Raw genomic sequence first — 71,590 nt, 5'->3', positions numbered from 1 at the left:
ACGAGTGGTGCATGTGCGTCGACTACACAGATCTCAATAAACACTGCCTGAAAGATCCATTTGGCCTACCACGCATTGATCAAATAGTTGACTCAACGGTAGGATCCACCCTATTATCCTTTCTTGATTGCTATTCAGGATATCACCAGATTGCATTAAAAGAACAAGACCAGAACAAGACATCTTTCATCACTCCGTTCAGTGCCTATTGCTACAAAACCATGTTGTTTGGACTCAAGAATGCTGGAGCCACCTATCAAAGAGCTATTCAAACATGCCTTGGTGATCAGATCGGCGAAAATGTAGAAGCATACGTGGATGACGTAGTGGTAAAGACAAAGAACCCGGATGCACTAATTGAAGACCTAAAGCAAACCTTCAAAAACCTAAAAAGATGGAGGTGGAAATTGAATCCAAACAAATGTGTATTCGGAGTTCCTTCGGGACAACTACTCGAATTCCTGGTCAGTCATCGCGGAATCAAAGCAAGCGCCAAGCAAATTCGAGCCATAACAGAGATGGGCCCTCCTCAAAGTGTCAAAGATGTGTAGAAGCTAACAGGCTGCATGGTGGCACTAAATTGTTTCATATAAGACTGGGTGAAAAGGGTTACCTTTCTTTAAATTGCTAAAGAAGACAAACAAGTTCGAATGGATAGAAGAAGCCAATGAAGCTTTCAAGAAACTTAAGGCATACCTCACCTCCTCACCAGTTCTCATACCTCCAAAGAAAGACGAAGACATGATGCTATACATTGCGGCAACTTCTACTATGGTCAGCACGGCGATAGTAGTAGAAAGAAAAGAAGAAGGGCGTGTATATAAAGTACAACGCCCAGTATACTACATCAGCGAAGTACTGTCATAATCAAAAATCCGGTACTCGCATGTGTAAAAACTACTCTACGCCCTACTGATCACTTCACGCAAGCTTCGCCACTATTTTGAAAGCCACAAAATTACCGTGGTGACAGATTTCCCACTTGAAGACATCTTACACAATAGAGATGCAACAGGGCGCATATCTAAGTGGACAGTTGAACCCGGTGCTCTCAACATTGATTTTACCCCACGAAAAGCAATTAAATCTCAAGCCCTTGCTGATTTTGTTGCCGAGTGGACAGAGATTCAACAGCCTATGTCAAATACAATCCTTGACCACTAGAAGATGTACTTTGATGGATCACTCAAGCTAGGCGGAGCTGGTGTGGGCGTTCTCCTAATTTCTCTAGACGAAAAACAACTCAAGTATGTCCTTCAGATATTATGGCAAGCTACCAACAATGAAGCAGAGTACAAAGCTCTCATCCACGGGCTACGAGTGGCAATTACCCTTGGAATCAAGCGATTACTCGTATACGGCGATTCGGCAGTAGTCATCAACCAAGTCAACAAAGATTAGAATTGCACCAAAAAAAACATGGGTGCTTACTGCGCTGAAATCCGAAAACTCAAAAAACATTTCCAAGGATTAGAAATTCTACACATCCTGTGCGATTCTAATATTGCGGCAGACATCCTCGCCAAGCTTGGATCAGACAGGGTGAAGGTCCCACCTGGTGTATTCATAGAGGAGCTATCAGCTCCCTCTATCAAATAACCCAGTGGGATAACCCCTGAAATCTCAGCCAAAGACAACCAGATCTTGGTAATCACCACTTCATAGACCCAGGTTTTTATTGATTACATCAAAGAGAATAAGTTGCCAGTGGAAAAACAGGAAGCTACATGAGTTGTTCGTATAAGCAAGAATTACGTCCTAGTAGGAGACAAGCTCTATAGAAGAGCCGCATCATCAGGAGTACTCTTAAAATGCATCTCATTTGAAGAAGGCAAACAAATCCTAGATGAAATACACTCAGGTTACTGTGGAAATCACGCCGCTTCAAGAACACTAGTCGGCAAAGCATTCCGCACCGGTTTCTACTGGCCAACCACTTTGAAAGACACAGAAGAACTCGTCAGAAAATGCAAAAGTTGTCAGATGTTCGCAAGATAGGCTCATGTGCTAGCCCACAACCTCATCTACATACCACTTGCTTGGCCCTTCTCCTGCTTGGGGCTAGATCAAGTAGGACCTCTCAAGAAAGCAAAAGGCGGCTTTGAATACATCTTCCTAGCAATTGACAAGTTCACCAAGTGGATCGAATACAAACCACTCACAAAATACAGCGCAGCTAAAGCAGTCGAGTTCATCCAAGACATTATGTACCGCTTCGACATGCCCAATCGAATCATCACAGATTTGGGTCCTCCCTTCACAGCTATAGAATTCAAAAGTTGGGCACAGGATTGTGGCTTCAACATAGATTACGCATCAATCACACATCCAGAAGCCAACGGACAGGTAGAAAGGGCTAATAGACTCATACTAGCTAGATTGAAACCAAGACTGTATGAAGAGCTAGCAGACTATGGATCAAAATGGATTGAAGAATTACCCAAAGTAGTATGGGGGCTACGAACTCAAATAAGCAGAGCCATCAGATACTCGCCTTTCTTCCTAGTTTACGGATCAAAAGCCGTACTACCTACCGACTTGATTTGGACGTCACCAAGGATAGAACAGTATGACGAAGGAGAAGCAGAACACACCAGAAGATTAGAACTTGACAGTACAGAAGAAGTCAGAATAAATGCTACCCTTCAATTAGTAAAATACCTCTAAGGATTAAGACGCCACTACAACAAGAATACCCAGCCTCGATCACTACAAGTCGAAGACCTAGTGCTAAGAATACAAAAAACTAACGAACGCCATAAATTACTTAGTCCATGGGAAGGTTCTTTTATTGTCTCAAAAGTCACTGGACCAGGCATGTACAAGTTAATAACTGAAGATGGGAAAGAAGTCAGCAAAACATGGCACATCAGTCAACTAAGAAGATTCTATGCATGAAAACAACTTAAGGAAGAATACATGTATAAACCATAAGAGATCAACGTTCACAGCCAATAAAGATAGTGTTCCTCGACAACATATGTATTATGGCTTGTTAAACGATCATGATCAATAAAGATGGTTTTCTGGCAACATATGTCTTATGATAGCTATCCCCGAGTTGTTTACAAAAAGCAAAATAGCTAAAAATACGCCTGAGCATCCCGGCCGAGAGCAAAATAGCTGAAAAGATGCTTGAGCCCGCCGATGAGGGTAGCTAAAAAGCTAACACCTGAAATAAAAAAGCAAAATGGCTGAAAATACGCCTGAGCATCCCGACAGAGAGCAAAATAGCTAAAAAGACGCTTTAGCCCGCCGATGAGGATAGCTAACAAGCTAACACCCGAAATAAAAAGTAAAATGGCTAAAAATACGCCTGAGCATCCTGACCGAGAGCAAAATAGCTGAAAAGATGCTTGAGCCCGCCAATGAGGGTAGCTAATAAGCTAACACTCAAAATAAAAAGCAAAATGGCTGAAAATGCGCCTAAACATCCCGGCTGAGAGCAAAATAGCTGAAAAGACGCTTGAGCCCGCCGATGAGGGTAGCTAACAAGCTAACACCCGAAATAAAAAGCAAAATGGCTGAAAATACGCCTGAGCATCCCGGCCGAGGGCAAAATAGCTGAAAAGACGTTTGAGCCCGTCGATGAGGGTAGCTAACGAGCTAACACCCGAAACAAAAAACAAAATGACTAAAACTAAGCCTGAGCATAGACCAGAGCAATTTCAAGACAAGACCCTCCAGCTACTTATTCCAAATAGCAAGAGGCTCGGGGGCTACACTGGAGATACCCAAGAACACAAAGATCTACATATAACGAGTTGTTTACATGGCACAGAAGAAGGCCAAACAAGCACTCGACAGATCAAGAAAGGTTGTCAACACAAAGATCTACATATAACGAGTTGTTTACATGGGACAAAAAAGTACTCAACAAATCAAGAAAGTTTGATAACACACAGAATTGTTTACATGGCAAAGACGAAAGCAAGACAAAGTACTCGGCAAGACAAGTAACTCGGATCACTTGGGCAACTCAAGAAGGCATCCAGGCAAAGAAGACATCAACAAAAAATCTTCATTCAAAAAGAAGTATAATGTCATATTACAAGATGCGAGCATAAAGGTCAATTACATCAAGCGTCATCATCAGGAGAAGAGATAACAATATTAAGATTATCTACAATTCTACTGGCTAAGTCTTCAACCTCAGGCTCCATCCTTTCAATGGCATCAATATATTCTTGACTATCGGCTTCCTCTGCTATCTTGGATAAAGGTGCCTCTGGAGCAAGAACCCGGACCTAGGCCAGGATATTCTTGGTACACAGTTGGGCGCACCTCTTCACGAACTCTTGTAAATGAGTTGGAATTCGAGGAATTAACTGAGCCCAAGATTGCCCATCATCCGCTGGACTTCAGAGAACATCGGCTACTGAATGAAAGGACTTCCATAAAGCATTCCAGTTATCAGTAGCCGTTGCCAACCTACCGGTCAAGTCTTGAATAGTCTTTTGGGCCTGCATAAGATCCCTGTTAGCTCCACGCCTAATCAACTTAGCAAGCGCAAGTTCTTCTTTAGCTCGAGTAATTACCTCCTCAGCTTTGTTGTGGTTAGTGCGGACAAGTGTCTTCATCTCTTCGATACCCTCCGAGAGTTTCTGCTTTTCAACTCGAAGAGCTAGGTGAAGCAACAAAAACAAGTCAGAAAAGGAAGTCAAAATGCAAAAGGAAACAAGCAGAACCCGCAATACCTTTGCACTTGTTCTTCATGGACTCCACCGCAGCATCCTTCTGCTTCTCTGCCTCTACCACCCGGGCACGAAGAGCCTTCTCCTCCTTTTGGTGCGTTTGGCGCTCAGTCTCCAACTCGGCCTGGAGGAGGTCAAGATCGGCTTTCAGGGCGCTCACCTCAGAAGACAACTTTTTCTCGTTTTTAGACAAGAAAAAGAAGCCAGTATGATCATGAGAGAAGGACTGAGCAAAAAGAGATAAAGAAAAACAAGACATAAGGACAGAAGAAAAACAAGCATCCAAAGAAGGAACGATAGAAAAATTTACCTAGAGCTTTTCTCCAAAAGAAGTCGCAAGGGTCAATAAGCTTCCCCAGGCAGTAGTTAACTCTAATAGTCGATGAGTGGCATCAAACTATTGCACCACGTCATCAGCAAAACGCGGACCACTGGAGGCAAGAGAAGGAGAAGGAGAAGTCGGCCGAGGCGAAGAAGGCACGACCAGAGCAATCTCCCAGGAAGCAAAGCCCAATCCCTCAGATGAACCCGCCGCCATGGCCACGGTCACTTCGGGAGCTAGCAAATTAGCAGCTGCGGACTCCATCCCCCTCATAGCCACCTCGGTGCCTGTGCGTTCCGAGCCCTGAGACTCAGCATGCAAAGGCACACTAGAGGTTTGACAAGAAGTCGACTGGAGGGCCGGGGAAGATGAAGGCCTAAAAGATGACAAGAGAACCCATAAAAAAGAATAAGAAAAAAGAAGAACAAAAGCAAAGAGACAAAACCAGAATCCACTCACCCAGCTATCTTCTTCTTCGTAAAACAAAAAGAAGACCTCGCAGGGAGAACCACGGCAGCAAAAACGTCCCCGCCACTTGGCGGTGGGAGCGGCGTAGACGGTACCGGAGCCCCGAAAGAACTTGGTACCAGAACTATGGAAGAACTCGGCACCGGAGGTATAGAAGAACCCGGTGTAGGAGCCTCAGAAGAACTCATACCCGACGACCACTTACTACAAAAAGATCAAGACCAAAGTCAAAACAAAGAGGAGGGATTCAACAGCAGGAAAATAAGAAAACAACTCACCGCCGCATGATAAGGGGTACATCATCGTCCTCTTCTTCCTCAGTCTCAACCAAGGCCACCATAGCGCCAGCTGAAAAAAGAACAAAAGTACTCGGTTCAAGATAAAAACAAGAAGACAAAGGGACAGAGTGTATCAATATGCTCACCTAAGAGCATGCTAGCTACAACTAGAGTACCTGGATGAGTACTTAGCTGGTGAGACTTCTTGGAAGCAGGTAAACCAGATGAAGAACCATCCGCTCACCCCCTCTTTGAGACACTACGAGGACCTCGAGGGACTGGACAAGGAACATATTCTTCATATACATCAATAACTCCGAAAGAAACTCTAGGAAACACTATGGTGATTGGGAACCTACTGGTTACAGAAGCCCCAGCAAGGATCTCCCCAGTATTCACCATAGTAGGGAGGACATCAAGGGGAATAGGGTCAACAAAATTGTGCCCCAATTCCTATGAAAAGGATAAAACAACAAGACAAGGAAAATTAAGCAAAAATGGATATAGCAAAAGGAATACAGAAAGTACCCACATGAAGAGAAAACGACTTACAACTGGAGGCGGGTTGTTGGCAGAATACTCGGAGACAGTAAGTGGGACAACGCTTGCTCCCTTTAGCATCTTCTGAAGGCGCTCAAGTACCTCTTCATCGGTCAACTCAAGGACAGGGACCATGCATGAAGGATCCTCAGCCCTAGAGTACTCGAAGCCAAAGTTCTCTCGCTCCTTCAGAGGCTAAACACGATAGTGAAGAAAACTAGAGACGATTCTGAATCCGGTCAAGCCCTGCTGCTTTAGAGTGCTTATCCACTCAACGAACGGCTAGATCGCCTGGAGCTCGTTTGGTGTTAGGGAGTTCTTTTCCCACCGGTCATTAACCGAGGGACCAGATCCAGAATATATGGCAAGAGAAGGAATCAAATTGGCGGCATAGAACCAATCAGCACACCAATCCCTCACAGAATCAACCAGGTCATAGTCAAAGAACTTGCTTTTAAGACCCTGGTGAAACTGAATCCCACGGCCGCCAAGAACATTGGTGTCTTCATGGTGGGGTTGAGGCTTCAAACGAAAGAAGTGATGGAAAAGAGAAAGAGAAGGAGGAATTCCAAGGAAAGCTTCATAGAGATGTATGAAAACAGAAAGATGGAGGACGACATTGGGAGTTAGATGGTTCAAACTAACCCCAAAATAACCAAGATATTGATGAAGGAAGGCGGAAGCAGGAAGGCAAAGACCGACACAGATAAAGGAGACGAAAAGGATAATCTCACTAGGACCTAGAGCAGGGACCCGATGCTCGCTTGGAACTCTCCATTCAGCAATACCCTTGCTCTAGATCAAACCATCATCGGCAAGCTTGCGAAGCTGGTCTTTAGTTCTTGTCGGAGCCGGCCAAGCTTTCTGGGTAGCCCTCATGGCCATGAACTCCTGGTTCTTGATCACAGAAAGAGACGACTCCTCGTCCACGAAGGTTGCCTAGGACTTGCTCGTAGTTTTCTTCCTACCCATGTACTAACGGAGGCAAGAAGGAACTAGGGGAAGAGAAGGCTTGGACGGCGGCGCTAAGATGGCAGCGACAATGGTGATGGCGGATTTCTGAAAGCTAGGGTTCCAAGGCAAGAGAAGGGCAGTAAAGAAAAAGAAGATGAAAGGTCTTTAAATAGATTTTACAGCGATAAAAAATGGCCCACTAGGCTCATTAAAGCATGGTGTGAGAACGCAATGGTCCATTTACTGACACAGCTAAAAAGACGGAGGGCACAAATCCACACAACGGTACAATTCAACGGGTAGATTTTAGACTTATCCATCTAGCACCACGGCGGAGTTATCAGATTACTACAAAAACAACCCACCAACCATGAAGAAACGAAGGGCTACCTCACAAGGAACATAAGAACCCGGTTCTTATGGAAAGAACTCGGGAATCTCATGAACAACCAGGACTACAACAGAAAAATAAATGACAACTCAGAAGACAAGATTCTTTCCATTACAAGCAACTTCAAAAATAGAAGATTACAAATCTTACAAGACCCAATGAACTCGGTACTACAACAATCAAGGTAGCAAAGAGGAACTCGGACATAGCTAGGCTCTGGAATGACTACATGTCCTAAATTGCTACTTGGAAGGACAAACCACCCTAGGCTACACTATTTTCTTCAAAGGACGGACGCAGTGCATCCAAGGTGGAAATCAGCAGCACAGTGGGACAACATAGAGCAGAGAAGGCCGGTAGGCATCTATCTACCCAAAACCGATGTGATGCTAGATATGATGTTGATCTGTACCGGACAGTCTCAGGACAGGCGACGAGGATCAACCCAGAACTGTCGGATGAAGGAATGAAGCCCACATCACAAGACTTCCTCCAACTACTGCCACGTACATCCTAGTACATTGCTGCTGCAGGATTAGCCTACCTCTAATCCCTATCATAAGACTTCCTCCAGCTATGATAAGACACACAGGAACTACAAAACATGCCCGGGGGCTGCTCTACTTCACAAACTACCATATTCATGACTACGAAGGTTTCAACAAAATGTTCAATGGATGAAAATAAGCACTCCGAGAGGGTATTTATAGATCAAAGGAGCGACGCACATGGACTAGGAGTACCAACGAAACAAGCCTAACAAAGAATATAGTGAAAAGATAGGACTCAATAATGGAAGACTCAGGCAAGAGGAAATAGTACTCGAAGACGAGCATATTCGGAAGAATATTCCAACACTGTACAGCCTGTGAACAGGCAACATTAACACTCAACCACCACCATACGACTACATCTGACAACAGCAGACTACCAGAGAATATGCCAAGACCCTACATCCGAGTTCTTCCTGAACAAAACAACCTGAATAAATGCTCGAGGGCTGCAATAGGAGAAGTTCTCAAGTCTTTCCAAACAACATAAGATTCAAGACCCTCCAACTTTTTGTTGTAAATAGCAAGAGGCTCGGGGGCTACACTCAGTGAGTGCACTTTTTCCTTCAAAAAGCGCACGTCACCAAGACAACTACTTCAAGATAGACAACTTCAATACCACACGACAAAAAGAACCCGGATATAACTATATCCGAGCTCTTTTTGATAAAAAACCCGGGTATATGCTCGGGAGCCTTTCGACAAAGAACCCGAGTATATGCTCGGGAGCCTTTCGATGAAGAATTAGGACGATTTCAAGAAAAAACCCTCAAGCTCCTTGTGCCAAACAGCAAGAGGCTCGGGGGCTACATCTAAATAGGAGTACTTTTTTCTTCAAAAAGGTACACACCATGCAAAGATCTCATGAAGCGCTACACGGTTTCGCTTAGGAAAGCACTCGGACGACTTAAAGGAACAAGACGAGGCTTCCAGAACTCAACCATGAAGTGCTCGGGGGCTTGTCGATGCGGGACCTATGGGATACCCCGCAAGGGAGAAGACCTAGTCTAATTAGAATTCTTTCCCTATAATCTTAGTAGCGGTATTACTCTGTAATCCTATTAGGAACTCTCATTGTAAACCGACTAGGACTCTGGTCTCCTAACTATATAAAGGAGGGCAGGGCTCCTTGGATCGGGGGTTCAGAGAACAATTGTACACAACACTTTACGATCAATCCAACGCAAAGGCTAACGCTGACTAGACGTAGGACTATTACTCGATCAAAGATCGAGGGTCCGAACCAGGATAAATCGACTGTCTCTTACGTTCACTGTCGAGTTCCGCATACGTTGAAGCCCGAACATACTGCCTCGGGTACCCCTGTGGTAGGCTATCGGTGGTCAAACATCGACAATCGTCCTTCGACAGCCTCTCCGTCCTCTCCTGGGTGCCATCGGTGTCCCCCTTGAAGTCAAAGCCCGCGTGGGCCCTCTCCTTGTAGGGCTGGACGCAGCGCACTATGAAGCTCACCGCCACTAGTGCACCGTTCATCTTCATGCCCTTTATTAGGCCAAGGAGCTCCCTCACCTGCTCCATGTCAGCACTGTTCGGCTTCTCCGACCAGCTCCTCTGATTCTCCAGAACATGGTCGACGTCGCAGCGGATGGCGGGATGGTTCTGCTTCATGTAGAACCACCTGGTGTTCCACCCCTTCAACGAGGTGTTTAGTGGTACAGTGATGTATTCGCTCGCCATTCCATCGCGGAGTTGAAGATACACACCGCCGACCACTCTTGAACCACCACCGCCCTTCTTCTTCAACCAGAACAGGTGACAGAAAGAGGTTGAAGTAGGGAAGAACTCCGAGATACGCCGCATAGAAATGGATAAAGATAGAAATGTGCAAGATGGTGTTTGGGTGGAGGTTGCACAGACTAACTCTCCAGAACTCTAGCAGATTCCTCAAGAAAGGATGGATGGAAAATCCTAATCCACGCCAGAAGTAATCCTTAAAAACTACAGCTTCATCGGTATGAGGCATTGGGTAGGGCTCACCGCTGGTTGGCCTCCATCCGATGGTGACATGGTCCGAAAGAACGCCTGCCTCCACCATCCTGTTGATCTCTGCCTCCCCCATGAGCGACGACACCCACTCATTATCACGGCTGGCTCCAGCGACCGCCTTCTTCGGGTTTCCAACTCCCCTCTTCGACGCCATCTCTTAGATCTAGTTTGGGATTGGTGGCAGAAGCGCTTATGAATCTGGAAGTACGAGGGCAGAGGAGGAAGATGAAGTGGCAAAGTGGCAAAGGTGGGAGCACGGGGTGCGGCGGCGCAGTTATAAAGCACTCCCCCACCTTTCGCATTCGAGGGTTTTTGGGAAACTGCTCCACAATTTGCGCCTCCCCGAATTCTCTAAAACAACATGGTGGGCCGTTACCTGGGCTTTTGCGCAACTGCAGCCCATCACGCCCACTTTTTCGCCACAATTTGTTACTACTCACCGAATATTCGCCGACTTCTCTGCAATCCATTAAGGCTCAGTAACTCCTACTGTACAGCCGTTACTCCAGTTTTTTCTCCATGATTTGTTTTCTCTAAGATTTCCACTTATGGCTCGGGGACTGCGTCATCAATACGACTTGGTTTCTCACCGCACTGGGGACTTTCTTCCGTTGACTGTTGTTTCTGACCCTAGCACCACGTGACCGTGTCACCTACTGTCAGGCCCGGGGACTAAGTGGGCACACTTCACCTAGCGGTGAATGTGCTTTTCTTGTTTCGAGGCTACACCCGGGGACTGGTTGCTTGCTCGGCTAGTTTCTGCTTTTCTTCTACTTTAGACCCTGGCACCACGTGACTGCGTCACCTACTGTCAGGTTCAGGGACTAAGTGGGTACACTTCACCTCGCGGTGAGTGTGTTTGCTTTAATCTGGAAGACTCCGCGCCTCCTGAAGTTGAAGAAGACTATCTCCCTTTCTCATGGTCGGACTCTAAGTGGGCACACTTGGTCCACTGCAAGGAAATTTTCAATTTTGAACTTGAGCTCCTTACATCCTTATGGAAAGCCTTACTTGGAATACACTGCTCGACGATGGTTCACACTGCTCGGCGACGGTTCACACTGCTTGGCGAAAGTTCACAACTGCTCGGCGATGGTTCACGCTGCTCGGCAAAAGCTCATGCTGCTCAGCGACGGCTCACAACCGCTCGGCAACTCATCACGGTGGTCGGACCATGAGTTTGACTGCTCGGCTTTGTTCGCACCTGCTCGGACAAGCTCAAGACGGCGTTGCACGGATACAAGGCGCTTGGGGACTAGCTGTGGGAGTACGACCCCGGATACCCATGACAGACCACATTAGTTGCGCCCTTAGGGGCGGCCCAGCCCACAAGATGAAGCCTTGCGGGGCACGGCGCTGCTCGGCGCGTCCCGCAAGACACTGGGAAGATATCCTGAAGATACTACGAGATCTGTTAGGATACGTATGATCACATGATTCCTGTAATCTGCTATTACTTTTCGGTTATCTCCTAGATCTAACTGACTTATAACCCTGCCCCCGAACTATATAAGGCGGACAGGAACCCCCTCCAAACACACGCAATATCATACGATAGCCAATACAATCCAACAGACCACATGAGTAGGGTATTACGTCGCGCTGACGGCCCAAACCTGTCTAACTCACGTGTCTCTATTGCCTTCTTGTTCTCGATTACATGCATCTCTATCGATCAATTTACCTTCGTAGGATACCCTTTGAAGGACTGCCGATAATATTCTATCGACAACATGTTTGATTACAATATACCATAGAAGAATTAATACTATAGCTAGCTTATAAAACTGTGAAACAAAAACCCCGCGTTAACAAAAGCCATTCCATGTTTATATATAGCTTCAAGACATATACCAGAAATAGCGGGAAAAAAATTAAGTGAGAACAGTCTCTATGGAGCAATCATGTGCATCCATTGTGGATTGCGACACGTGTCAATACACATGCATCCAACGCATGTGAGATATAATTTTCCTTTCCAAATTTTCCTTCTAAATTTTAAGGAACAGTTTCATGGGTTGGATACATACGTAAGAGTAAGACACGTATCATGAATCTACAGTAAGCACCTATAGTTGCTCCATATAAATTATGTTCCCACCTAATATATTTCTAAAACAGTGACTACTGAGTGAGACTGCCCTCTTAGGCCTTTTCCAACGCAACAGCGTGGCAAACTGCTCCATGGTCTAGCTTGGCAATAATGCTCCATGTCACAAGCCCTACAAACCTGTAGAGGTGCTTGTAGAGGCGTCGACGACCTCGTCTGACAAAAGTTCAGAGCAGCACCGCAAGGATGCGTCGTGGGCACGGAGCAACAGAACTAGGCCTGGTTTAGATTATCTCCAAATTCTAAGTTTTTTTACTTTCTCTATCACATCAATTTTTAGATGCATATATGGAGTATTAAATGTAGATAAAAAAAATAACTAATTACACAGTTTGGTTATAAATCACGAGACGAATTTTTTGAGCCTAGTTAATCTATGATCGGACAAAGTTTGTCAAATACAAACGAAATATGCTACAGTATCCAGATTGCAAAAAAATTACAATCTAAATAAGGCCCTAGTTCGTGTTTTTCCAGAGGCTGAGAAGAGGAACGAAAAAGAACATCTGACAAAAAGCTGAACAATAAAGTGACTTTTACTGTAGCAATGTGTCCTGATGCCGAAGCATACACTACTAATCGCCTGCGTCGGGGCTGCCGACCGACTCCAACGGACTAGGCATAACATGACTCAAATGGGTTGTTTATGGTGTTTTATCCGCACAAATCGATCTCTAATGGACTATGCAAACGAGCGACGCATTTTAAGTGGGAGCCGACCCGAGACGCAAATAAGTGTCCTCCCTCCGTCCTTCTGAGTCTCCGCGCAGGCACCAGGCCCCTTGCGGCGACACTGGCGGCACGCAGCTCCGCCGCCGCGCCAGGGCCCTCCATTTCCCCTATCGCCTTGCCGCCGCCAGAGCTTGTGGCCGGCAGAGCTGCCTTGTCTCCGCGACTTTTCTTCTCGAGCCCGATGTTGTTTCAAGCGGCGGCGACGGTCCGACCGGCGGGCTCGGTTCCGGTGTGGCCGCGGCCAGATCCTTGGCCTTGGGGTCTGGATCCACCGCCCCTCTGGCCGGATCTGTGGTCTGCGCTCCCCGGCGTCCCCCCGGCGTCAGCGCTCGACTGCGGCTCCTTCCAGATCTTCGGCGGCCAATTTCGACCGAACCCGAGCTCCCCAGCGTCCGCGCCCAAACCTGAGGCCGAGCGTCCCAGGCGTCCGCGCTCAACCGCGCCCAAGCCTGAGGCAGCGCTGACCGGCTCTTGGTGGAGAGCGAGGTCCTCGGCAGAGAGATCAACGCGGCGCTGGCGCTGGCGCTGTCACCTCGGCCGCTCAGCGCATTCGCGGTGTCGCAGGTGCGGCTGCTGCTGCTGTTGCCGAGGAGGTCGTCGTCGTGGAGGTGCGCACCAGCACGGCGAGGCGGGTCCGCGGCGGCGTGCGGCCAGCACGGTGAGGCGGGTCCACGGCAACGCGCGGCCGGCGGGGAGCGGCCCGACTGCGGCCAGCACGGTGAGGCTTCTCGTTTGCGTCTGCTGTTGGAAGAAGAGAAGTTTGGGTTCCGTGACCCTTTCGCTATGCACTACCTATACGATCGAATGCCTCTCGTTTTTAGGTCCGGACCATTGGAGACAGTCTTATGCTGCTGACTGCACTCGAATTAGCTGAAACCAGGCATGCTTTGGTGTTTGGTCATCTGATGCCCGCGTGCATGAAGCAGCAGAGGCCGGCCAACTTTTATAATCTGTACTAGTAGATGCTTCAATCATCGGACGGAGCAAACGCATGAGAGTGATAGCTTGGCGCCTCCTTTTTCCTATGGACGACAGCCGGCTTTGCAGCAGCAGCTGGATCCCGGAGCTACAGCAACCTTGGATCGAGGGAGGAGAGGGCACGTGGGAGCAGCTCACGCGTCCAGCGCTGCACTCCACACTCGGATCGATATATCGATCCACTCATCGTACCCTACGAGTTTGGCGTACTCCGCGTGTCGGGGGGGGGGGGGGGGGGGGGGGGGGGGGGGGGGGGGTCGCGGTATCAGACATGAGAAAGGTGTGAAAAGGCGTTGCAGCAAAATAGAGCTTCAGCCGGCAGCATGCAATAAAGTGTAAAAAAAAAGTCCTATATTGTCGAACAGTTAAAGTTTATATATATAAAAGATCTAATATTTGTGGTGTGTAATAAGTATGAGTATATTGACCATGGAATATATTTTAATAGTAAATTTATTTGAGGATACAAATATTGATACGTTTTTCCAAAGCAATATATTCCTATATGTTTTATGTTCCAGTGTTTTTTTACATTCACAAGTTCCAAAGGGCCCATAACTGTAAATTCTTCCCACTTCATATAAAGTTCTTTCTATAACATCAAGCGCGGGGTATTCACCTAGTATAGCTGTGAGCATAAGCACATTTTCTCTTAGCTTGCGAGAGGTACGTGATCGTGATACCTCACACCTCCATATTTCCTACTTTATGATATTGTAAAATTTTTGTTAACTCAGTTCTTGACAAGCCCAATCCTTCTTATATTTGGGCTTCTAAAAAGTCCGTTCCGCCCTGGGCTGCTAGTCCCTTCATTTTTTTGAGAAACGCTAGTCCCTTTACATTTTTTTCCTTAGAAAAAGTCTATTTTGCCTCCCTCAACTATCGTTAAAGTCAGCTTTTCCTCCGTCAACTCTAAAATCAGACATAGCTCCTCCCTCATCCCTCATCTCTCAAAACCGGTCACTTTACCTCCATGTCTATTTTCATTGGTGGTTTTTCTTTTTTCTTTTTATGTGTATTTTGGCTAAATATTTAAAAAATCATAGTAAATCACAGAAAATCATAAAATGAAAAATTCAATTGCATTGGACTTCATATGAGTAGATCTACACAATGAACATGATATGATATGCTGTAATCTTAGATCTATATTTTTATATATTGAATTCATAGCTATAATTTCTCTTGTCCAATTATGGTGAAACTTTTTTGGTGGATTAGTCATTGCATTTTTGAGATGTAGAAAAAATTTCATGCTCATTGGATCATATATGACAGAATTATATATTTATCTATTAATTTATCTTGGTTTATATAGATAAAACTATAACTCAGCCATGCATGATCCAATGAGCATAAAAATTTTGCTACATCTCAAGAATTCAACGATTAGTCCACCATAAAAATTTCATCATAATTGGACCACAGAAACTGGAGTTATGAATTAATTATAGAAAAGCATAGATCTAAAGCTACAGCAAAAACTTTGTACTAAAACATACCATATAATATGTTTATTGTGCAGATCTACTCATGTGGAGTCTAACGAAAATTTCATGCTCATTAGATCATGTATGACTGAGTTATAGATTTAATTTCATTTAAAAACTATTTAACAAACATAAACATAGATAAATCTATCATTCAATCATGCATTATTCAATGAGCATGATTTTTTTGCTACAACTCAAGCATGCAACGATTAGGCCACCATAAAAATTTCACTACAATTGGATCAGAGAAACAACAACTATAAATTAATTACAGAAAAACATAAATATGAAGTTACAAAAAAAAACTTTGTATTAAAGCATACCATATCATATATTCACTGTGTAGATCTACTCATGTGGAGTCCAACACAATTGGATTTTTCATTTTACGATTTTCTATGATTTTCAAAGATTCAGCCGAAATAAACATAAATAAAAAAAAAGAAAAACCACCAATGGAAACAGTCATGGAGATCAAGTGACCGGTTTTAAGAGATGAGGGAGGAACTATGTTTGGTTTTAGAGTCGAGGGAGAAAAAACTAACTTTCGCGATAATTGAGGGAGACAAAATGGACCTTTTCCTTTTTCTTTGAGAGAAGCTAGTCCCTTTACATGACAGCCCAAGTCCTCTTACATTCGGCCTTCAAAATAGCGCGGTCCGGCCCGGCCCAGCCTTCTACTCGATGGGCCGCTGGCCCCCTCGTCAGCTATCGTCAAGCCCATCCAACCAAACGTGCACGTGCCGTTGCGCCGCTCTGCCCCGAGTCTCCCCCAATTCCTTTTTTATTTTTATTAGAGAAAACCAAGAACCTTTCGAATTTTCCAAAGCAAACATTATGGAATTATTAATAACTTTCCCAGGAATTCACTTCAACGGCTAATTCAGCCCCCTGTAATAACTTATTTCTCGCTTTCCCACGACGCTTCGACTGGGACGCTCCGCCCGCCCGTTCCGACGGCGTCCCCGTCCGTCCCACTCCTTCCAAAGCGAAGTCAAAACGGAACCAAATCACACAGCGCAAGGTGTCCTGGCCTGAAGAAAGGAACACCCCAGAACGGTCGCCCTCCTCGCCCCCTGCCCCGCCGAGATGGACACGGGCTGCCTCCACCCACCACCCGCCGACCCCTCCTCGTCGGAGGCGTCGGGAGACACCTCCTCGGCCTGCGGCTCCGCCTCCGCCTCCGCCTCCCAGTCCACCTCCGCCCGGCGCAGCAGGGGGGTGCGGCTCGGGCTCGGGCTCCGGCTGCGGCGAAGGCGGCAGGAGCTGGCCCCCGCCGCTACGCCCGGGGGCGAGGGCCAGGGTGGCGCCGGCGTGCAGGTGCAGGACGACCTCGCGCTGCCCCTCGGGATGTCGTTCGCGGCCGTCGTCGCGCAGGTGCGTCCGTGCGTGCTGCCATTCGCTCGGCCGCCCTCTCCGTAGCTTTCCCCATTTCTGGCGCTGGTGGCGAGGTGCCGACCTGTGTGTATGTCCGCATTTTGCCGTTTACCGTTTCTACCGAATTGTACGTAATTCTCTTAGCGACAATGCATAGGGTCGGTCCACACATAGGAGGCGGGCGCAATGCCAAATACCGCCGCCCTGGATCAATTTCGTTTCCTTTGTGGTTGCAAAATTGCAATTATTCCGAGCAATCGTGCATCAGATGTCAAATGTGGCAGCTTGGGTCAGAGAAGGGGTGATAGAGCCATACCAGTAAGTCGTACCCTTTGGGGCAGGGAAATTGTCACCTTTTTTTTCATTTCCGTGGGGGCCACGCGACTTTTGTTCATCTTGTATTGCAACATTTGCTATCCATTCCGAAATCAAGCATGAGATTACGTGTCATGTGTTCATCCACTCGACAATTTCACTTACATTTCTCCAGAGGCATCATCATTTCACATGAGCGCACCAGAGAAAATCCTATATTTCACCCACATGCAACTTCACCCTAGCATGATCACATGCCATGTTTTTGTACACCTAGGTTTCTGTTCAGGACAATGAGGAGATGCATTTGTTGATTGCAGGTTGTTAATACGAAGAATCCTTCAGGCGAAAGATTACAGCCTGCACTCCTTTCCAAGGTTATTGCACTAAAATTTAACTAATAAAATTTACAAAACCACGAAACCATTTGTAGTTTGAAACTGACTCTGTACTTTGGATGCAGATCTGTACATCGGCAGTGAAGGAATCATTGAGAAATGTAAGCTTAGTTCCCTTTATCACCGCACATCTCAGCTGTAAGGATTCCTAATATATCTTTCACTTACCATTTATATAGATATATGGTAACAAGTTAGACAGTTTTATGAGAAACTTCGAGAAATCGTTCAACAGCACATTGACAACGCTTCATCTTGTTAATGAGATGCTTGTCTATGGACAAGGTGCAGTTCCTCAATGTTCTTCTAAGCATGAAGACTCTGATGCTGCAAGCAAGTTGAGCACTAGTGGTCCACAAAACCCAACGCAGGAAATCAAGCAGGACCTTTCAAATTCAGTGGAAAGTCAGCTTGTTCTGTGTGCTGGTGGCAGTCAACAGCTGACTCGTCGTACTCATAGCATATCTTCTCCTGAAGCTGATCAGCGCATCCTTAATGCATTTGAGAGATCTTTGAAAGAACAAACTCGGTCAAATGAGCTCAAGGAATTTGAGATAAGTCTTAGCATGAGAAAGTTGCAACTTAAACAGTCTCAACTAGAACTTAACTCCTACTCGCACATGTTAGACAAGATTAAGTTATCCTTGGGATTTCAGAAAGCTTCCTTCCAAACGGAGAAATTCAAGACTCAGATGCAGGACACGAGGCATGCACAAATAATGAGGACGCTCATAGATTTCCTTGTTAGTGCAGTGATTATTATGTCAGTTTGCTTTGGCTACGGAACTTATACTTATTCGTACCAAAGGATAACTGATATTACAGCAGCATGTTCAGCCACTTCAAGGGTACGCTCATTATCTGTCTCTTCTTTTTCTATCAGTAATCAATGAAGAATACAATCTTAACAAACCTGTGTGGTAATCAGAAAGATTCTCTGATAGGGACCGAGGTTCCTCCTCTGACCGAGCGTAGGTTGTAGCGGTGGGTGATCGGGGGTCGAGGCTTAAACCGCGATGGACCACGGCGGGGCGCCGTGATCTCGCGGAGCGAGAGGGTGGCGGCGCTACAGTACCGGCGCTACAGTGCCGCGGTACTGTTCACGGGAGAGAGAAGGCGGCGGCTAGGGTTTCTCCCGGCTCCCTGAGGAAGCCGGAAACAATAATTGTTTCTGCTTAATTTTCTCAATAGAGTTTACAGGTATTTATATGTCTCTGAATAATAATAGAAAATAACTCTAATATTATGTAAAATATGATAAATATGGGCCTTAAGCCCCCTAACCCGCCGCATCCTCTAGCCACTGCTGGGCCTTCGCCTGGAGTACTGGATGCCGGTCATAACATCTCTCCCCGCCTTCTCAAACAGCTCGTCCTCGAGCTGGAAGTCGGGGTAGAAGGTGCGGAACTCGTCGACGGACTCCCATGTCGCATCCTCTTCTGGAAAACCATGCCACCGGATCAGCACCTGCCAGGTGTCACGGCGTCGCTGGACACGTAGCGCCTTGGCCGGGTTAGGAGTGTAACGGCCGTCAAAGGTTGGCGCCAGGCTGGCCGGCGTTGCTGGAGCGTCACCGCGGTGGCGCTTGAGCAATCCCACGTGGAAGACATCATGAAGACGGGCACCTTCGGGCAGCTGTAGACGATACGCCACCGCTCCAAGACGCTCCAAGACGCGGAACGGCCCGACATAGCGAGGACCGAGTTTGCCCTTGGCCCCTGGAGAGAGTGCATGGGCTGTGCGGTTGAGCAGCCGCAGCCACACCCAGTCGCCCACCTGGAACTCGACGTCGCGGTGGCCGGCATCATAATATTTTTTGGACAGCTGCTGAGCCTGCAAAAGACGTTGGCGCACCTCGGCGAGGATCTCATCACGGGACTGAAGAAGCGCATCTGCAGCCTCGGTCCGAGCTGTACCCGGCGAATAGGGCAGCAGCGGCGGAGGAGGGCGACCGTAGACGACCTCAAACGGTGTGGCGCGAAGAGCCGTGTGGAAGGAGGTGTTGTAGCAGTACTCCGCCCAGAACAGCCAATCCACCCACGCGCGGGGGCGATCCCCCGTCACACAACGGAGGTACATGGCGATGACCTTGTTCACCACTTCGGACTGGCCATCCGTTTGCGGATGGAAAGCTGTGCTCATGCGCAACTGGACGCCCGCCATCTTGAAGATGTCTCGCCAAACGTGCCCGGTGAACACGGGGTCCCGGTCGCTGACAATGGACAGCGGAAACCCGTGAAGGCGAACGATGCCGTCGAAGAAGGCACGAGCGACGGACGTAGCAGTGTAGGGGTGGCCGAGCGCGATGAAGTGGGCGTACTTGGAGAAGCGATCCACCACCGTGAGGATGACCGACTTGCCCGCAACCTTGGGCAAGCCCTCGATGAAGTCCAGCGAGATATCCGCCCACACTTGGGTGGGGACGTCTAGGGGCTGCAGCAAGCCCGCGGGCTGAACCGTCTCCGTCTTATTGCGCTGGCATGTGGTGCAAGAACGCACCAGGTCCTGCACCAACACACGATCACGAGGGATGTAGAAATCTGCACGGAGTCGATGTAGCGTCTTCTGGGTGCCCTCATGGCCAGCTGAGTGAGCCAAGAGGAGCACTTGCTGGCGCAAGTCCCCTTGGTCCGGCACGTAGACGCGGGAGCCATGGATCAGAAGGCCGTCAGCCAGGCGCCATGGGGCTGCCAGCTCCCCCGCCTGGAGCTGCGCCAGCAGTTGCTGGGCGTCAGGCGCGGCTGCTGTTGCCCGCCGGATGGCGTCCAGAAGCTCGAAGGATGGTCCCGACACAGGTAGGGCTGCTGCAGCCGCGGCCACCAGGACGGCTGCCCCCCCATCTGCCAAGTCCCGGCGAGAGAGAGCGTCTGCCACGATGTTCAAGCGGCCCGGCCGGTACTCGACCGAGAAGTCGAAACCAAATAGCTTGCTGATCCATTGATGCTGCGGAACTGTAGACAATCGTTGATCAAGCAAAAATTTCAAGCTGTAATGGTCAGTGCGAACCAAAAAGTGGCGCCCCCACAAATATGGGCGCCAATGACGAACGGCCTGAACCAAGCCGATCAACTCCCGCTCGTAGGCCGCCAGGTTGATGTGACGGGCCGCGAAGGGACGGCTGAAGTAGGCGAGGGGCCCGACGCCCTGGTGGAGGACGGCGCCGAACCCTACGCCCGACGCGTCGCAGTCGACCACGAAGGGCTTAGTAAAGTCCGGCATCTGAAGAACAGGTCCTGTGGTCAAAGCGCGCTTGAGCGCCTCGAATGCCCCCGAAGCATCGTCGTCCCACACAAACGCGTCTCGCCGCAAGAGGCGCGTGAGTGGGGCGGCGATGATGCCGAAGTCCTGAATGAATTTCCGGTAGTAGCCCGCGAGGCCGAGGAAACCACGCAGGCCACGGGCAGAGCGCGGCAGGGGCCACGCAGCCACGGCGGCGACCTTGTCAGCGTCCATGGCGACGCTGCCCTCGGAGATCACGTGGCCCAGGTAGGCCACCGACGATGCGCCAAACGAGCACTTGGATCGTTTCAAGTGAAGGTGGTGTACCCGAAGCGCGTGGAGGACGATGTTGACATGCTGCAAGTGCTCGGCCCATGATGGACTATAAATTAATATATCATCAAAAAATACCAGCACAAACCGCCGCAGGTAAGGCCGAAGGACGTCATTCATCAGCGCCTGGAAGGTTGCCGGGGCATTGGAGAGCCCAAATGGCATCACCAGAAACTCGAAGTGGCCCTGATGGGTGCGGAAAGCCGTCTTGTCGATGTCCTCCGGGTGCATGCGCACCTGATGATAGCCGGAACGAAGGTCAAGCTTGGTGAAGAAACGAGCCCCATGGAGCTCATCCAGCAACTCGTCAACCACCGGAATTGGGAATTTGTCCTTGGAGGTCTTGGCGTTGAGGGAGCGGTAGTCGATGCAGAAGCGCCATGACTTGTCCGCCTTGCGCACCAGCAGGACGGGCGCGGAGAACGGCGAAGTGCTCGGCCGAATGATCCCTTGGGCAAGCATCGCTGCACATTGGCGCTCGAGCTCGTCCTTCTGCAGCTGCGGGTATCGGTACGGCCGCACCGCCACTGGGGCCGTCCCGGGCAGCAGGTGGATGCGGTGGTCGTAGGAGCGCGCCGGAGGGAGCCCAGTAGGCTCGTCGAAGATGTCACCGTGCTGCGCCAACAGGCGATCCAGGAGAGGTAGCCGCGGGTCAGTCGTGACCGCGGTCACCGGCTGCTGTGGGGAGGGCGTCTGAGGGCCGGGCACGCCCTGCCAGGTGACGCGGCGGCCCTCCCTCCAGAACGCCATGGTAAGGGCGTCGCAGTCCCACAACACGGGGCCCAATGTGCGAATGAAGTCGAAGCCGATGATGAAGTCGAAGGCGCCCAGGTTGAGGCCAACACACGTGATGGTGAAGTCCTCGTCGCCGATGCGGACGGGCACGTTCCGAGCAATGCCCTCACACGCCACGTGCTCACCATTGGCGACCGTGACACGGAGGTGGTCACCCCCAGCTGGAGACAGGCCCAAACGGCGCAACACAGCCCCTTGGACAAAATTATGAGTGGAGCCGGTGTCGAGGAGGGCGAGGAAACTCTCGTCTTTGACGGTGACGGGGAGCAGCATGGCGTTGGGCGGCCGGATTCCTGCAACAGCATGGAGAGAAACGACAAGGGCGTTAGCAGCATCTGCTGCATCACCGGCCACACCTTGGCCGGCCGGCTCGTCTGGAAAAGCGGCTGCGTCGGCTTCTGCAGCAGGCACCTCCCCGGCTGCCTCGTCGACGAAGTCCGTAGACTCGAGGTAAAACAGCCGGGGGCACACATGGCCCCGGACATAGGGCTCGTTGCAGTTGAAGCACAACCCTTGACGGCGGCGCTCCAACTGTTCCGCCGGCGTGAGGCGACGGAACTGACGCACGGGAGGGGCGCCCTGCCCGCCCGCGGGGCCAGCGCCCGGCTGAGCTGGAGCCCCCGCTGCTGGTGGCGGGGCACGCGGGGGCAGGCCGGGACGAGGTGGAGGCCGGGCACCCCGCGGGGGTGGCGCCGTGGGCATGGCTGCCGCGCGACGCTCGAAAGCCCGTGCCAAGTACATGGCCGTCTGGATGTCCTGGGGATCGCGCATCTCCACATCCACCCGAATGTACTCGGGAAGGCCCCCGACGAAGAGATCGGCCTTCTGTTTGGCCGAGACGCCACGTGCATGGCAGGACACCGCCTGAAAGCGGTCGGCGAACTCCTGGACCGTAGATTGGAACGGCAAGCGCCCCAACTCCGCCAGCCGAGTACCGCGAACTGGCGGTCCGAAGCGTTGGCGGCACAGCTCGACGAAGCGCTCCCAAGAAGGCATGCCCTCATCCTGCTCGAGGGCGTAGTACCAGGTTTGCGCCAGGCCCCGGAGGTGGTACGACGCAATCCACGTTCTGTCGGAGGCCGGCCATCGTTGGCCCCGGAAGAATTGCTCGCAGTGGTTGAGCCAATTCAGGGGGTCTTCCGAGCCGTCGTACGTTGCGAACTCGAGGCGATGCGTCTTGGGCGGCAAGCGGTCGAGACCGCCCCCCATGGCCTGCTGAGGGCGCTCGTAGGGACCCTCCTGGTCGGCCCCAGGTGGCACGGCCGCGTAGGCCGCCACGGAGTCGCTGGTGTCGTGGAACAGTGGCCCGTCCACGCCGCCGTACAGGGTCCCTGCTGCATAGGGTCCCCCATGGGCGACCGTCGATGGAACCTGAGGGATGGTGGACCGAGGCGGCGCCGAGGAGTATAGCGGCGCGGTCATGGAGTGGTGCGCCGCCGAGGATCCAAGGGCCCAAGCCGGAATCGGCGACGGCGAGTGCGGAAATTGCAGCATATGGATCGGGACCTGGGACACCGACGGCTGAACGGAAGTCGACGGCGACGGCATGGAGTCCGTAGGCATCCCGTAGGGGTAAGTGATTTGCGGCACCGAGACGGATGAGGGCAACGGCAGCGGCGGATGAGGAGGATGTGACGGCTGCGGTGGTGGAACCACGTACTGGCCGCTCAGAAACGCCTTCATCATGTCCTGCAGTTCCTTCACGCCATGGCTGAGATTGACGATGGAGGTCGTCACCTCCTCGGGCGTTAACAGCCGCCGCGGCGCGACGGTGGTCGGCAAGGATTGGGAGGGCGGCACCACCAGAACGCCCGCCGTAGCAGGGGGCGCGGTGGAGGCGGTCGGCACCGGCGGGATCGCCGGCGATGGCGCGGCGGAGGAGACAGCGGGGGTGTCCATGATCGACAAGGTCTCTGGTAAAGCTGATAGGAACCGAGGTTCCTCCTCTGACTGAGCGTAGGTTGTAGCGGTCGGTGATCGGGGGTCGAGGCTTAAACCGCGATGGACCACGGCGGGGCGCCGTGATCTCGCGGAGGGAGAGGGTGGCGGCGCTACAGTACCGGCGCTACAGTGCCGCGGTACTGTTCACGGGAGAGAGAAGGCGGCGGCTAGGGTTTCTCCCGGCTCTCTGAGGAAGCCGGAAACAATAATTGTTTCTGCTTAATTTCCTCAATAGAGTTTACAGGTATTTATATGTCTCTGAATAATAATAGAAAATAACTCTAATATTATGTAAAATATGATAAATATGGGCCTTAAGCCCCCTAACCCGCCGCACCCTCTAGCCACTGCTGGGCCTTCGCCTGGAGTACTGGATGCCGGTCATAACATTCTCTCTTGTCTCTCATGCAGGGATCTAAATCATGGTGGGTGCCAAATTCAGTGTCAAACTTCAATTCCGGGTTGCTCTTCATAAGATGTCATGTAATAGCTGCAACACGGATGTTCTTTGGCATAGTAATGATTCTGGCAATTGTTTGGTTAGCATTCCAGCGTTCTGCAGTGTCTGGATCAAGTATGCCAGTAACTTTCAACATCATTCTGTTGGGAGTTATTTGTGGCTTCGCTGGAAGGTTCTGTACCAACACACTTGGTGGCGATGGGAACATGTGGCTTATATGCTGGGAGGTTCTTTGTTCCATCCATTTACTTGGAAATTGTTATCCATCGGTCTTGTACCGTGTTCTTCATGGTCCTATATCTGTATCTGATAGCAAGGAGTCTGTCTGGTTCCCGTATTGGATTCGCCGCTGGATGTTTTATGCTGTGCTGGGGTTTTTTATCCCAGCCTTGAATGGCTTACTGCCATTTGCTTCTCTTTCTGACTGGAATAACCATTTCACTAAGGAGCTAAAATCCATCTTTATTGGTGAGAAAATTGAAGCCTGAATGATCGTGGATGCAACAATTGGTGCAATGATGTCCTTTTTGAGTCAGCTGTGCAGAGAAAAAAATGGAAGCCTGAATGATCTTGGGTGCAATGAGTGCACAATGATGTCCTTTACGTGTCAGCTTTGCGGGCAAAGATTTTTGAGAAATGAAATAGTTGTGTTTGAGAAGCGATTCAGAAGTTCAGCTTGGCGTTTCCCAAGAGAATACATTGGATGGAAATTAAAGGCTCCGTTCAATAAACAAGTTGATTGTACTTCTGCAGCAGCCACTAGCATATTGATCCAACTCAATGTGCTTTCATCACTGCCTCGTACCATCCCACCACCAAAATCAAAGCTTCAGATGATCTAGGCTTTGACCTTTGTGATATTTGTGTCTATTCGACTTCAAATGGCTTTAAATGCCACGATTTGCCCCAGGCATTTTAATTTCATGATGCAAGTTCCCCAATACAGTTTAGCGCGTAGACAGGTTCACCACCAGTTGGGAACTCTGCTGCGTCTTTCGAATTCCTTTTTGTTGTCTTTGTTGTAGCTCTGATAATTTGTTTGTTCATTGTAAATATCAAGAGAGCGGTTTATCTGGTGGTGGCTGCTTACTCTATGTGGTGGTTGGTTTGTGTATGTTGTCTCCAGGCTTGAGAGAACACAGCCTGATGTTGTACTTGTTCAGTGTGTTCATGTATTGCTACTTACCAGTTTGTACATGCACTTGCATTTAAGCCCAAAAATTGTTAAGGTTTTGATGCATATATTTCATAGTACGGGATCATATACCCAGTCCTGTACTTCTCCAGGACTGCAGTGGTTGAGCGTAGAACGGTAGAGTTTCTGACGGCACGGTACAAACTGATATAGCCTTAAGCATGCCATTGCGTGGCTAGTTGACAATAAACAGGCTGTAGCTGCTGTCATGCAACAAATGCACAGATTACAGACTTGCACTTCTTGTCACTAGGATTCTCAAGGTAAAATGTCGTTTAATTACAATCGATGTGATATTCACAAGGCGCCTGGATGTACACGGGAACTACTTAAGCCTTGTTTGTATGTATGTGTATCCATTCAATCTATATGTGTTGGAGTGGATTGGAATATAATTTAGTTTAATTCTACTCCAATACATTTCAATACACGTGGATTGAGATAAATATATGCACATCCAAACAAGACCTTAAGTTACATGCGTGCGCTTACGATATTACCAATGCAGATGCTTATGTTGATTCATCATCACTAAAACTCATAAGTAGGGGTGAAGCTAGGTTATGTAGAGTGAGGGCACATGCCACTCAAAATTTACTAGTAGTGGTAGATGACAACTTTTTACCATGAGTGCCCACACAAATGAATCATAAGATCCTCACACACCTCCAAATATAAGACTGACTTGATAATCATATTAGTTATATTTTTTTTCTCTAGGTTGTCTTGCATATAAGGCGGTGGCTATGCCGCTTCTAGAATCCATGTATGAAACTGTAATACAAAGCAAAAGCCAAATGCTACAGGACTAGTACAGCCTTGCCAGTTCCTTGCTGCATCGATCGAATATCCGGAGCACTCCGCTTCAGCGTGTTCCTATGATGATTTCTAGACCCGGAGCGGGATTTCTCTAACTCATGCTTTTTGTTGCATCCTGTGGACATGAGACAAAATGCTACGACGATTACTTCTGATCACCATAACATGTCCCTACTGCGTGTCTTCGGCCATCTTTTTGTCTCCTTATTACTTCTGATCAACAGGAATATTTCCCAAAAACTTGTGTTGCTTGCAAAGTTGTGGTAAAATTCCTGTCCAAAAGATGTCAACCATGGGTTTATTCTTATGGAAAAATAAACATACAAAATTGTCACCTTTAAGCATTCAGCCTCTTCTTGCCTGATGTTCTACTAGTCCTAACAGGAGGTCTTAGAAACACATAAAATTTATTTTCCTTGCTCTTTAGATAGGTTAGCTACAGGAAAAAAATGAAAGGAGTGTTTTCCAGATGCACTGAAAAATAGTACATTTTCCGTTAATAAAACAACATGTGCACTAAACAACAGATTCTGTTTTCCAAATGCGGTAACGAACAAAAGTGAAAAGTGTACACCATGATACACTTAGTACTGGATGAGAAAGCACATGCCTAGAGTTTTTAGCAACTTACAGCCTGTTCGTTTCGTCGTAAACGATCGTGGATTATTTACTGCTGGCTGGTTTGGCGTGAGAGAAAAATACTGTTCCAACTTATAATCCACGATCGTATACGAGCAAGCGAACAGGCTGTTAATTAACACTAGTGCCATGACACACCATTAAGGTATTAACACTATCAAATCTCCTAATAAACTAGTATACTACTAACATAGAACTAATGAAATAAAATTAAAGATACTAGAATCATCCAGAGATGGAGGCCATGCACTCGGCGTTGTCCTCCGGCAGTCCGTCGACTAGGCCACGCAGGCCGGGCTTGAGCTCATTGTTGCAGAACTGCCGGTACTGAGTGGTGTCGCCAGCCTTCTTGCAAATCTTCACCATGACGAGCTCAGGCGTGAGTTCGAAGATCTTGGCCGAGATAAGGAGCACGCCCTGGTTCTCGTTCCTCGTCTCCTCGATGCTCACCTGGTATTCCTTGGTGCGCGCCGTGAAGCTGACGTGCCCAGCGATTTCCTCCAGCTTGGAGATGATTTTGGACACGGGCGCGGCAGACACGAACCGCATCTGCTCGCTCGGCTCCTGGAACAACCCAGACAGGTCGAGGCTCGGTGACGACGCGATGATGTCGAACGCGTTCAGACTCTTGGGGCGGCGCATGCGCGGCTGTGCTTGGACGGCGACGCTACCAGTACTCTCGAGTGTGGTCAGCGACGGCGCTGACACCGAGGTATGCATGGGGCACGCCATCAGGGAGGCCGGGTCCCCTGACGACGTAGATGACGCCATCGACTCGTCATCAGAATAAGAGTCAGAGTCGCGCAGCTCGGGCTCGCTGAGGCTCCGTGGGATCTCCTTGAAGCCCTTCTTGAACCAAAGATTTTCCTTCATCTGCGGTATGGCGATACGGCGCACCGGGTCGGGGCATAGGATGCGGCGGACCAGGCCGACGAGGCCGGTACTGAACCACGGCGGGCAGTGGTAGTCACAGCGGCGGATCATGTGGTACAAGCTGGTGTCCTTATGATTGAAGGGGTAGCGGCCTGCCACGAGCGCGAAGAGGACGACGCCGCAGGCCCAGACGTCGGCCTTGGCGCCATCGTAGCCGCAGCGCAGGAAAACCTCGGGCGCGATGAACATGGGCGTCCCACAGATGGTGTGGAGCAACGCCTCCCGCTGCGCCGTGCCGGCGAGGGCCGAGAGCCCGAAATCGGTGACCTTGATGTTGCCCGTGGCGTCGACGAGAATGTTGTCGGGCTTGATGTCGCGGTGGTACACGCCGAGCGAGTGGCAGTAGTCGAGCGCGGACACGAGCTGCTGGAAGACACGGCGGGCCGAGGCCTCGCTGATGCCGCGGCCAGCGCGGTGGACCAGGTGGGCGTTGAGGGTGCCGCCGCCGACGAACTCCATGACGACGAAGATGCTCTTCCTGGTGGCCATGACCTCGTGGATGCGCACGATGTGGGGGTGGCGTACCCGGCGCATGATCTCGATCTCGCGTATGATTTGCTGCTGCACGGCACCTAACTTGGACATGTGATCCTTGTCCATGATCTTGATGGCCACCTCCTCCCCGGTGCCTATGTTGCGCGCGTGGTACACCTTTGCAAAGCTGCCCTTGCCGAGCAGCCTGTCGAGCTCATACCGCCCCATTAGCAGGCGGGGGATTTTCCCCATGCCGCTAACGCCCGCCGGCGGCGGGAGAGAGAGCCTGTGTGTATCAAGATTCTTGTTCTATTAGGGCAGGCTAAGATGCATGAGGAAGGAAGGAGGTTAGATATGTGGGGTGGAGAGGGGACGGGAACGGGACTCGATCTCGTGTGACGTGTGACGGACTCGGACGAAGCTGGGAGTTTTGTCTTTCTAATCGCGTTTATTTAGTGTTTACACCGAAACGGAATCGTAAGCAATCGACGGCTGCCAGGCAGAAAGTCTGTGGACCATGGCCGAACGAGATCCACACCCGTCTGGCTCGCCGTCGGCCTGCGCTGCCGCGGCCGAGCTGCTACTCCGGCCAAATTTGACCCACCCGATCTCCACTGGCTTCCGTGACGAGCGCGACACCTTCGGTCCCAAGTCCCCAACGACAAGTACCCCTCGCCTCCATAGATAGCAGCTTTGTCCGCTCGATCTAATTTGTCGCGCGTTGCGCCTGCAGCCAAGATGATGTGGTTGAACCGATGGTTTTTTACTATTGTGTTCTGTTTCGAGCAGGCCGTGGGGCGCGTAGATGCAGGAGGTCGCTGCAGAACTTCGACATTGGTGGGGAGCGTGAGAGGAGCCCGTGCCCATCATGCGCGCCTTTGGCGCACAAAAAAAAGGTGCACAGGTACAAAGTGAAACGGTTTTTTTTTTCCTGCACGTTTTTCTTTCAGGCTTTCCAAGCCACCATTCAGATTTGATATTTGTCCCCAAGCGTAAATTTATGATTGCATAATATGCATATCTACGTTTCAAGTTTTCTTAAAGAGTAACTGCACGGTTGAACGTGATCCATATAGAATCCCTATTAGCTAGGTATAAATGTTTCGTATCTGTAGCACAAGTCCAAATGAATCAGTAATATTTATATGGGTTTTGGAGAGTAGAAGAGATTATATCCAAGCATGTTCACATGGACAGAAAAGCTGATAGAGTTTTTTTTTTCCCCAAAACTTTAAAATAGCAGGCTTGTTAGAATTGCTGATAGGTTTATATCCTCAAACCTGACAACTTTTATTAAAGGGAGGTTTATGTTAGAGTTAGAAATTGGCACGTTCCAGCCAATGCATGCATGTATCATGGTGCACTGGAGTTGCCTGAAGTACATTCTTCATTTGGGTATTCCCGTTTTGTTGAGTTTAGATATATTTGCTCCTTATAATGGTCCATTAAGGGTTTATATATGTGTCTGCCAACCAGCTTCCTTTTTTATATGCAAAATAATAAGTGGCAACAAGTGATGAACAATTGATAAGAAGCTTGATTTCTTATTCCTCTAATTTTTTTATCCCTCTCGGTGCCATGGTTGTGCCTATACTGACTGGGGCGTCATCCATCGGATTTTCCAGAACCCCTTCCCTCTGAATCCAAAGATTTAGGAAATTGTTGGCATGTGCTTTCTCCTTTTTAAATTGTGAGTGACCTTGTTGAATTCATGTTGATGCTGGTGGTTGTTCCTCAAGGTGTGTCAACTGCCTGAAAAGCACTTTGTTTTCAACTAAATTGTGTCTTGGAATGGTTTACGTAGCTGAAATCAGAAATGTATCTGTTTTGCTTTCCAACATGTTGCGGGTACATAAGGAGCAGATCGGTGATCTGTCCAACAATCTCAGTGTGGCCTGTAGGTATATTTTTCTACTAGGAAATTATTCTGAAACTATTTTGGGGGAAAAGCAAAATCTTCTTCCATATGGAAGTGCCAAACAAAATACATCAACAACCAATACTAAAACTGTTGTACATAATCTCAAACCTGGTCTTACCCATGCATCAGTGACTACCCATTTTTCTTTTGTTTTAATGCAAAATCCTGAAGTATGTTCAGGCTACTAATTAATGAATATAATTATGATATCTTTGCCATTTGCATTTTTTCCTGCTATTTTGCTATGATTGACAGTGTGCTTCATTATTTTATTAAGCCTTCATGACTTCACATTTTGCAGCCTGCTCGCTTGGTCGTAAACGATCGTAAATTTTCAGCCAGAACAGTATTTTTCTCTCACACCAAACCAGCCAGCGGTAATAATCCACGATCGTATCAGCACCAGCCGAACAGGCTGCTGGTAATAGTGACTATTATGCCTTTTAATTTAAATCTTGTCAATGCATTTTTTTACACCAGTGTGCTTCATTATTTTATTAAGCCTTCATGACTTCACATTCTGGTAATAGTGACTATTGTGGCTTTTAATTTAAATCTTGTCAATTCAATTTTTTTACAGCAGTTATTTGTATTGTCAAATGTATGCTGTTGCAGCCACTATTATTTGGCCGCCACTTCCAACTCCATGCTCCTCTCAGTATGTTTCTCTGTTATTTACCACTTTCAAATATGGGATTTTGATGTTAGTAGCAACACTTCTAAATATTTCTAATATCAAGATGCTGGCTTCCTTCGTATGATTCATCTTTGATTTCTAAAACTATAATGGAGCATAGAAAGATTTAAGAGGGAAAGCCGCTGCAAGGACCCGAGAGAGCACAATGTTCCCTTCCTCGAAGAAGCAGCCCAACACTGGTGCTGTGAGCTCAAATGATCAGCCTCTGTGTGGGCAAGGCAACCCGGGTGTGGCCCCGTCCTCACCAGCTGATGCTAAGCCGTGTCTGCTGGATCGCAGAGCTCCACGACCGCTTCATCAATGCCATTGCCCAGCTCAGAGGCCTGGATAATATGTAATATAGATGCTTCGTCAATTGCTTGGAATTTTAGTGGTTTAGTTTTCATTTGCTTTTATTCCTTTCTTTCGTATATAGGCAACTCCAAAGACTATCACGAGGGTTGCGGTAATCAAGGGCCTCACCTAATAGTTCTACCACCTCAAGAGTTACCTTCAGGTATGTACCTGCATGATCCAATATCCAAGGTTGAAACTAAGTTGGAATTATTCTTTCTTTAAATTGAGCAGTATCTCGCAATGCCAGAAATTTCGTCCAGGGAAGCAAAACAAGTAGTTCAGTGACCATACATGTTAGGATACAAACTATTGTGCAGCTTGTAAATGTAAGAAATTGTGTCTATTTATTGCTTGCGAGATATATTGTGTGTTCAATGCTTAGGAAGATGAAGGTGGCTGAGGCGATTTCCTTCTCGATATCAGCTTTGTTGCTCCTATCTGTTCTACACTGTCGAGAATTGTCTCCCTTCAGGGGATCATTGTGCTTAATGTATTTTCAAGAATTTTTTTGTGTTTTGTTATATATGGTGTCATGCTTTATTGTACTACTTTAGTTTAATGTTTTGCTCCTGTTGTAACCTATGGATATAAACCTTGGCAGATGAAAAAGAATGATATGTCTTGGTTCCAATTTGGTTTAGGTTTCGGGGATGACAAAATCATTTATCTTCATGAAAACTCGTAATATTGATGATTGACTAAACAAAATCTTGTGAGCTTCACGCTTAAAGTACCATTTTTGTTGGAATAGTCATACATTAGGATGACATTTTTTTGGAATAGTACAACACATGTTAAGACAACACGCGGTGATAAGAATTGTCCTGTTGCAGCGCACGGGCATGATCCTAATTAACCCATTAGATTTTGAGATGGAATCTTTATTGATATGCTATATATATTGCCGTTTGTGTTGAGTTAAATGTTGCACTTTTTTCCTGGCTGGGTTGAGAGGCACACATCCTTTGACATTCGAAACAAATACTAACGAGTAACCTATTCATATATTTCTCAATTGGACAAGGAAAGTTCCTGAAGAGGATCTACACCGGATATCACTATTATTCCAATCCAAAAGGTAATAATAATCACCCACAAAATTTACGGCCGGCTTATCAGCTAGAATCTACAGTATTTTCAGAGACCTATTCGCTTGAACTTATCAGCCAGCTCAGTATTTTTCTCTCACAAAAAATCAGCTTCAACCGGCTTATCAGCCGGCTTTAATACCAGCCGAACAAGACCTAATCCATATACAACTGTTAAAATTGTTTTTACCAGTTCTTTTTAGCTCTGTTTCAGTCTTCCCTTCTAGGCACCATCCTTCGCAACACCCGATTATCATCTCAAGCACAAATCTGTCAAATCTTGTTCTGTTTGAAGTCGAAAAAGCAAGAGTCACAGCACGAGATGGAAAAGTGCAGTGAACAAGAGCCTGAACGCTTCTGGCACACGACACTTTCGCTCTGAGTGCTCCAATTTGTTGAAGACAACTAACTCCAATTTGTAAAGCCCTGGAGGCAGTTCCACGGTATATTCAACCGCAAATTTTAAAGCACAGATGCAGTCCCATGATACAATCATACAACTGAAAGACAGTGAATACAACAGAAATAACTGAGAAAGCAAACTGGAAGAGAAAAACTTCACCTGCCACAGCATAACATGAGTTTGCGAAACCATCATAGACACATGGCTTTAAGAAAGTAAACTTGCCGGGCCATGATTCAAGGCAGTAGAACATAACTCAGCAAATTACAAGTTTTACATTCTCACACATGTCGCGTTAACATTGTGGAATGTTAATTTTATTGAAATAATGCTAACCAGACAAGTATTGCCAGTAAAATTTATCTCAAGCACACAAGGTAGGCATACTGAGCATTGACAAATCTAGAAATCCTTCATCTGCTGTCTTGAATCTCTATAACAGCCTGAGTGCTCTTAATCTTGTGACTTGTGAGCACTACTGCACTAGTACAGCCTTCAAAAGTCAAAACCAACTACAAAGAATCCCATCCTCGAGAAAAGCTATACCAGAGATGTAGCCAGTTCCATCCTACTATGAGGGTAAAAACTGCAAGCGAGCACCAGGTTATTTGAGGACTGCTAGTTACAAGCCTTATGAATATGGTGTCGAACCACACTAGCAATTTGATAAAATATTACTCTCCCTAAACTTGATCAGATAATAAGCAAACTGTACATTTCCAAGGGATGTAGCTCCGAGGACAGTTAATAGAGCTAAGTCCTAAGGAGTACCATCTCCTATTCGTATTCTAACGGGCAAGGGCCTCGCAATCAGACCATCCATAACCCAGCCACCATCAGAACCATCATGTTTGACATGGCTGAATTCCCTCTGAGCATAATCCAGGGATACTTGAAGCCTTCCACAAGGACTACACTCTGAGGCAACATTACTTGGTTTGAAACCCATATACCTTTCTAGCCAATACAAATAGCTAACATGGAACAAAGATTTGAGCATGTCTTCTGGAGAAGATCCCTCTTTAAGTACAATCTGTAAAAAGATAAAATGTTGTTAGCTTATTAGTGGTAACAACAAAACTGACAATTGGAACATACTTGCTTCAAGATGAACTTACACAAAATTTTCCCTTGTAATCCATAAGCAGATATTGCTCATTTTTGTAAAGATCAAACAATGCACAAGCATCTTCTTTACTCTCAATTATTTCACTAAGCTTAGAACCCATTTGTAACCGCCAGCATATTCTGTCTGCAGCATCTTTTGCTTCCGCTGACAAAATCTTGCTTTGCTGTTGCAAAAATTTAGAGGTGCACAAAATGAGAAATATAAAATAAATGAAAGGTTCTTGATTGAACATGTACCATTAAGTTACTCAAGGATTCATAATGAGAAGCTGGTTGTATCGGACACAAATGGCATAATTATAACTTGGACATTACCAAAGACATTAGCTGTGCACATGAGTATTAGAACAGGGGCCTCTAGAGGCTAAACACTGAGCAACATAAACAGTCGGAGAGAAGAGAAATGTGATCAGTGCAAGAATAAAAAGTAACCTTGACTTACTTGACGTGAAGCACCAAGTGACAGATTGAAGAAAAGAGGTTCCTCATCATTAACTTCTTTGACTGATGGAACTTGTCCACTTAACAGATATTCACTAAACACCAAGCCTACATAAAAAGGACAGGAACTAAAAATGTTCAATCACATCCCTGTAACATTATCACTCTAAAGAATAATTGGTTTCACATGAAAACATCTCTGCTTAAAACTCAATCAGAGCGCTTTTGTGAGAGGAAGGAAAATCCATGACAATTTCATGCTGGTCCAACAGATGGTTAAAACCCTGCATAAGAAGAAAGAGGCGCATATCCTCCTTAAACTGGACATCTCCAAGGCTTTTGATTCTGTGTCTTGGTCGTTTCTCTTGGAGGTCATGTGCAAGGTGGGGTTTTGGTCAGCGATGGCGGGACCTCATTTGTCTGATCCTGTCCACTTCTTCGACACATGTCTTGGTTAATGGACAGCCTGGGGACTCTATTTTCCATCACTGTGGGCTCAGACAGGGTGACCCGCTGTCACCAATGTTGTTTATCCTAGTTATGGATGTCCTAAATTCTTTGGTCAATCACGCTACTTCGATGGGTTTGTTGCAGCCTCTGGCCATTCAGCAAGCAAGGCATCGGGTCTCCTTTTATGCTGATGACGCGGTAATTTTCCTGAGACCATATATTTTGGATCTGATCACCATCAAGCACCTCCTAGATCTGTTTGGACATGCTTCTGGGCTTAGAACTAATCTAGCTAAGAGCTCAGTTTCCCCTATTCACTGTACTGATGAGGAATTGGCTCTCATGGCAGACATCCTCTCATGTTCTATAAAGTTTTTTCCCTGCATGTATCTTGGCCTCCCGCTCTCAATTGGAAAACCAACTAAAGAGGCGCTGTTACCTTTAGTGGATAAAGTGGCAGATTATCTCCCTGGATGGAAGGCTTCTCTTATGAACAGAGCTGGGCGGCTAGTCATGGTGAAGGTTGTGCTGACTGCTGTCCCAATATACCTTTTAACTGCCCTGGACCTTCCAAAATGTGTGATTAAGGCTATTGACAAAAAACGGCGAGCCTTCCTTTGGAAGGGTCACCAGCAGGCCAATGGTGGCAATTGCCTAGTAGCTTGGGAAAAGGTGCAAAGACCACTTGAGTATGGAGGTCTTGGGATTCATAATCTTGAACTTCTGGGATGTGCACTGAAGATTCGGTGGCTGTGGGCGCAAAAGACAGATGCTGAAAGGCCTTGGGCCGGCCTTCCTATCTCTGTTCCTCATAAAGCCGAGGCTCTCTTCAATGTTGCAGTCAATGCCATAGTAGGAAATGGAGAGGAGATATTGTTCTGGAAAGATAGATGGCTGGGGGGGCATACCATGGCTGAAATAGCTCCTAACCTGTTCAAGGCAGTCCCAAATCGAACAGCCAAGAGAAGGATGGTGACGCAAGCCTTGCATCATAATAGTTGGGTTCAGGATATTAAAGGAGCACGTACAGTTGTGGTCATGCTTGAGTACCTTCGTATTTGGGACATTGTGGATGGATTTATTTTGCATCCGGAGATTCCAGATCAATATAGATGGAAATTAACTCAGGATGGTTCCTACACAAGTAAATCAGCTTATGCAGCCTTCTTTGAGGGAACCATCAAGTTTGGGTCTTGGAGAAGGATCTGGAAAACTTGGGCTCCTCCGCGCTGCAAGTTCTTCATCTGGTTGGTATTTCACAACCGGGTCTGGACAGCCGATAGGCTTGCAAGGAGGAATCTGCCCCATCCTGAGGCTTGCCCATTATGTGATCAAGAGGATGAAACAATAAACCATTTGCTAGTGGGCTGTGTTTTTGCCCGGCAAATTTGGGCCCTGGTTTTGCATCAGTTGGGAATGCTACAGTTGGCACCACAGCCTACTGTGATTCGTTTCTCAGGGTGGTGGAAGAGAACAACTGCGGCTGTCCCTAAGGATTTGCGTAAAGGCCTCAACTCCTTGATAATTTTGGTGGCTTGGGAGATTTGGAAGCATCGCAATTCTTGTGTCTTTGATAAAAAGAGGCCAAGTGTTCAGGAAGTCCTTAGGGCTATTAGCTCGGAGGGTGGGCTCTGGTGCTCGGCCGGGGCCTCCAAACTCTAGGACAATGTTTTCAAGTCGTCCAGTCGAACCTAGTCGCCATGGGACCGACTAGGACGATTAATCATGATTAATCGCGATTAATCGGACGACTTGTACAAGTCGACGGTACCCCTAATCAGTCAGTAGGGACCGATTAGGACAATTAATCACGATTAATCGTGATTAATCGGACGACTTGAAAACATTGCTCTAGGAGCTAGTTTTCAGGTTGATGCCTTCTAGAGCTTAATGCTTGGAGAAGTTTGGTCGTCCTTTTTTCCTTTTTGTGTGGCGAGTCTGTAACCTAGTTCTGGGGAGTGGGGTGTGTGTGTTGGGTCACTTGGACCTTTGTAATTTTTTCTCTACCTTAATGAAATGACGCGCAGTTCTCCTGCGCTGTTCGAGAAAAAAAAAACATCTCTGCTTATATTGAAAGCAAATACGGGTTCACACACTCTAAAGAATAAATGCTACTCCCTCCGTTTCAAATTATAAGCCGTTTTGGCTTTTCTAGGTACGTAGATCTTGCTATGCACCTAGATATATATATTATGTCTAGATACATGGCAAAAACAATGTATCTAGAAAAGCCAAAATGACTTATAATTTCGAATGGAGGGAGTAGATGTCAAGGAATAGAGCATCGATACAAGGGATCAGGTACGTACAGTGCATGTTTCTACCCCATAAAATCCTATACAGCAAAATGTGAAATGTTGGAGTAAGAGAGTATTATCGAAGCAAAATATAACTAAAAAAAAAGGGCAGACCCAATGCCGGAGGCTCCCACATGAGTGGGATCTGGGGAAGGGATAAACCGAGACCAGCCTTTCCCCCGCAAAATCTGCGGAGAGGCTGCTTCGAACCCACGACCTGGTGACTCAGTGAGACAGCTCGCACCACTGCACCAGGCCTGCCCTTCTAAAGCAAAATATAACTAACAAACTAAATATATGGTTCCAGCTTTCATTCAACCATCTATCAGAAATGAACTACCAGTTTTTACTCTCTAAACAGTTTCTATTCCATGGCTAGTTTTGTTAAGGCAATAGAATGACAAAGTAGCCTCACTGATTAAAAATTTTCATTCATACGAAAGTTGTGGTGATATGATGAAAATCAGCACAGAATGGAGATAAACATCAGTGAAGAAATCAAATTACTTGCACGGTAAGGATTCAGTGTTCTGAGCTGGATTGATTGATACGACTTGAGGTTGCAATACATGTGAACTGCAGTAATTCCAGCAAACGAAATAAGAGCTAATGGTACAGATGAGCCAATGTGATTAGCCAATGCAATGCCAAGCCCTATGCCAACAAATTTGCTAACCATTCCTTGTGCTTCACCCTTTGCAATAACCTGAAATGCCATTTTCAATTCTTTTCCGTCACAGAGATGAAAATGCAATGAAAAGAGCAAAACAATGCATTTACTGAATTTTAAGATCTTAATTCTTAAGTGCTCATTTCATAATGTGATGCATGAGTTCCTTGTACAAATACAAATGGAAGTGGTGCGGCTAGTGGGTTGAGAGAAATGCTATGGCATCTCTATCAATGCACTGGGTGGTGCAGCTGTTCTGCACCACCACAAGGTAGTGTTGACAACTGACACTTCACAACTATATCAAATTCCAAAATACTTGTAGGAGACCACAAAATGTTTCCAGTTCCTAAACATCTAAGCTGGCAGGATATGAAATATGAGCAAGATCTATGGCAGATAACAAATTTTGAGATGGAAACAGTAAGTGTTTCCTCTGCTGTGTTATATAAAAAAAGGGCGTACCCAGTGCAGAGAGCTCCCGCTCTGTGCGGGGTCTGAGGATGGGGAAGGGTGTCAGTGGCAAGTCTTACCCTCGCCTGTGCAATGCGAGGAGACCGCGACTCGAACCCAGGACCTTCCGGTCACAAGCGGTAAGACTCTACCACTTGCACCAGGCCCGCCCTTCTACTGTGTTATATATTTATTATTTATATTAAAACAGTAAAGATCTATCAGAGATAAATTTCGCCTGTAAAAGGTGGATATATCATCTAGTTGTACAATTCCAGATGGATTAAGTAGATAACTGAAAACAGGAAAGTCTCAACCAGTAAGGCACATAAGCATACAACAATGATTTGATGGACTGATACACAGTAAAAGGAAAAAAAAAAACTATTAGCCCTAAAATGATAATAAGTGAAAATTCTTCAAATATGAGGATAAGCGCACCTCAGCAAAGTTTCTTTGTACTGCAAATCCAGCATAAAAGCAACTTCTGGTGGCAGCCTGCAGGCATGGAAACTTACAGTATTAAAGGTGTTGCATTATTGTACCAAAACGAAGCATGATAATCTGTCGAAGTTGTTGAAGGATGATAAACTAAAACAGTGGTTTACTCCAATAAGAAAGATAGATACATGATTAATGCATTTAACAAAATTGCAAATATGCTATTGCTGGAACATTAGTAAGAATAAATATAAGTGACAAAATAACCCTTTCATACCACACAGCATATAGAGGAAACAACATTGACATGCTGTATTATGCCATTTTCATTCATATATGAAAAAAAGCAGACAAAACTGGATTCTCATATTGTGCAGCATGGGCATTCTCACATTTGGTTGTTAATTGTTATTCTTCATTATGAGAAAGCTTCAGTATGGAAGTGAGCAACAAGGCATGAGTCAGAGAAATTACATGGTTAGAAACAAGACCCAGTCCAGTACAGTTCAAAACTCACTGAAATTAGCAGAAATAACACCAAAATGGGATCATATAGAAGTTCTGTGTTTATTGCTGTGATGAGTATAAACATGCTATGAAAATCTTCAAATATAGCCATACATCTTCTAATGACCATATTATAGGCTCAACTCTGTATGACTCATCTTCATATAGCTCCCAAGTGTGAGGATAACGAGATACACAAGGCAGAACACCTTCATTACGATATAATGAGCATACATTTCCATAAATGCAAACTATAGAATACTGATAATCAATACCAAAGTAAGTCTTAACCTGTATCAAAGAAGCTGCTGAGCGACCAGCACCAGCGGCCGCCCCAATTGGAACAAACAGGTGAGGGAACACTGGAGTCAGAATCTCCAGCCCATAAGCCATATTCTCCAGAAAATCAGCAAATAGCCGCCACCCTTTGGGGTTAACATCAAAATGGCGTCCGAATTTTGACAACATGATCTTGCTAAGGTACCCGAGCCCATCTTTCAGCACCCAATTCACCGCAGCAGCAGTGGGTATCGCTCCTTTCCCTAACCCAACCGCATAGAGCAGAGCCTGAAGAAAACGTTTCATCAGGGAATAAATATGCTACCCTTTACCTATCTGCTTGAAAGAATTGCGATAAACGCTCAGATGAGATGAGCTCCACTACCTGCGTGGAAAGTACCCCGCTGATCTGGCTCGCCACGCCCTGCACGCCGCGCCAGAGCGAGTAGTTCAGGTAGTCGCTGCTGACGCTATGAGGGTATCCGTCGGGGAGCAGCAGCTGGACAGCAACATCGGTGCACCGCCGCCACGACCGCCCCAGCTGCCTCCGCAGGGCGGCCAGGTTCTCAGGGCCGCCTCCCGCCTTTTCATCCTCGTCCTCCCGCTTCGATCCATCGTCCCCAGCGATGAGATAGGAGGTCCAGGCTGGGTCCGGCACGAGGCGAGTGCGCGTGCCGCCCCTCACCTCCCACACGCCCCCCGCGTCATCTCCGGAGTTGCCGAGGGCCTCAGCGAGTGCGGACGCGGCGCCGGACTGGAGGAGCAGGAACAGGAGGAGGAACTCCGGGTGGAGGGCCTGGAGCCACCGCCGCCGCCACCCGTCTCCGGGGTCAGGAGAATCCATTCCTCTCCCGCCATCACCTCCACTTCCTCCATCGCTGCCGCCGGAGTCACCATAACCGCAGAAGCCGCCGGGAGGACTGTGGGATGCCGCGAGGAGTGGCGGGGAAAGCTTGGCGTCGACGCGGTGGAATCTGAGGGCGGTGAAGGATGGTGACGACGGCGGCCGCGAGGCGACGCGAACGAGGGAAGCTGGGGGTAAAAAGGAGGGGAGGAGGAGGAAGGATTGCGGCATGGACATCTCCTCGGTGGAGGGAGGGGCGGCCGCCGTGCGACGGCGCCTTCGGAATTTTCAAGGTTGGAGGCGGAAGTGTCGGAGAGACGATTGGGCCAAAATGGGCCAGGTGTTGGCTTGTGACTGTATTATGGGCAAGGGTAGCATAAACGCAAAACGCTTTGTATGGGCCAAAAATTGCTGAACATTTCACGTGCGACACGCACGTGTTGCAATGAAAATATTAATTGAATTATCGATATACAATAAAGGTAGATGTTAATTGCTGGATCAATATGATCGGATCGTGTAGAATAAGGTTCAAATCGTTTGTTCGTTAGGATGCCTCAGCTATGTAAACATAGCTTTAGGTTTTTTTCTTTTTTTGGCCCCATAAACAACGTAACTTTATGTTTTTTTTCCTTTTTTGTCACATAAAGTAGAGGATGAAGCACATGTACATGATCTTTTTTCCCATCATTTCTTACAAACGTGTTTAGATTTTTGTTTTTCACCTTTTTTGTCATACATTATTTGAATTTAGGGGATTGTCTATCCCTCGCGTGTGCATTGTGTTGTTGTGCGTGTCTTGGTTTTATTTCGACCTCCACGTTGCAGCTGTTGTTTATTCACAATGTGATACCATAAGTAACGCAAAGCCTAGAAGATCCATTGCTCTATTAGGCTGCCTAATGTGACTGGCCCATTAACTAAGGAATTTAATTTGTAATTTCTAATTATTAAAAAAACGAATTCAGGAAGGTCAATCCGTTATTCTGGATCTGAAGCACCACTCCTATATTGCTTGTAGTTGATCTGACCTTTTTTATAGTCTTATGTATGTACTCTCTTTGTTCCTTTATTTGTTATGTTTTAGCTTTTTAGCAGTATAACAGAGATTTTGTGAACATGGAAAAAGGGTGGGGTGTCCAGATGCATGGCAGACGTCGTGAATGCAAACATTCAATTGCGATGCCAGAACAACAGTTAAAGTGGGACAGTGGGAGTATATGCGCGTTTAGATGCAAAAAATTTTAGGTTTTGGCTATTGTAGCACTTTCATTTGTATTTGATAATTAGTGTCTAATTATGGACTAATTAGGTTCGAAAGTTTCGTCTCGCGATTTCTCACCCAACTGTGCAATTAGTTTTTTTTTCGTCTACATTTAGTACTCCATGTATATGCCACAAGATTCGATGTGATGGGTACTGCCTAAAAAAATTTAGAAACTAAACAGGCCCTATGTGTGACTGTAATATAAAACGTGCTAGCTAGCTAGAGCGAATGTATCTAAAACCCACCAAGATAATGGTCGTCAGGTAATCATGGGAGTATGTAGTTTCCTCGTTCAATGCTTCTCTGTACAAAAAGTGGCTTCGGTCTCGCTCCATTGTTTCCATGTCCGGCGGCTTCTGCTGACGTGGAGACGTGCGTGGGCTGCTAGATGGAGATCGATCCGTAGCGATGCTGAAAGAACGGCGCAGCCCCGTCATGTTACCTAAAATTAAAGTGAAAAAGAGCAAGTCAAGGATAGAAGTCATACTTTATTTATGTACCTAAAATAAACATGACCCATGGCCTAAAATAAACGTGACTTATGGCATATGAGATTATAGACGTACCGTGAGACATATTTAAGATTGGTTAAGAGTTTTACATCTTACATTTAAGATCACAGATGACAGGGGGCTCATATAGCATGATGTGTAGATCGAACGGTTGTTATAGAGAAAGAGTAAGATCACGCATAACGAATGGCTTATGTAGCACGACGTATAAATCTAACGGTTATTACAGAGAGAGAGCCCCCTAAAAACTCACTCTTTTATAGTGTGACGATGAGATGAAATGAGATATATTTCTTGGGAGATGCTAGCGCCCCGACGCCTGGTCGGATGGCCGCGCCTACTTGCATCGCGTGCCTCTCTGTTTTTCTGTGCCTTTGTCATTGTTTTCGGACCACCGACGAGTAAATTTATATTTACGCGTCAGGCTTGGATGGTGTGCTTGGAGGACAAAAATGTTTATACTAGTTCGGACGGAACGTCCCTACGTCCACTTCGTTGTTGCTCGTGTTACCGGCACTAGGTTTTCAGTAGGGGTTACAAACAGTCGAGAGAGGGAAAGGATCCCAAGTCTCTGGGTGGAAGGAGTGAACGGGTGCTGAGAGCTCGATTGCCGCTCAGGCGTGTGCTCGTGTTGTGCTCTTGTGTTTTTATCTCGTGGTCCGGCCCCCTTTTATGGGGCACCCTTCTTCCCCTTTTATAGGCGAAGGAAAAGCGTGGGTTACAGTGGAGAAAAAAGAGAAGAACAAGAGAGAGAGGAGAGAGAGAAGAAGGCTTTCAGGATTATCGGGTCCTTCTTCTCCTTCATGCGGGTCCTACTGATCCTATAGATGTCAACAGGGACGGTTCCACGTCATGGCCCTGTTCGTCACTGGCGCCATGCGCAGGTGTCATCTGTCGGTCATGGCGTTCCACTCCGTCCCGGTGAACGTCGTGGTAAACTGACGCGCCTATCAGCGTCCGTACGAGGATTAGGCAGAATAGTACCGCCACGCCCGATAATGTTCTTGATGTGAATTGTTAGGTATGGCCTATCATGGCCATGGGTTACATCGAGGCATGCCAGCCTCTTTCCTGGTGTCAGAGTTTTGACACAGGCCCAAACGCTTGGACCTGAAATGGTTGGCGGTGGTATGGGTCCCCGTCGGACGAAACGGAGCCCACGGCCTTGGGATTGGGCGAGACGGAGCCCACACCCGAGGGGTCGGGCAAGACAGAGCATAAACCAAAGTGGTCGGGCGAGACGGAGCCCGCGGCCTTGGGGTCGGGCGAGACGGAGCCCGCACCTAAGGGGTCGGGCGAGACGGAACCCGCATCTGAGGGGTCAGGCAAGACAAAACCCGCACCTGAGGGTCGGGTAAGACAGAGCCCGCACCCGGGGGTCCGGCGAGACGAAACCTGTGACCTTGGGCAAGACAGGGCCCATGGCCTTGGGGTCGCTCGAGACCTTTTAATACGTCTCAAGCCATCCGGGGGAGTTAGCGTGGGCGCTAACCTCCTTGCTTTGGGTATCCCTAATAACGATACCCGATAGTAGCCCTCAAGCCTATGGAGAAGTAAAATACTCCTTTGGAGGCCTTTCTAGATGGGAGGACTCTGAGGGCCTTGGCCATCTTTTTGTAGCCCGCGACGTGTCCTGATAGGACGGCGATTTCCTTTTGTCGCGATCGGTCTTCTTGGGGCATGTAACCATAGTGTTCGGGAGGTCAGAAAGGTTGTTCTTGATTCTAGTTCCCTAGGATCCGATCGGTCCGCCGTCGTACTGCGACCGCGTGTTTGGTCTCCTTGCGAGTCCAACTTCTCTCGAGCCCCTGTGCGTGGTAGGGGTCCGGTCAAGGGTCGGCTCGTCTTTATGATCATCATCCCTCAAGCATTTTTTTGATAAAACGGAGGTGCTGAGCCATGGACTGGGAACCGACCAAGACTCAAACGTGGGCCAGGATGCCCGCGACACTCGTGCGCCCGGGAACTAGCTGCTAGTGGGCCCATCCCTTTCCACCCCTCACTCTAAGGGAGCTTCAAAGCGGCTATGAACCCATCGGAGGGCCAGCCTCTGAACTCCTGGGCCTAAATTAACCCTGGGTGTTCGGGTTACCCAAAATTTTCAGGTCGGGTAGTTCGGGTAGTAAGAAATTCGGGTAATGGAAAACATTACCCGAATTCAGCCTCGAAAAAACCACTACCCGAAATTTTCGGGTACCCGATAATTCGGGTTCGGGTATTCCCGAACTACCTAATATTCAGAAAAACCAGCATTTGTACAGAATTTCAACAGCATTCAGTTAATCAATTTTTTTCCAAGTTTCCAGCATTTCATAGAGAAAAATCTATAAGCAAAGTACTAACAGTACTAGATAGCATAAGACCATAAGTTCACACTTCACAAGTACAGAAATGTTAAAAATAGAGTCACAACACAATATCACATAAATATTACAGAGAGACAGTCACACAGTATCACTTGAAGCACTGAACCATTTCAAATTAGAAATAGAAGAGGAAACAGGAAAGACTGGAGATAGGGCTCTTTGTTCTTGCTGCTCTTTTGCATATCTGGAATATGGGTAAATCGGGTAATATGGGTAAATCGGGTACCGGGCGGTGTTACCCAAATTTCTCGAACTAATTTTGGGTATCTGGAATCACTATCCGAAATTACAACTGGGTAGGTCGGGTTCGGGTAGTTCGGGTATGGGTTCGGGTATTGGGTAGTGGGTAATTTGCCCAAGGTTAGCCTAAATGGGCCGTAGGAGCGTTTTTAGCTTTGTATCCCTCCTTACCTGCGACAGTTCTTGGCCCATAGATCAGGTGAACCATCATCCGGTCTGTTCTTTAAGGGCGTGGCTAGAGATAGCATGCGCATGATCTTCGGAGGGAGGTTACATGACACGGCACAGTGGTGCGTGAATCTAGGCGGACAATTCGCCTTCTCGTCCCGCTCTATCCTATAAATAGCAGCCTCCCCCTTCATGTTTCTGCACGCCAAAACCACAACCTTACCTTCTCTGTTTCTCCGTTCCTGCTGTTTGGATCTACCATGCTTGCTAATCCAACATCAGAGCCTTAGATCTGTGGCTTCTGCTTCTTCGCCGCCGCCTTGGCTTTTCCACAGCCGCCTCCATCCTCCATGGATTCATGGTACCACTCCGATGTTACCCACACACGCATGGTGGGACTCATCAAGCATGGTCTTCTCCATGGGAGGACCGATGTGGCGGAGTGGCTCGTTCCTGGCCATGAGGATGCACCGGTGCCGCCCAACGGCTATGTCATCTCCTTCGTGCCCTTCCATGAGCGCGGACTCGCGGTTCCTCCCCACCTATTCGTTTAGGGTCTGCTGCACCACTATCAGATCAGGCTATAGCACTTGAACCCTAGCGGGATCCAGCACATCATGGCCTTTATCATGATGTGTGAGGGGTACCTAGGGATCGGGCCCCACTTCAAGTTGTGGAGATATTTCTTCTCCATCTCCTTGATCAAGAAGAAGGAGAGAGGACAGGAGACCCTAGTGCCGATGGGATGCGCGGGCATCCACCTTTAGGGGCAACAGGCAGTCGAGTACAAGCCCTACCAGCTCTCCAAATCCAACAAGGGGTGGCACTCGTATTGGTTCTACCTGAAGGACGACCCTACCACACCCTTGTCTATCTTCTCTGAGTGTCTGATCAAAGAGGTTTCACTGTCATGGCCATGGGGGCCACCCGTCAAGGAGAAGAAGAGGATGTCTGACCTCCTTAAGGCCATCACGTTCCTAAAGACCCATGGCCTCCATGGGCCAGTGTCATTGGGGGTGTCACGCGAGGAGGGTGGCACGTCCTCCCACTGTACGGGATGACACCCGGCGCGTAGCTCATCGAGACGATGCTCGCCTAGGGGCTGCTCCATGATAGCGAGGTCATGCAGTGCATTAAGGAGGCCACGAGGGAGGCCAACATCATGTTCCCGATCCTAGGGCATCCCATGATGCGGTCGGACACGGGCTTCATCAAGCTACCAGCGAGGTTAGTCATCTAGGACTCCATCGCACTGCTGCCAGAGCACATGGTAGTGAGGGCCGTGAACTGTGTTGTAGATGAACAAAGGAAGAAGAAGAAGGACAATGAGGAGAAGAAATGACAGTTGAAGCAGCGAGCGAAGCTGTAGTGAGGGAAGCGGCGTCAAGGTTCATCGGAAGAAGAGGTGGAAGAAGAAATAGAGGAGGAGGAGGAGGAGGACGGCTCCATGTCGCCCATCCTGTGGGATGATCTCACTATCGGGAAGAGGACCTGCCTTCGCCGCAGGCAGGGCCCTTCCCGTGGCATGCCATGGAGCAGGAGGGGAAGGACGCACCCCCGGAGCTAGCGGAATCAAACTGCCTCGCCCCGTCTAGACCTTCGACGGTAGCCTTGGAGCCAGCGGAATCAGGGTGCCTTGCCTTGTTTGGGCCTTCAACGACGGCTCCTAAGCCGGTAGAAATGGGTCGCTCCGCTCCATCTGAGCCCTCGACGGTGCCTCTAGAGTCAGTGGGAGGTGACTGTTCTGATTTGTACAAGCCCTCCGAGCTGGGGGAGGGCTCAAAGTGGCAACATGCCAACGAGAAGCCAGGGTTGGGCAAGTTAGCCCCAAAATGTCCTCACATGATGGTGTTAGGGTGAGTTAAGAGTTTTTTGTCCTTTTGTCTTGATAGATTTTTGTCGCGAATTGACCGCCATGTCCCTTGTAGAGTCGAAGGATGTGGGACTCTCCTGTGGCTTGCTCAGAAAAATATCCTCCTCCAGCAAATGCGCCAGGAGCTAGCTGTCGCCACGCTAGTGGCGAGCATGAGTGGCATTAGGGTGGCCATGGCATCAACTAGGGAGGTGCAGCCGATGGCTATGTCCATGGTAGAGCAGGCGGAGGAGGGTGTGTCTAGGGCGCCCATGGTAGGCGTAGTGCGGGCGGTCATGTCCTTGACGTCGTAGGCAGAGGTGGCACGGCTAGAGCTTTTGTTCGTGTAGGTGGCTGTGTCCATGGCGAGGCGGATGGAAGGGGGCGCACCCAAGGCATCCTTCATGAATGTGGTGATAGGGTAGGCCTCCATGTCCACGTCACCTGCTCCCTCTATCACTAGAGGAGCCACTCTAGAGGAGCTACCGCTGCAAGAGAGGTCGACGCCGCTTGAGGTCAGTGCGGGGACGTCCCGGTCTCTAGTTTGGGTGGCTACCCTCAATGAAGCAGTAGAGGAGAGGGAATGAAGGAGCATCCACATGGAGGTTGGGGACACGGTTCATGCCCTAACCACCATGCTGAGTTCGATGTGTGACATTGTCGCCCTGGTTGGTCAATTATGATATGACCATGCTTCTGACCCTCATGTTCTCTTTCCATGCCTCTAAGTCTTGTCTTCTTTGTAGATCCTTATGGCCCACAGTCGGGAAAAGTCCCAGTTCCTTGCTATGGAGATGCGGTGGAGTAAGGGGCTAGCCACACAGCTCACTACCACCCATTAGGAGGTGACTAAGGTTGCCCCTGCTGCTTGGGAGGTGGTCGACCTCTGAGTTAGGGAGAAGGACACTAACAACAACGCTCGTGAGGCTAAGGAGAAGCTTGTGGCCCTAATCGAGAGGGTGTGCATGGACGCCATGGAGGGCCAGCGGCTATAAAAGGAGCAGGATGATTTGCTTTGGTCCATAGAGGAGCTCCGCATGGGGACTAAGCTAGCTCGCTAGGAGCTCGCCGTTGCTCAGCAGCAGATTGACCACCTCGAGGGTGAGCTTCAGAGGGAGAGGGACCTAAAGGTTGCAACCAAGGGCATGTCTGCTAGGCTCGCCATGGAGGTCGATCAGTGCCAAGAAGAGGTCCAGCTCCTAGAGGCCAAGGTGACCCAATAGCATGATGAGGTGTGTAGGCTTTGGGCGGACATGGACAGTAAGTCTCTAGTTTCCCTTGTTGTCTTTCTCCCTAGAATCTGTGGTAAGCCTTTTAACATAGTTGGTACATGACTTGGGAAGGTCTCGATGACAAGCTCGGGATGGAGGTGGTGAAGAGCCATGGCCTAGAGAAGGAGCTTAGCAAGGTGAAGGACACCCTCTAGAAGGAGAGCGATGAACATGACAACCTACACGTCGCCATCCAACTAGTCTACGATGAGCTCGAGCTAGCCCTAGAGCAGGAGACAAGCTTGCTCACGGTTCATGCCACCTAGATCATGGACCAACACGTGATATGGCAAGGGGTGTGCTTCGCTTTGGCATTCACCGATCGTTCGCGATCGCCTGTTCTCATTACGAGAACATCAATCTGGCGATGATGAGCTACGGCTTCACGCCTGTCTATACCGATGTCGAGCTGGATGACATTGAGAAGGAGGTGGCCCCCTAGCGCATGACCTTTCTGCCAAGATAGAAGATGAAATCATCCCCAAGGGGTTAGTTTAGTCAGATAAGTTAGGCGGTGCATTTGTAATAAGCGGACAAGTTCTAACACTTCTATTTCATCTAAACAAGCTTGTTTTTTGTTTCAGTTGAACAAATTTATGCTTTCTCCTTTTTTATGTGTAAAAAGGATTAAAGCACTCTGACCCTTCCTGTTGTTAAGATTGTAGATCTTAAGGTGCAAGCGAGAAACTCTAATCATGCTGGTAAGCAAGGGTGCCATAGTCACTAGGGCGTAGGTTTCTTGCAGTCCGACTAGCTTTACTTAGCGTTTGTTTCCGCAAACCTTGCCTCTAGGTTTTTAATGTGAGAAAGGGTGGGGCACGGCGAATGTTTCATAAAGGGTTAATGCATTTTGACCATTCCTGTTGTTGAGACCATAGAGCTCGAGGTGTGGGCAAGAAACTCTGATTACGCTGGTAAGCAAGAGTGTCGTAGCCACTAGAGTGTAGGTTTCTTGTAGTCTGACCAGTTTTACTCAGCGTTCATTTTCGCAAACCTTGCCTCTAGGTTTTTAACATGAGAAAGGGCCAAGCATGGTGATTGTTTTAGAAAGGATATATATATACCCTTATCAGCCCTTGAGTGAGGCTCGACCCCTTACCATTGTTGGGGTTAGGTTTCACTAAAGATTGAGGAGACGTACCCCTCCCAAGGATCCGAGCCATCGTCCCACGACCATGCATTTGGTCTCCTTGCAAGACCAACTTCCCTCAAGCCCCACGCATTGCAAGGGTCCAGTCAAGGGTTGGTTCATCTTTGTGATAGTCATCCGTCAAGCATTTTTTCAATAAAACAGAGGGGCTGAGCCGTGCCACGTTTTCCCTCGATGGATGAAACATTATGCTCGGTGAGCTATTAATGGGCTAGTCCGAGTGGGGCCCTAGGTTCCCATTCACAGGGGTCTAGCATGGGTCAGCTGGTGACCAACTCTAGATTCTTAGTGGCCAATCCATATAGTTCTCGAGTCTGTTCGACCGGTCCTGAGGGCTCGTTGCCTTTCTTTGAGGAAAAACCATGGACTAGGAACCGACCAAGACTCGAACGTGGGCCGAGATGCCCATGGTGCTCGTGCACCCGAGTACTGGCCGCTAGTGGGCCCATCCCTTTCCACCCCTCACTCTAAGGGCGCTCTAGAGCAGCTGTGAACCCGTCGGAGGGCCAGCTTTCGAACTCTTGGGCCTAAATGGGTCATAGGAGTGTTTTTAGCTCCATATCCCACCTTACCTATGATGGTTCTCACACCGAGCTGGAGAACATCGAGAAGGAGGTGACCCCTCTGGCATAGGACTTACCTATGGAGATAGAGGATGAGATCATCCCCCCAAGAAATTAATTAGGTAGATAAGCCAGGAGACAAACTTGTAATAAGTGGACAAGATCTTAAATTTCATTATGGCCAAATAGATTTTTAGCTCTTCTCCCCTTTTGGTATAAAAAGGTTAATGCGTTCTGATGCTTTTTGTAGTAAGTGTAAAAAGCTCATGGTGCGAGCAAAGAACTCTAATCACACTTGTGTGCAAAAATGCCATAGCCGCTGGGGCGTAGGTTTCTTGTAGTTCGACTAGTTCTACTCAACGTTTGTTTCTGCAACACTTGCTTCTAGATCTTAACATGAAAGAGGGTCGGGCATAGAGAATGTTTGCTAGGTGGATATACTCTTAAATGTGTTCCAACTCTTTTTATAGTTAAGGCTAAAAAGCTCAGGGTACGGGAAAAACTTTAATCGCGCTGGTAAGCAAAGACGCTGTAGCCGCTGGGGCGTAGGTTTCTTACGGTCCAACTAGTTTTACTTAGCGTTTGTTTTCGCAACCCTCACTTCTAGGTGTTAACATGAGAAAGGGTCAGGCATAGTGATGGGGATGCAGCGCTGCAGGATCTCAGTATGGCTTCGCCTGTAGAGCTTGCCCTCAATAACGACAAAGGACTTGGCATGACACGTGAGCCGCCAAGCCTCCGTTTTGTCCATCAGCAGCGCCTCATGGAGGAGGTAGTTGAGGTAAGGCGTCCTCCAGTCAGCCAGAGGGTCGGGCTCTATTATTGGATCCTCATTAAGCTCCATGACTTTAGGGGCGGATGGAGCCACCGGCTAGTTAGCCCCTGAGCCTAAGGCAGGTAGCCCATCATCGATCTATTTTGGCTCCTCATAGTGGACCAAGGGCTTATACTGATCACTAGCGAAGACACCCATCGGCACTAGCTCTCGGCCAAACGCTATTTTCACCAGCGTGTCAGCCACCTAGTTGAGATGCTTCGGGATGTGATTGAGCTTGAGACCATCGATCTTGCCTCTAGGTGGTGGACTTTTCAGCAATATGCAGTCATCTTAGCGTTGTGGTAGCTTGATTCCTTCATAACTTGGTTGATGACCAGCTGGGAGTCGCCCTGGATGTTAAGCCATCAGATACCCAACTCAATGGCGATGCGTAGGCCATTGATGAGTGCCTCATACTCGGCCACATTGCTGGAGGAGGAGAAATGGATGTGAACCATGTACCTCATGCGTACCCCAAGGGGTGAAACGAAGGCTAGCCCCATGCCGACGTCTTTCTTCATCAGCTATCCATCGAAGTACATCGTCCAGTACTCTTGGTTAATGACTACAGGTGGCATTTGGATCTCAGTCCACTCTGCAACGAAATCAACTAGCACTTGGGACTTGATGGCTATCTGGGGGGCATATGAAATGCCTTGACCCATCAGCTCTGGTACCCACTTCACGATTCTTCCTATGGCATCATGGTTTTGGATGACCTCACCGAGAGGGAAGGACGTCATGACCGTTACCAGATGTGACTCAAAGTAGTGACGCAACTTCCTCTTGGCGATTAAGATGGTGTACAGGAGCTTCTAGATTTGGGGGTAGTGGGTCTTAGAATCGAACAAGACCTTGCTAATGAAGTACATGGGATGCTACAGTTTGAGGGTGTGTCCCTCTTCTTCTCGCTCTACCACCAGGGCGGTGCTGACCACTTGTGTGGTGGCTGCAATGTAGAGCAGAAGCAGTTCCCTATCGTTTGGGGGGACCAGGATCGGGGCCTTTGTTAGGAGCTGTTTGACCTTGTCAAGTTCCTCTTAGGCCTCGGGCATCCATTCAAAGCGGTCGGCCTTCTTCAGAAGCCGATAGAGGGGTAGACCTCATTAGTCAAGGCACGAGATAAAGCAGATGAGCGTGGTGAGGCACCCTATAACTCGTTGTACCCCCTTTATGTTCTAAATTTGGGCCATTGTAAGGGACTATGATGCCTAAGAGGGGGTGAATTAGGCAACTTAAAACTCTAACTCTAAACTATGGCCTCTTTTCTATCTTTAGCAAAAACCTATGCAAAAGATAAACTATCTAGATGTGCAACTATGATTTAGCTAGTGTGTTGCTATCTCTACCGCAAAAAGGAGTTATGCAACCTAGGTTCTAAACCTATCAACTAGCCTATCACTAAGCTAGGAAAGTAAAGCAGAAACCAAGATTGTAATGTAAATGCGAAAGCTAAAGAGTAAGGTAGAGATATGCAAACTCCCATCAACGACTCTAGTATTTTTACTGAGGTATCAAGAAGTACGCAAGCTTCCCCCTAGTCCTCGTTAGAGCCCCTCATAAGGAATCCCTTGCAAGGGCCAAGCTCTCAGTCGGATAACTCCATGGATAGCCTCAGGACTTCTCCATGCATAAGTAGGTCTCTGGTGTGCCTTCCAGCAAGCCTCTCCCGGACCGCTCCCCGCTGTCTTCACTATTAAGCTTTCAGTCGAACCGCCGCGGGTCTTGTTCCCTTCGGTACACGGTGGCGACCATACTACAAATGCGGTTGGTGTGATCTCGCTAGACTACAAGCCCCTCCAATGTACAACAATGGTGCACACAAGCACCAAGTGGTAAGAGGTGTGCAAACCTCACTAAATACTAGGCCTAAACCTAGAGCAAGCGCATAAGCGGTGGTCTAATCAACCTAAGCACTTCTCAAAGCACCTACGCTAATCACCTAATGAATCATTAAGCACTATGCAAGTGGAGATCACTAAAATGGTGTATCAACACCCTTGGTATGTTTCCTCAACTCTCCACTATCAAATGGCCGGTTGGGGGTCTATTTATAAGTCCCGTGGAGAAAGTAGCCGTTAGGGACGAAACCCAACTTTCTGCTACTAACCGGACGCTGCTGCCATCCTGACCGGACACATCCGGTCATCCCTACTATTGGGAGCACACATAGAGATCGGACGCACTACCGAGTCCGGTCATCATCGACTAGACGCGTCCGGTTATATTTGCACCGCTCTAGAACCTCTCTAGACATGATCGGACGCTAAACTTTATGCGTCCGGTCATCTAGTGCCGCTACGTTCGATCCTCACTGAGTTGTTGCCACAACGATGAACGATGAAATCCGTGCATCTAGTCATTGCCTTGCTCAGTGTCTGGTCACTGCTGTTACGCGTCCGGTCCTCATAGGGCCATGTCCGGTCACCTCTGTGGAGCTCGTTTCTTCGTGATCTCGCGTCCAGCTTGGTTCCTATCTTCGTGCTTAGACTTTGCTTGATATCTTGGATCCTCTCTTGTGCTTCTAGGGTCTTGTTTAAGGTGTTGATTATCGGATCATTATGTCGCCTTCGTCCAAGTCACGTTTGCACCCTATTGAACTACAAAACAATTACTTGCAAATTCATTAGTTCAATTTGGTTGTATTGGTCATCAAACACCAAAATCCAAAGTAAATGGGCCTAGGATCTATTTTTCTTACAATCTCCCCCTTTTTGGTGATTGATGACAACACAACCAAAGCAAGCAAATAATAAAAATTTTGGAATTTAAAAACTATTTACTTGCTAGGATGAAATACAAAGGGCAAGGTTATATGATGGTAAAAGATACCACATGTAAACATCTTTGGAAACTTATCTTGCCCTTGTAAATGTCCCCATGTGGCATTATGGATTTAAGCCTCCCCTAACTCCATAATCCACTATCCTCCCTTTCTCGGACCATTACCACTTATAAATTATTATGATCGGGCTTGCTTTTGGTCCTACAAATTCTCTCCCTTTGGAATCAAACACCGAAAAGAAAGACATTAGTAGCAAAAGGGAGGGTCAAACTTTGTGATTCTTTATATGTGGAGTGGAACAAGTCACCAAATTTGACTCTCACATTACATAGAATAAGCTCTCCCTAAATATATGCATACATATGATGAAGAATGTAGTTAATGCATAATTGGCAAATTAATGCTCATGGGAGTTTAATCTATATAATGCATGGAGAAAGCATATAAATACCAAAGTGAAACCAATATGATGATATTGGTTTAGAAATACCACATGTGGAAACCAATTTGATTTATACCACTTGCAATAGGTGGTGGATATTTGAAGTATGATGCTCAACTCCGGGGACTCCATTTTCCTTGTAATAAGACTATTATACACATGATAAGTTTGAAAAGGGTGTTAGGGTCTGTTTGGTTGGACTATGAGCTATGGAAAAGCTGCTGTGGGCTATGAGCTATGAGAAAGTTGCTATGAGCTGTCAGCTGTGAGAAGGCCGAAAGCCATTTGGTTGAAATAGCTATGAGACTATAGGTTTGGCAAGAAAGGTTTGTAATGCCCTTGGAAGGTATGAGGGACTGTTGATATGCAAATTGATCGTAAAACACTATGTTGTTCACTTAATCACATGTAAATTACCATTTTAGAAAGGGATTTTTTTAATTTTGCAACCACCATTACCATATTGTCCACATGAATACAAAGATAACATTTGACAAAAGATATATGGTTCATATAAATGTCCACCATTAACATATTGTCCACATAATTATCTGCCTCTCGTCCTAACCAAAGCATCAGCTATTCTATTGCGAATGGTATTTATCGTATCCTCATTCTCCCCATCTGGACTCTCATCTCCTTATGTTTGGATTGTGCCACATGTCTCTTGTAGTAGGTAGTCCTCATCAGCATCACATCTATCGAACACTTTATCATGCAAATTGCTCTCATAAATAAAATTATGCAATGCCATGCAAGCAAGAATAATATACTTCTGAGTATGAGTGGAGAAACTTGGCATGTCCTTCAAAATACGCCACTTCTGCTTCAACACTCCGAAAGCCCACTCAATGACATTTCAAAGGGATGAATGCAAAAAATTGAAAATCTCATACTTCCCTTGAGGAGGACACCCAGAACGAAGCTGGAATTCTGGTATGTGGTATGTGCTTCCTTTGAAAGGGGCAAGATATCCTACTTGGTTTGGATAACCAGAGTCCACAAGATAATATTTTCCTACAAAATCAAATCAAATCATCAAAGGAAAACAACAATAGAAATATTACTAACTCTTAACCAACAATGCATACCTTTGGGAGGCACGAGAAATGAAGGAAAATTTGCTGATGCATGGTTGAGGATCCGTGTGTCATGTGCCAAACCTGGCCAACCAGCAATCGCAAAGATAAACCTCATATCAAAGTCACAAATATCTAGCACGTTCTAAGATGTATATCCATGTTGACTTATGTGGTTAACCACTTCCTCTGCTGGAACGACAACTTTAACATGTGAACCATCTATAGCTCCAATAGCGCCTTTGAAATAAGGCCAGAAACGGTCCTATTTCACCCTTTCATGCTCAGTACAGAAAATTGGATCTCTTGGCTTGATATTGTCCTTTGCTAACTTGCGCAAACAATTCAATACTTCATGAAACTTGGTGTGAACTGTCCATAGCGAGCGTGTAAAATGATTTTTCGCTTGTGAAAATGATTGGGGTCCTTCGATGATCCACAGAAACATCGCCAATGACTCAATTGATGAAACATTGTTAGTTGATATCAAACCGTAATTCGAGATGAGCAAATCATGTGGTGCCATGAAAATATCAGTGCTCATTCGAAACATCTTATAAAAGTACCTTAGACGACCAAAGCACCTCATAACCCATTGAAGTTTAGTTTCTGATGTTTCCTTGTATTCTGCTTTGTTGAAATACTGATCCATGTACATGTTTCCCATTTGACCAATAATAGCAGCCTGCTGGGAAAGTTCAGCTAGAAGCAATAATCCCTTTTGCCCCTTTTTGGCCAATTCTTCCATGTTGGCATCCATCTACAGACACAAGTTCAATTCCTCCATTCAGATAATAGAAGCACATAACCAAATATATGAACATCATATGAACACATAACCAATGGTTCTCAAATAGTTCTCACAGACAACTAAACAAATATTGGTGCACAAACAACTACTGGTTCTCAACAAAGGAAAATAAACAATTATTGGTTCACAACACAACACTAGATAAATTAGGGAATAGTTCTACTAACGCTTCAATAGCCCCTTTTCATGCTCTCTCTCAATCAAATCAAACCTTCCTTCTTTTGTTTCTAGGGAGCTAAAGACCTCCCTAAATTTAGGTTTGACGATAAGGAAGGTGACTGTGTGCATTAGAGCAGTTTTTTCTTGCACTCCACAATCTTTCACCATCTTCATGGCCTCTGAAATGCTTGGGACTGGATTGGTTGGAGGAGCAGATGAAGCTTCAACACTTGAGGATATCTTATCTATTGCAGTTTCTATCTTCAAACATGTGTTCTTGTACGGTTGAAAGAATGGGCTCTTCTCATCCTTCTCTTCAATAGAACTAGAGTGTTCCTTGTGTTTCTTTTTCCCTGGCTTTGATTTCTTCAAAGCAGCCAGCTTCACATCATCAATGCCTTTAGTTTTTTGTACCTCACTCACATCATGATCAATTGACTCATCAGAGGATATATCTCTAGGGCAGGATGAACTAGCACCACTGACATGTATCTTATCAAACAATATATGCAGATCATCAAGGTGCTTTGGCCCTTGTTTTTTGAACCTCACATGGTTGCATTTGATACCTTTCTCAGGATTATTGTGACCCACTGTGATGGATGAGGCAGCGGCGGCCTACTACGATGAAGAAAGGGCAGCAGCCCTAGGGAAGGAAGAGAGGGCGGGATGCGCTCTTGCCGAGGAGGAGTGGCCGCTGTCGTTGACGACGAAGGAAGTGCCGCCACCGGCCCATGCGCTAACCCTAGCGCGGCCTACGGTTGTGGACATAGGAGAGTGATGGTTCTAGACCAGAGAAAGAGAGGAGAGCGATGGAAAATATTGAACCGGTACGTTGTAAAGAGTGATAGGTGGGTAATTTGTTGCAAAACCAATCCTTCGCAGCCGGTGAAAGCTGGGTAGGAGGTGCTACAGGAATACAACATTGCTTGAAGCTACTTTTTGTTGAAGTACCATGCTATCTCTACATGCTTTGGTTAGCTTTCTACTTTTTGCGGCAGCCACAGCACTTTAGAAGTTAAACCAAACAGACCCTTAGTCTTAAAGCATCCAACTTATAGAGTAACCTCCCCCTAAATTTGTGCACACATGTATGGAATACTTGTAGGAGACATGCACATTGATTTTAGAATAAAAAATATCACTTGAAAGATGACAACACATGAATGTGAGAATCATTTTTGAAAGTGATATTCGAGAGAAATTATCTACAATTTGGACTTTGGCACATATTAGATGAACAATTGTAAAACAAGCTATGTGTCATGCTCCTAAACAATTTAAACCATGTAGATTTGCTCCAAGGGTTAAGAGTGAAATCGAGCAAGCCTACCATAGGATATACCTAGTGTATGCAAGACAAAAAATTAAACATGCAAATGCAAACCTAGGCATGAAAAGGAACTAGATGCTAATTGAAATTGTAAGAAATTAAATCTAGTTACATAATATGGGAAGGGGAATTTGGGTCTATAGTATTCACTAACCCACTTGGCAATTACCTTGTCCATAATGATGCACCCCATGAAATGCACCCATACTTTGCCAAGTCTCCAAATTCCTTGAAGTCCACCAGACTTCTCACTTCCCTTTCAGGATCTAAACCTTCTTGGTGCTCTTCATGTTGAAAATGATCTCCTTTGGCACCCAAATGGGTTTAGCCCCGTTGTTGGCTTGCTTGTTCACCTTGATGCCATCACCTTGTCATTTTTCTTCTTCTTCAAGAGATAAGGTGTGGAGGCCTTTTTTTCCATCTTGTTGGTGTAGGTGTTGGAGAGCTTGCTTGTTTCCTTTTTGTTTTTCTCTTTCTTCTTAGCTCCTCCCCCATTCTTCACCTTGCACTCATAGGACTTGTGGTCTTCCTTGTGGTACATGTAGCAAATCACGGTATGTCCTTCATCAAGCTTCTTCACTCCCTTAACGGTGTAATCTTGATGATGTTGGGCTTGCTCCATTTTGCCTTTTACTTGAGTCAAGTCCTTGGTAAGGCGAGCCACTTCTTGCTTGAGTTACCCATTCTCCATTGCGACATCTTATGTGCATGTATCTACAACAAATTTTTCAACACAAACTTGGTTGCACAAGGGTGAGTCTAAACATAATCATTGCAAGAAGTAGAAGCATCTTTTTTAGACATGTCAAAGATAAAACTTTTCTTTTTAGGTGCCTTGGTGAGGGTTGTACGGATGGCTTCAAGATTAGCAACTTTATTAGTTAGCTCATCACAATGTTTGCACATGATTTCCATTTCAGCAAGCAAACTTTTATAAGCATCTTGTGAGCTAGCTAACTTTTCTTTTAATTTTTCATTTTTCTTTACAAGTTGCTCATCATTGATTGTGCATGCATTTGTTGTTGCACTAGCCTCAAGTTGCTCAATTTTAGTAGATAGTTCAATATTGAGATTAGCAAATGTCTCATATTGTTCAAGCAAGATTTTATATGCTTCTTGTGAACTATCTAGCTTTTCTTGCAATATTTTTAGCTTCTTTTATTGGCCAGTGCGAGCCTTAGCATATTTAAGATTTTCTTGCACAAGTTCATTAAGAGAAGGCATTTCATCATTACTATCACTCTCACTAGAGGATGAGCTTTCGTTACCTTATGCCATAAGGCACACACGAGAAGAGCTTGATGATAAGTGCTTATGGCCTTGCCTCTTGTGATGGTCTTCTTCTTCACTTGAAGAATCATCCCATGACCTTATTGATGTGAGGGCTTTGTCCTTGTATGCCTTCTTCTTTGTCTTGGGTGTGGGCTTGTTTGGACAAACTTCCACAAAGTTCCCCAACTCACCGTATCCATAGCATCTTTTCTTTCTTTGCTCATTTCTTTGATTGGTGAAGATGAAACTTGAATTTGGATGGGGACACCCTTGATATTGAGCCTTTGGATCATCTTCTCCACCTTGTTGATAAGTTTGATTGATTCTTCATCAAGGTCAGAGGTGGAGGAGGAAGATTGATCATCATCACTTGAATCATCATCATCATCATCATCCTCATCTTCTTCTTCATCTTCATCTTCACTTGAGGAGCTTGAGATTGAGCTTGTCTCAACTTGCTTGCCCTTCATCTTTTTTTTCTCACTACATGCGAGAGCTTTGTCTTTGCTTGATGATGAGGCTTCTTCTTGACCCATCTTCCATGATATTTCAAATGCCACTATCTTGCCAATGACTATGGCTGGGGTTATTGTGCTCAAGTCCTCCATGCTGTGAAGAATGGTGATGATGCTTGCATATTTCTTTTGGGGTAGCACGGAGATGATCTGCCTCACAATGTCTACATCATCTAGCTTTGTTAATCCTATTGAATGGAGCTCATTGATAATTAGATTAAAATGAGAATACATATCATGAACAAGCCCATCATCATTCATTTTAAAAGAATCATAATTTTGTTTAGCTAGACAATATTTTTGCTCACGGACATTAGTTGCGCCGTCATGGAGCTATTTGAATTTTAACCAAATTTCATGTGCCATATTTAAAGTGAACTCTTGATTAAACGCATCCATGCTAAAAGATTCAAACATGCAATTTTTATCTCTAGCATTGAAATGAATTTCTTTTTCACTTTTTGTGGGTTTATCGGGATTCTTAATGTATTTCATCCCATCAAGAGTGACTCTCCAAACATCCAAATCTACCACCTCAAGGTGACAAGCCATTCTAGCTTTATAGTAGGGGAAGTTAGTGCCATCAAAGTATGGAGGTCTAGAGATATCCATCCCAACCACTCTAAATAGCGTCGGCTCAACGGTGGTGAAGCCAAAGGTCCAAATTGAGCCAACCGGCTCTGATACAACTTGTAAGGGACCATGACGCCTAAGAGGGAGGTGAATTAGGTAACTTAAAACTCTAACTCTAAACTATGGCCTCTTTTCTATCCTTAGCAAAACTTATGCAAAAGATAAATTATCTAGATGTGCAACTATGGTTTAGCTAGTGTGTTGCTATCTCTACCGCAAAAATGAGTTATGCAACCTAGGTTCCAAACCTATTGTCAGGTTCATAAACCCGGGGTCCATCATGGATTGGCTTCCCAACAAAGGCTTGACCTAGCAGACAATGTTGCAAATGACGCACAACTCCTAGGCTGGCCCAAAAAACCTAAACGATGGGCCGAAAGGATGATCCAATCTCCAACCGGAAGACCTGACCAAGGAGGAACGATGCCTACTTCTGACCCCAGTCCACCTCACCGACCGAAAGAAGAACAGCGCTCGCTTTCGACTCCAGCACGCCTTCAGAAGGCCTCTCCGACTGGAAGGCCAGGCCAAAAACCACTTCTGACTATGACCCGCTTCTCTGACCGGGAATGCACCAAACCCTTGCTTACAGCTTCTCTCCGACTGGTGCAATCAAAGCCAACTAGGACCAACCGATCGAGGACGCCCGCTCGGTAAGGATGAGGAGATGGACAGAGAAAGTAAGGTAGGGCACTTAAGTCAATAGCAATACCAAGGACCATACCCTATACACCTATAGGACAGTACCAATAGGGTATGTCAGAAGGGTACCCTACACCCTTCCTAGCATATCAGAGCCCAAGCAGTGTTGTGGACACCGACTTTTTCCCTACAGTGTTGTGGGCACCGGCATTTACCATACTAGGCGAACATGATAAAACCCCCTACATGCCTCTGAGCATCAATAGTGTGGCAGGCACTGACGTCTGCCATATCAGAAGAAGAAGACGCAACCTCCCACGTGCATCTGACGTTAACAGTGTTATGGGCGCCTACAATCATCTTATACCCGACGGCGTGGGCAACAAGACTTAGCATACATACACTCTCCCTCTCTCACTTGTAAAGGGCATCCCCTTCATCTATAAAAGGGGATGCGCTCTCTCTCAAAAGGAGAGAGCGATCAGTTCACTCACACACCACAACAAGAACCACTAGGTTCAAATCTCAAGCACATGCTCGAACACTTAGCACATAGTGGAGCTCTTATCACTCTTGGCCCTTCAGACCAAAGCCCAACCAGACCTCTTGTACCCCCATCTTTCTCCCTTCCATTTGTAACCCTACAGCAAACTTCGAGCACCTAGGCTCAGGAATAAAGTCACCGACTGACTCAAACTGGACGTAGGGCATGTTGCCTGAACCAGTATAAACCATGTGTCATTGAGTGCTAGGCCACATCCGATCACAATGTATGGCAAAACTACAAATATTTATGTGTTGGTCACTTTCTGCACCGATAGTTGGCGCCGTCCGTGGGGAAGACACTGTATGTTCACACTTTTGGTCATCAGATGGCCTACTTTTTCGCCACCTTCGCCATGGCAGGCACAAGCGATACGACTCACTTTGGCTCATTGGAGTTTCTCGCACTCCCACCTGTTGGGATGTGGGTTCCACCCATCTTCGAGCCATCCCAGGCCTTACTCTTCAAAAGCTTGGACTTTGTCGCTGGCCAGCTCGGCGTACTACAACTCCGCAAGGAGGAACTTATTTCGACACCCATCAGAGGGGCGCCCTCCATCGGCTCTAGGACACCCGACGACTTCAATGATGAGGCGCCTGCGCTTCATTCTGAGCAAATGCTCTGCTCAAACCCCGCTGTGAGTAATGTACATACTGTTATTTATTCGCTATTTACTATCTTCCGCTGATTATTCGGAGGGACCATGTTGTCCACACTGCAACCACCATATGACCCGTTCCCCTACGGCTTAGCATCCCCCATGGACGTGTACACCTAGGGGCTCTGAAAAATGCTGACACCGCCTCCTCTCGCATCTGAATTCATGGGGGTGGCGAGCTATGCTCCCACCTATTTCTATGAACTCCTAGATGATCAGGTTTAGAGTGACAGCTCTAGCATCGGTGATGTGGCACCTAGCCACTGTCCATCCCGAGAGTGTGCTATGGCGGACGCTCCAAGACAGCCATCGGTGGTAGCGGAGTCCTTGAAGACTCACACCCCTTCGGACCCTCATACAGGGGCCCTCGCGCTCGCACAAAAGCATGATGAGGAGCTACGACAGCAGCGGCAGAACCAACCGCCACCTACATTGCGCGCGCTCGACGCACCACGCTGTGCCTTGTGCACATAACGCGGTGAGCGACGCTCGGGGTCATGCCGGCTAGGTCTAGCTCAACATTATGGATTGAGGGAATGATCCCCCACAGTTCGCTCAGACCAGTAGAACATCGCCGCTACAACGATGCTTTTGCGCGGCATCCCCGAGCTTGTTGACCCCCACAAGTAGGTGGTCCACTAGAACCTTCAGGAGCTTGTGGAGACCGCTGCCATTCAACAGGCAGAGAGCTCCATGTCACAACACTGACTCATAGCCTCTCCCTCCACTAGGGGAGTGGGGACGTACCAGACGAATCGCTCAATCTTCTCACCACTATAGCCACCGAGCGTGGCACAGGAGGTCACGATCACGTTGTAGCCTGACCTAGCACTCGCTCCACACCGCCCCCCTATGCATGAATGGCTCAGACCAAACCAAGATGCTCATAGCATCATCAGCAACTGGCATTGGGCCCGACATGATGATGTCATCCATCGGGCTGCAATAAGGGCGAGCGACACAGACCCCGACCGGACCATCAACGGAAGCGGCGAAACGCACCCTAGGCATGGTCATCGACTGGACGACCGGAGTCCTAGCCCAGATGGCTCAGGGCTGTGGGCCTTTGGTCGACGCATCTAGAGAGTGCTATTTCCATGGCGCTTCCGACCACCTACCAACATCACCAAGTATACCAGGGAGACAAACCCCGATATATGGCTCAAAGATTTCTGGCTCGCCTACCGAGCTAGAGGAGTGGATGATGACCACTTCATCATTTAGTACCTCCCCATCTACATGGGGGAACATGTTCGAGCATGGCTCAAATTCCTCCCACACGACAGCATTTGTAACTGGGTGGACCTTAAGAGGGTCTTCGTCGAGAACTTCCAGGGGATGTATGTCCGCTCTAGGAACTCTTGGGACCTTAAGAGCTACCAGCAGGAGCCCAGTGAGCCCCTATGGGATTACATCCGTAGGTTCTCCAAAAGATGCAACTCTCTCCCTAATGTCATTGATACGGATGTCATCAGCGCATTCCTCTCTAGGACAACATGCAAGTCCTAGATCCACAAGCTTGGCTGCCTGAAGCCCCGTACCACCCGTGACCTGCTTGATGTCACCACGAACCATGCCACCGGTGAGGAGGCAATTGGAGCGGTCTTCAACGGAGGCCAGGACAAAGGCAAGGCCAAGCATGAGGATCAGGACGAGGGCCCCTCCATGTGGAGGGGCAAAAAGGACAAGAAAGATCGTCGCTGACTAGCCAACTCTGCATTGGTCGCCGCAGCTGATCACCTAGGCAAGCAGCCCTAGCAAGGCCTCCCGAACCACTTCAATGAGCTCATGGAGAGCCCATGCACCAACCACACATACCCTATCAAGCACCTCTACAAGGACTACGAGCTCCTCAAGTGCTTTCTACGACAGGCTAGAGGGCCAAAGGAAGGAAAAGGCAAGGAGGCAGCAGCCAAGAAGGGGACATGGCGGGCAGGGATCTAGATGACTAAAGGTACCTATATGGCAACTGAGGTGATTTGACCAGGCACCTACTAACTAAAGGACAACAATGGCAATGTTCTCACTAACATTGGGAACAGTGAACAACTACGTCGTTTCTTCCCATAAAATTCAGTCTTACCATTTTCTACTTAATGTTTGCTCCTATAAAGCGCCCCAACCCAAACACTTTTGGCCTGGTTCACTTGGGGGCTCCAAGGGGGTGCAATACCACCTCTCTTTTTTGTTTACTATCATATGGTAAAATACCTTCCTACTCAAACGAAAGGGTAGTTCGTTCCTTTAATTACCTTATGTAGCTTTACTTTAAATATTCTGACCGATCGCACCTCGCCTCTACCAATGGTTACGAGCAGCTGAGCCTCGCGGGCCATGCCCGGGCTCTTAAGGTTACAACCTACGGTACAAATAGGCAGGTGCGAAAAAGAAAAGAATAAAAAACAAAGTTTTGCTAAGGTAAAAATAAGGAATGGACGGAACAAGCTTCCCCGAACAAAGTAGTTCCATCACAATAACAAAGTTATAGTATTCATGAATACACAAAAGCACTTTACACAGGGGGCACCTGTAACACCCTCGGTGTTACATTGTACTATTTTTGCTAAAACGCTGCATGAGCATCATACTTATGTGCAATAGTGTGTAACATGAAGTATAAATCAATGTTCGGCACTTTAAATGTTTATTCGAAACAAGAAACAAATGTTACGTTTTATGTCGCATAATATTGTTTAGTATTCTAAGCGAATTTTTATCGAACAAAAATGCTATAGCATGTTTATGCAAACTTTGATAGAGTTTGTAGTACGTACTTCGTAGGCGATGATTAAATAGGTGTGGTTGAGGATGAGGTTCGCTAGCTAGTATACCCAGTAGGTCAGAATTGGAAGTCGACGTGAAACCGTTCGAAGTTTAAGCCATTTCGTGTAAGTTTGAAAAGGGGTCGACGAAGCCATGTTCGGCAAATTTTGTAAAGCGATCGTGTTAAGACGTGGTGAGATGTTTTGGCATGATTAGCTAGCCTTCGGTACCCTTTTCCGTGTAGAACAACTGGTTTGGCGGTTGTAGCATTCGGGTTTGAGTTTTGGGCCACTTTAAAAGGCGTGCGCGGCACATGGTCCATCTCCGGGCACGGTCACCACCCTCTACTTGGCCTGGCACCGCTGCTGGCTTGCCAACGCATGCTACCACGCCAGCCGCATTCCCACTGCTATGCCTATGCATGTACGCACACGCATGGCCCTTGCACTGTGGGCCACAGCCGCCTGCGACCACGCGCTAGCGCACAGCTAGCATCGTCGTTGCTACCGTGCCGCGTCCTAGATGCCTACCCGTGCCCTACCCTCGCATGCATTGGCTAAGCCACCGGGTCTCGTGCTGTAGCTCACGCTGCCATGGCTACATGGCACACCACACACACACGCACGCGCACTGCGCCGGTAGACCGACTGCTCTACCCATAGTTGCGTCTACTTGCGCCTTTCCGCTCACCACCGCTCGCTGAGCTTAGTGTAGTGCGCACGTAGGATGACTGCCTGCTCCGCTTTCCCTTAGGCGTCAATGTTGTGCTGTTGCATTTCCTTGGCCGACGCCGCCTGCTGTGATGTAGTGCCGAGCTTCGTCGGCTTGCGTGTTCAGCCATGCGGCCAGCTGCCTAGAGCACGCCTCGTGGTTCCCCTTGGCTCATGTACACTTGTACCTTGCATTGATGGCCACGACAGTGCTGGGCCAGGCCATGCCTAACTCCCCTGTCTCCACTGTCGCCATGGCCGATGGGGCCATTTCCTTCTATTCGCCATCATGGCAGCGCTGTGATCCAATTAGTCACGTTCCCAGCTCTGCTAGGTAGCTAGTAGCCCAACCGACCCTACCTCGCTACCTATAGCGCTGCCCTGTGCCTCAGTTTTGAAGTGCCGCTCCACTGGGTCCTTAAGACCAGGGTGGCCTACGCCGTCGGCAAGCCGCGTAACCAAGACATATCGTTTCAATTCATTGCACTACTAGCCTCTTCTCCAGCTACTTATCACCCTTCTCACCATGGTCAAAGCTCTACCACCATATAGCATTCCTTGACACGGCCATGCCATCGCCGTGCGTCGCCGCACCACCCGGGTGCACGTGGCTAGTTCGATTCGGGCCATCTCCGAATGAACCACCACATCGTAGGGTTCTGTGGTGAGTCACTAGAGCTCACTAGCTACCTATTCTACCCTAGCTTCGCTATTATTCATTGGAACAACATTATCGTGGCTGCAGGACCTTCACCACCATGGTCAGCCCAAGCTGCTACGTCCTGGCTCACATTTCCTTCGCCCGGCGTGTCACGTTCGCTCCTAGGTAAGAGTTGGCTCGGTAGCTAGGGAGGGGGAGGTCAGCTATGGCCGGTGTAGCCGCCCTATGCCCACGCCGTTGTGCCAATGCGCGCACGGGTGTCGAGGGACGTCGCCGCGACGAAGAAGAGAAAGGAGAGGGTGGTAGATGTGAAACCTGTGACTCGGCGTAATAGTGCTCAGGTTAGTTGTGCTAATAAGGGAAATCGAGGGGGCTTTTTCGCTAATGCGCCTGACGCACGCGGCTCCCCGGTGGGCTGCCTGCGTTGGGCCGCGTCACGCGATGTAGTGTGGGCCGTGCCAGTGGCAGCATGCGCACGTGGGCAGGAAGCCAGATTGGGCTGAGCTAGTGCTAGCATGGGCCGTGAAGTAGGAAGCAGTTTCATCTTTCCAGTGAATTTGTTAATGCTTATTCAATTTAGTTTTCAAGCTGAACTTTGGTAATTTGTAGTAAATTATATAGTGGTCCAAAAATAGTGAGACTATTTTTATTAGGTTCACAAAAATACCATCTACTTGTTAGTACAGTTAGATTGCAATTAGCTATGACAAGGATTGGGTCATAAATTCAAAACTAGAGAGCTAATATTATGTAGGTTAATATTTGTAGGAATATTTGTGGAAGATTGGTGATAGCTATAGATATAAAATTTTTACAGTAGGCTTGCTAGGTTGGTACGTACTTGCTGTAAAATTTGTAGCCCTAGGGTAGGTTGATAAGTAGAGTAGCTATTATCCTTGCTTTATTGTATATAATGTAAATCAGCATTAGGAGTAAGGATAGTTGTAGTTGCGATAATGATAAATGCCATACTTCATACTTGTTGATAGCAACAGATAACTTAATACCATGGTCGGTAGCACTAGCGTAGTAGTTAGACACAGGTACTTTATTTTAAGAGCTACTGTTGCTAAATTACTAAGTATTGCATCATCATTTCATGCATGTAGATCACGAGCTGGTAGAATTCATACCCGTCGACGAACAGGAGTATGATGAGGTCATCGAGGAGTACGAGGAGGAGATCCTCGTGCAGGAAGGAGCCCCGGAGCCGTTTGGTGCTGACCCTACTGACCTATCGCCTGCCCAAGGCAAGCCCCGGTGCATAACCCCTATTTTTAATGATCACTGAATATATATATATATATATATATATATATATATATGTGATGTGTATTTAAGTTGTAGGCATTTTATGGAAACTACCTACATAAATATATCTACCCATGAGTCCTACTAGTACAGGTCGAGTAGCTGCTATGCTCACGATATTGGTAGCGTGAGTAACCTACCGTTACTCGCAAATAGGTGATAAAATAAGATCACTCATGATAAAATGGGGGAAAAGAAAATGGTGACCGGGCAGGGATATGGTTTGGGTACTGGTGGGTGTAAGGGGTTGTGTCCTACGGCCAACAGGGCATGACATGGTTACACTTTTTCCCTATCCGTGTCGATTAAGGACCGGTCGTTGCAATGAACGCTAGGTAAGTCACAGATCTATTGTCCTGAGCGCATACTTGGGTATGGGCGTAGGGAAGACTTGTTGCTCTCTTGTCGTGGATCTGGCTCTTTCTAGACCGACTAATTAGAGGTAGAGATGGTGGAGGTCCTGGCACCACACTGAGTCCGGGACTCAGGAGTGGGGGCTTGGAGTCCAAGTTTGGACGGGACCTGGACACCCGGGATAGGAGAGTGATGGGTTAGTCATGCTTGTGCCTAGGGTACAAGCGGGGCGTGTGTTTTTAGGGCACCCAACTGGACACATTGGTTTGTAAATCGCCATCGAGTCGGTACGACTTATCTTAACTCTAGCATCGTAGTAAGAACTGAAAGATGGAAGTTGATGAAATGGAACTGATTGCTCAACTCTTGCTTGACAGTAGAATAGGTGTGTATATAGACTGCATAGATAATAACTTAATGCGGCCAATAATAACAACCTAAATAATGACTCACTATTAGTATTGCTTTCTGCTAAAATAAACCAGCAAGCCATAAAGCTTCTCATATTCCTTGGAGTCGGGAATGTATTCCCACTAGTCGGGTAAGTCTTGCATGTACATTGTGTACTCAGGGTTTATTTACCCTTGTTGCAGGTGATGCATGAGAAGTACCTTGTGTGGAGGATGCTTCTGGTGGGCTCAGACGGATCCTCGTCCCTATCGCTAGATATTTATTTTTAATTTCCACTGTTTATCATTCCGCACTCTGATATTTGGTATTGTAATAATGTACTTTTTAAAAAACTCTGATGTATGAAATGGACAAGTATTGTAACTTGTTCTCGTTGTTAGATCCTTAGGAAAAATGTGGATCTTTCAGGTTCTCCCTTGGGGTGTGCCCGACGGATATCGCCCACTGTAGCTTGCTTTCGGGGTGCTTAATGTCTGGTGGAAGATGAGTGCCTCCGTAAGTGTGCTATTTTGGGCGGTTCTACCATAGCTCCCCATGACATTATCTTATATATTTGCTAAAGTATTTCTACTCTAAAACTTCTACTATGGCTCCCCAGCGGCATCGGCTACCGGCTCGACCGGCGAGGGCAGGGGCTGCTCGTCCTCCGACTAGGCAACCTTTGGCTCGGTCAGAGGCGGGGCAATGTCTGCTTCCAACCTAGGCTCCACCCCATCAATAGGCTAGGCGACGTCCTCCTGATGCGCGCCTTCGGCCATGTCTGCACAGCGAGCATCCATCACCCACTGCATGGAGACTTGCTCAGCCACCAACTTTGCGTGTGGCAGCAAGCTCTCTGCAAGCGAGTGGATGTCTTCCACGCTCTAGCTATCGGCATACCCACTACAGATGGCACGATGTCTAGGTTTAGGTGGTACATCACCACCAAAGTTAACACCCCTGAAGTCCCATAAAATAGCCTGTCGATGATGAGGGCCCGAACCTCATCCGGAACCTCTGCCAGTCAGATGGCGGGCGCACTGGTACTTGGCGCCGACCCGAAGACCTCTAAGACAATGAGCTAGGCAACATTGTGCATCTGGTCAAGTTCCCCCTTGAGAGCACATTGCTCTTCAAGGGACTTGGCCAGTGCCTCCGCATTTCGGCCAATTGTCGCCTTGGCCGTCTCCAGGTCCCGCTCCAACGACTCTACCTTTCCACCCAGCTTTGGAAGAAGGGCAAAAAGCTCAAAAGCAAGCAAAAGGAAGAAACCAACACATCAAAAAGCAGAAAAGGTACGTACCGCGGTGGGTGCTCTCGAGGATGGAGAGTCCCTCCTTCTGCCGAGTCAACTGCTCGCACAGTCGGACATTCGCCTCCTCTGTCCCCATCACCAGGCCCCAAAGCACGAGCACTTCCTGGTCGACCACCTAGGGCCTTCCACTCTATCTCTAGAGTCTCTAGGGAACTTTGGAGGGCCGCCTTGGTGTTCGCCAGGGACTTTTGTAGTGTCGCCTCATGGGCCTTCGCCAGATTGAGCCCCCGCTCGACAGCGGTCGCCCGCTCTGCCGCAAGCACATCCGTCGCCCACACCTCGGTCACCTTCGGCACCTAGTCCTAGGACTCATGGTGTGCAGACTCCAGCTGGCGCTTGAGCTCCTCCATCTGGGCGTGCTCCATCTGGAGAAAATGAGACTCACGCGCACCCGCCGTCAAGACAAAAATCCCCTAGACGATTCTACCTAAATCGCCTGAGGGCTTGAGGGCTCCTGTCGGGTTCATAAACCTAGGATCCCTCATGGACCAGCTTCCCAACAAAGACTTGGCCTAGCAGACATTGTTGCAAATGGTGCACAACTCCTGGGCTGGCCCAAAAAACCTAAACAACAGGCCGGAAGCCTGATCCAATGTCCAACCAGAAGGCTTACCCAAGGAGGAACGACGCCCGCTTCCGACCTTGGCCCGCCTCATTGACCAAAAGAAGAACATCACTCGCTTCTGACTCTAGCCCACCTCCAGATGGCCTCTCCAACTAGAAGGCCTGGCCAAAAACCACTTCCAACTCTGACCTGCTTTTCCGACTAGGAATGCGCCAAACCCCTGCTTATAGCTCCTCTCCGACTGGCGCAATCAGAGCCGACTGGGACTAACCGACCGGGGACGCCCGCTCGATAAGGACCAGGAGATGGATGGAGAAAGTAAGGTAGGGCACTTAAGTCAACCGCAATATCAGGGACCGTACCCTGCACACCTATAGGACAGTACCAATAGGGCATGTCAGAAGGGTACCCTGCACCCTTCCTAGCATATTAGAGCCCAAGCAGTGTTGTGGGCGCCAACTTTTTCCCTACAGTGTTGTGGGCACCATCATTTACCATACCAGGCGAACATGGTAAAACCTCGTACATGCCTCTAAGAATTAATAGGATGGCAGGCACCGACATCTGCCATATTAGAAGAAGAAGACACAACCTCCCACATGCATCTGATGTTAACAGTGTTATGGGCGCCTACAATCATCTTGTACCCAATGGCGTGGGCAACAAGACTTAGCATATGTACACACGTATGTGCCCTAGAAGTTTCTCACGAAGATCTCTTTTAGGTTCGCCCAACTTTGAATTCAGTTGAGCGGAAGGTGTTCCTTCCACGCTCGCACCAAATCATCCAAAAACAATGGAAGGTTGTGGATAATGAAATTATCACTATCCGCTCCACTGGCTTGGCAAGCAAGCCGATAATCCTCGAGCCACAGTCTAGGGTTTGTTTCCTCGAGGTATTTTGGGATATTGGTCAGTGGTCGATACCGTGGTGGGAAGACGGTGTTGAGGATGTGTCGGCCAAAGGCCTAAGGCCTCGACAAGTTAGGGCTTGGGCTTTGGTCCTCACCGTTGTCGTAGCGTCCGCTACGATGAGGGTGGTAGCCGTGGTTAGCCTCCTCCCTCTCATCATTGTGGGCACGCCGGCAGGCATCTAGGGTGTTACGCACGTCATGGTGGAGGCCGAGACACTCATGCACCGGGACTACGGTGCATGACCTGTCACCTTGCTGCGTCTGGTGGACTGATATGTCCTTGTCGGGTCGCTCTGAGGGCGTGTGCTGGATGGCGTCGAGCTCACATCGTCGGGACAGCAAGCTCTCAGCCTACTGCACCGCTGCATGCTCGAGTAGCGTGCGAATCTCACGATGGGCCCGACGATCCTCGGGTGTCACATGCTCTAGAAGCCCCCAGAGTATGGCGCTACGATAGCAACATTCTGGCTTGCCCGAGTGAAGTGTGGGAGGGCTTCGTCGTCCTCGATGATCCTTCGGTTCATGTTGCGGGCCATGGCACGCGCACGCCCACCATCTCCATGGTGCTCGAGCTCCGCACGTTCCTGCTCGAGCTAGAGTCATGCTTCTTCAAGCTCTTAGTGCCGCGCCCTCATCTGCTCTACCCATAGGCGAGGCGGGGCCTCTGCATCCCCCTCGACCTCATCATTGAGGTCATCTGTTGGGGTAGCCCTCCCTTGTGGATGCTTTCGATGTATCTCTCGGGTGTACCTGTCATGAAACATTATCACGAGGGGTGATAGCTCCCCCTACTAAAGTTAGAGTTGGAGGGCGACTACGATTCTCCCGTGACGTATTCGGTCATCTCCATGAATTGTTCGTAGGGGATAGGGGCGTGCACTGCGCCACAAGGTGGCCAACGTTCTCTATGGTGTTGCGCAGACCGAACGAGAGCGCTGTCGGGGCGCTTTGGATGAGGTATTCTGGGGAGAGCGGCTCTCCTCCGGCAAGCTACGTTATGACATTGGTGAACGAAAAGGTGAGGCAGCATAGGTCCTCTCGGGATAGTTGGGGTCCTAGGAAGGCGCCGAGCTGGCGTTCTAGCCTCTCGTAATCAAAGCCGAGGAGCTGGTCGCTCCCAGGGGCATGGTCCTCTGGTGCGTACAGCTGCAGCTCCT

The 71,590-nt window shown here is 47.7% G+C and overlaps 3 protein-coding genes across 4 annotated transcripts; 1 reads left to right on the top strand and 2 right to left on the bottom strand.

The window, feature by feature from the left end:
- The first annotated feature begins 16,519 nt into the window (after window positions 1-16,519).
- LOC136451013 (protein CPR-5-like) lies at window positions 16,520-25,430 on the top strand. 2 transcript variants are annotated; one of them, XM_066451733.1, is made up of 5 exons: window positions 16,520-16,895; window positions 17,531-17,587; window positions 17,674-17,709; window positions 17,788-18,456; window positions 24,308-25,430. In XM_066451733.1, the coding sequence occupies exons 1-5, from the start codon at window positions 16,608-16,610 to the stop codon at window positions 24,842-24,844; spliced, it is 1,587 nt and encodes a 528-aa protein (XP_066307830.1). In that variant the 5' UTR covers window positions 16,520-16,607; the 3' UTR covers window positions 24,845-25,430. The 2 variants fall into 2 exon arrangements, with proteins under 2 accessions (XP_066307830.1, XP_066307831.1); XM_066451734.1 differs by having other exon boundaries at window positions 17,674-17,746; window positions 17,900-18,456.
- A 1,644-nt stretch (window positions 25,431-27,074) lies between these two features.
- On the bottom strand, window positions 27,075-28,742 carry LOC136453918 (CBL-interacting protein kinase 25-like). The gene has a single exon (XM_066454471.1). The coding sequence runs from the start codon at window positions 28,666-28,668 to the stop codon at window positions 27,235-27,237; it is 1,434 nt and encodes a 477-aa protein (XP_066310568.1). The 5' UTR covers window positions 28,669-28,742; the 3' UTR covers window positions 27,075-27,234.
- A 4,325-nt stretch (window positions 28,743-33,067) lies between these two features.
- On the bottom strand, window positions 33,068-40,701 carry LOC136451012 (protein root UVB sensitive 1, chloroplastic-like). Its single transcript, XM_066451731.1, has 7 exons — window positions 39,913-40,701; window positions 39,540-39,815; window positions 38,742-38,798; window positions 37,685-37,883; window positions 34,432-34,538; window positions 33,980-34,153; window positions 33,068-33,894 (listed from the first exon to the last, which is right to left on the bottom strand). The coding sequence occupies exons 1-7, from the start codon at window positions 40,606-40,608 to the stop codon at window positions 33,622-33,624; spliced, it is 1,782 nt and encodes a 593-aa protein (XP_066307828.1). The 5' UTR covers window positions 40,609-40,701; the 3' UTR covers window positions 33,068-33,621.
- Window positions 40,702-71,590: the final 30,889 nt, after the last annotated feature.

The sequence above is a fragment of the Miscanthus floridulus genome, chromosome 5, assembly GCF_019320115.1.
Source record: "Miscanthus floridulus cultivar M001 chromosome 5, ASM1932011v1, whole genome shotgun sequence".
NCBI classification, from domain to species: domain Eukaryota; kingdom Viridiplantae; phylum Streptophyta; class Magnoliopsida; order Poales; family Poaceae; genus Miscanthus; species Miscanthus floridulus.
The sequence above is the reverse complement of the archived record's forward strand: the minus strand, read 5'-3'. Positions and strand labels throughout refer to the sequence as shown.

What these genes read in the sequence shown, in the direction of transcription:
- LOC136451013 (XM_066451733.1), top strand. Translation starts at nt 16,608, where the DNA reads ATGGACACGGGCTGCCTCCACCCACCACCCGCCGACCCCTCCTCGTCG. An exon ending in AGCCTGCACTCCTTTCCAAG is followed by an intron (nt 17,588 to 17,673) that starts GTTATTGCACTA and finishes CTTTGGATGCAG; the next exon opens with ATCTGTACATCGGCAGTGAA. An exon ending in CATGTTCAGCCACTTCAAGG is followed by an intron (nt 18,457 to 24,307) that starts GTACGCTCATTA and finishes TCTCTCATGCAG; the next exon opens with GGATCTAAATCATGGTGGGT.
- LOC136453918 (XM_066454471.1), bottom strand. Translation starts at nt 28,668, where the DNA reads ATGGGGAAAATCCCCCGCCTGCTAATGGGGCGGTATGAGCTCGACAGG.
- LOC136451012 (XM_066451731.1), bottom strand. Translation starts at nt 40,608, where the DNA reads ATGTCCATGCCGCAATCCTTCCTCCTCCTCCCCTCCTTTTTACCCCCA. An exon ending in CACTTGGTGCTTCACGTCAA is followed by an intron (nt 34,154 to 34,431) that starts GTAAGTCAAGGT and finishes TTTTTGCAACAG; the next exon opens with CAAAGCAAGATTTTGTCAGC. An exon ending in ATTACAAGGGAAAATTTTGT is followed by an intron (nt 33,895 to 33,979) that starts GTAAGTTCATCT and finishes ATCTTTTTACAG; the next exon opens with ATTGTACTTAAAGAGGGATC.